This window comes from Rhagoletis zephyria, unplaced genomic scaffold (assembly GCF_001687245.7).
Source record: "Rhagoletis zephyria isolate East Lansing unplaced genomic scaffold, Rhagoletis_zephyria_1.1 Rzeph_scaffold_00971, whole genome shotgun sequence".
Lineage (NCBI taxonomy): Eukaryota > Metazoa > Arthropoda > Insecta > Diptera > Tephritidae > Rhagoletis > Rhagoletis zephyria.
In genome coordinates, this window is record NW_016158055.1 from 1 (window position 1) to 62,140 (window position 62,140).

At 35.4% G+C, this 62,140-nt stretch overlaps 1 protein-coding gene across 1 annotated transcript; it reads right to left on the reverse strand.

Annotated features, from left to right (window-relative positions):
- Nucleotides 1-11,649: 11,649 nt before the first annotated feature.
- Nucleotides 11,650-47,924, reverse strand: Lsd-2 (Lipid storage droplet-2). The gene is made up of 3 exons (XM_017615150.1): nucleotides 47,318-47,924; nucleotides 22,742-23,179; nucleotides 11,650-12,196 (listed from the first exon to the last, which is right to left on the reverse strand). Exons 1-3 carry the CDS (start codon nucleotides 47,499-47,501, stop codon nucleotides 11,730-11,732), a joined length of 1,089 nt encoding a protein of 362 aa, XP_017470639.1. The 5' UTR covers nucleotides 47,502-47,924; the 3' UTR covers nucleotides 11,650-11,729.
- Between the last annotated feature and the right edge of the window lie 14,216 nt (nucleotides 47,925-62,140).

Genomic DNA, 62,140 nt, shown 5'->3' on the forward strand with positions numbered 1-62,140 from the left:
TATTAAAATCGATGTGTCCATTGAACCATATACTTTTTCGAATACGGAATAAAGCGAAAAAGAATGATCATATCTTTGTGTTCGGAAAAATAAAAAATAAAGATAAGAAATGATAAAAACTTATCAACTTGGTACCAACTTTGGATACAATAAACAACTGTATTCGTCTGATTGTCTCGTAGTTTATTTTTGTTCAGATTTTTACCGTGTGTGGGGCCCACACATGTGCCGTTTTAAGAAGTTTTACTTCTATCACGTGTACGATGTTGCACTCGTGCTATTAAACTAATGTTTTTTTCTCAAGTAGTTTTGCTCAGTGGCAATTTATACATATGTATGTATGTAAGTAGTAACGGTTATGTACAACTGTAGGTAATATTGTATGCGTCTTCCCAGGTAGGTTAAGTGCGGGTGATAAACCCATGTAGCATGGTTAAATACTGTGTACATGACTGTACACACTTTAAACTTTAAAATACACACAATTTGTGGTTTTCAAGACAGGTACTAAGTGATTAGCACAGCATCCTTCAACTTGTCAACTCGTGGGAAATTCCCCGATTTGCAGGGAATTCCGGTTTGAGNACAACTGTAGGTAATATTGTATGCGTCTTCCCAGGTAGGTTAAGTGCGGGTGATAAACCCATGTAGCATAGTTAAATACTGTGTACATGACTGTACACACTTTAAACTTTAAAATACACACAATTTGTGGTTTCCAAGACAGGTACTAAGTGATTAGCACAGCATCCTTCAACTTGTCAACTCGTGGGAAATTCCCCGATTTGCAGGGAATTCCGGTTTGAGGGGCAATCGGGGAATGGGCATTTTTTTCGGGAAACTGGGTATGTTATTTTTATATCTTAAAGTAACCTAAATAGACGGATATGTTAATTTTTAACCATTTGACCCTTTTTGGAGCGACATTTTTTAGTTAGAATAGCAATATCTCCATAACAAGAGTTTTCCCAGATATAGGCTATATGTCAGATGAAAGCTAAGGTTTTGGGCTAAATTTGTGTAAACATAGAATAAAATCGACTGACCAGTTTTTTAGAAAATGCCCGAAATGTATATTTTCAGCAACCCGATTTTTAGTTTTCAGGCGATAACGTTATGACATATTTATAGTTTATAAACACAAAAGATGGCGTTAGATAGCTTGTTTGAATACCCTTCTACTGATATCCACACCAATCACATAGTAGGGCGGCCTCAGTGGTAGTTTAAAAAATTGCCTTTTTTTTTAATTTCAGGCAGCAGCCACGCTCACAAAGGCGTACGAATCAAAACATCCTGGAACAAAATCTTCTCAGTTGTTTTCGTACTTTAATTCCTAAAAGTTTGAAAAATATTAAATGAAGGTACGTACAGACGCCACATACATACCACAGCATCTCGTAGTGGAGACACGAACCAAAACACATTTATATCTATATCTTTCCAACTAGTAGCCGGAACTTAATATATAAGGTATCATTTGAAAGGTATTGGCCTATAGAATAACACTAAATATGTTGGTTGTACCCACATGCCCCCTTAAACCGGCAAAAGCAAAAAAACGTATTTTGTTTCGCAACACTTTAGCCCAATTTTTAAGAATCCGGTTAATCGTTTATGAAGCTTGAAATCTCGTGTATATATAAGCGAGTCATTTCAGCATGCTACTGTGGCTGCTTTCGTCACTCACGCGCACTGCCGTGCACTGTGATACATACACAAATATTTTCTAAAACTCATTAAACTATGTAATCACTTGCTTAATGCTAGACTATGTGTGTTTGCATAGAGAGCATCAGATTGGCAACCCTTGCGTCGACGGACCCAACGAACGTTGGCCCAGCTCTCAACCTTTGACGCAATCAAGTCCGGTACTGCTGACAATTGTATAGCTTTGCGTTTATACAAGACAAGACAATTGAGAACGTGTACATCAGGGCCGTAGCCAGGATTTTTTTTTGGGGGGGGTTCTGGTTAAATTTTTTTTTAAGTTTCACTTTTATTTCAACAAAATTTTGATACAAAATTGTCATAAAAACAGGGTTGAAATCTTGAAATTCCTGCTCGTATTGTGTGAAATACGAGTGGCATTGTGCTACTATGATAGCAAGGCCGAGTATTCATAGCCAACTTATATACAGTAGTCGAAAAAATTATAGCCGCACCAAATTTTGACAAGTTTTAAAATATTATTTTTGTTGTTATTTAATTTCGGTTAGTTTTTTATAGTTCGTTCTTTACCAACAGCCGTATAAATAAAAGTTTAAAGGCAGTGTCACACGATTGGGTATTTGCCAAAATTTGGTGTAATTGTTTGAACACCCAAAATATTTTTTACTATCCCAATCACGAAAATTAATTTATTGAAATTTTTCAATAGAACATCGCTGTATTGTACCAATCTTTTGACTACAAAAAAAATTTCCTTTTTTTTACCAATAGCCCAATATAAAAATTTGCAAATCTGTAAAAATGTACCAAACTAGTGACACTGCTTTAAAAATTTATGCAATTTAAAAAAAAAATCTACAAATTTTCGTGAAATTTCGAGTTTTTTAATTAAGTTCTGAGTATGCAGTTTTGTAGCCCATTGAATTCTAGTGGAATAAAGTACACATTTCAAATGGCTAAAAATGTCGATTGATTTTTTAGAATTTTTAAAAGTTCGAAATTTGTACGAAAGTTTGTTGAATTTTTTTTAATATTGCACAAAGGAGTAGTCCACTTGCAAACATCGTTATGTGATTTTATAATAGTGAGCCATAAATTAAAAAAACGTCAAAAACAACAAGTAACATCCAAATTGTATATTTCTCTTTATTATCTGAAAATTTGGATAAACAAGAGCCTAATAACATTAAAAAACAATATCGCAGTGAATTGAATATAGCGAGTTTTGAAACAGGAACTTTTACATAGCTATCTTTTTTTAGCTTTTCGCCTTCGCTCTTCCATGAAGATTGGTCTGCTTCTTTTTTACGACGCCTTCCACTGGGCACCGAAACTACCAAGTTTTTTTTTGCAGTTTTCTAAGTTCATCAGAAGATGGAGACGTTTGAAAGTGTATAAATACATACATAAGTATTATAGCGATTTTTGCAATAGTAGTTAACATTTGATGCTATTTTTTCAGAAAATAGAAAGATTTTGCACTGTATTGTTAGTGGACATGAAACTACTTTAAATACTGGTACGTTACTCACCAAAAGCTAAAAATCTAAAAAAATTTACATAGTGCCTTTGCAAGTGGACTCCTCAAATTTGGAACCATGGATTTCCACGGGTTTTGTTAAAGAATGAACTATATTTTTATTTAAAAAAATAACAAAAGTTCAATAACAACAAATATAATACGTTAAAACTTGGCAAAAAGTGGTTCGGTTATAATTTTTTGACCACTGTAGAACACCTGGTAGTGCTGAAATGCGTTTTTTGTATAAAAATTGAATTAAAAATATAAAGAATTTTCCACTGATCTACACAATAGGCAATGAATTATCTTTTTTATGGTATATTAAACATGCTATATAGATATTAAAAATGAAATAAATGAAGAATGAGAGAATTTTATTCACTAAAATACTGACCAAAGAAAAATCTTATCGACAAATATTCGCAAATATTCAAAATAAACCATGGTTTCATTAAAAGTCCAGTATATTTTAAACAAAATTAGTGGAATTCAAGTAATCCTTTATTCAAAGGAACTACATCGCACATCGTCTTCAGAAGAGTCACAACTCAAAATTTGTGCATTTTTTAGATTATATGCTAAAAATGTTCACAGAGCAAAAGCTGGAGAAACTTTTTGTTATAATTTGTTTAAAAAAAAATAATAAATCGCCCTAGCCCATATGATTATCATGTGCTAAGAAATAGTTTTTCGCATTTTCTGACAAACTTATTATTTTGAGTTGTGACTCTTTTGAAGACGGTGTGCGATATGAAGAAATATACTAGATATATGTAAAGATGCAATTGATGTAATGTATATACATAAATTAATTTTTTTTAATTATTATATTTGTTGCATTTAAAAATTACGTGCTCAATATCTTAAATTGAATCACATTTGGTGGGCGGACACACAAATGATCCTGACCTGTACAAGAAAAAATCTTTATTAATATTTGCACTTTCACTTTTATGGGGTGGTATACTAACTTGTATAGAATGCAAATTCTCCACCTGACCAAACCAAAGGCTGCAGTGGGGAAAATACCCTCACCAGCGAACGTGGACGGACACACAAATGATCCTGACCAGCACAAGAAGAGATCTTTATTAATATTTGCACTTTCACTTTTATGGGGTGGTATACTTACTTGTAAGTAAGCAACGGCTGCACTTCACCTAGCACGCAAAACTTACCTGCTACAGCTGCTGTAAAACGCAGGTTATTGAATAAAATTTTTGAATAACTCCGATACTCTGCAAAAAATATGTAAATTATTGTTTTAATTCAAAATAGTTTTATTATTTTTGATTTTTTTGCCATTCCTACTTGAATTTACGCAATAAGAAATCAATTTTCACGAAACAATCGATGAAAATATCGGCAGTGTTACCTGTTGAACTTTTTATACGAAGACAATATTTCCCCTTGTATTTTAGTAGTAGATTCTATAAATCAAAAAAGAAAGCTAAACAGGCTAAGGCAGAATGCGGGAGCGAGACAACTGCCAGGTTATCCAACCTTATATTATTGAATCATGAATGTGTATTAGTTTTCTCATTGTAAAGACAGTGACGAAAGCATTGAGAGAAGTTTCAATGTATTAGGCCCAATTTCACAGTGCGTAGTTAACTGCCGATTTTGAGTTAACTACGCACTGTGAAATTGGCCTTTAGTAAAAAAAGTGAATGTATTGCTAATGTATCTGCAAAATTGACTTGTGTAAACCCCCAGTGCGCGGAAGACAAGAAGATATTTATCTAACCTTAACCAACGAAGTTATAGCAACGAGTAATTTGATTGGTTGTTTTGGCGAAGGAAAGTCACTCCCGTGGTAGAACGCTGAACTTACCAAAAGGTCCAAGAGACTTCTGAACAGGGCTTTTAAAATGCAGAATGAACGCAAGAGGCAAATTCGCACGTCCAAATTAAGCTCTTACTTCTGCAGTGATATCAACATGATTAAAGGGTCTGCTGGACTTTGCAAGGTACTTCAACAGGACCTGACGGTTACTCCCGTGAAAATAATAAATCTAGGGGTAACTCTAGAGACCAAGCTGATATGGAAAACTCTCGTCGAGCTGAAGGTATATCGAGCGATGAGATTTATCGGACAGTGTCGGAGAACCTTTAAACCTGGGCTCCGAAACCGGCTGTGGTATCCTGGGTATACATCAGAGAACAGCTTTGAGTATGATCGAGCCTTTTTGATCACACTCACTAAAAATCAAGCACAAGCGAACGCCACACTCGGCTACTATGTGTTCGATCGAGATGCATACCCGACAGCTGCTTTGGTTACGAACGAGTCTGTTCGATCACCCTCGCTATAAATTGAGCACAAGCGAACACCACACTCGGACACCCGCAGCTAACCCGAAAATTTGTGTAACAATGAAACGGACACCCGAACATTGCGATAAAATGCAGGACAACAAAGAAATTTACGCTGAAGGTAACTGGCCCCAATATGTTCCCACAAAGCATACGAAAATGTTGTTGCTTTGTGCTTGTGCATACGCAATGAAAAAATTAGAAGCGAAGTAGACAAAAATGTTTTTGCATCTATTTCGTATAGTTTCGCGTGGAAAGCTGTGTGTGTATATATTAGAACACAGCCTAAAACTATGTAGGTACATAAGTACTTTTACAAAAAATAAATGTGCACCGAGTGTATAGAGCTTGGGCATTGCCGATCTACACACATTTATACCTAAATGGATGTAGGCGTCGTGATGTCGCATTTTGTATGAGCAAAAATATAAGAAATGGTTAAATGTACACTTAAACAAACTACCGAAAAATTCAACCTTCTCTTTGCCCTCTACGCACAAAAACTAAGAACACCGCGATGAGAAGGCAACATTTTTTGTAGAAACAAAAACGTCATAAGCCAATCAAGAAAATTTTGTGCACACTCGGGTTGAAACTCGAACACCCGGGTATATTGAGCTGCAAAGCACCCGAACCCAATCAAGTATGTATGAAAAGCAATCGGGTGTTGTGGCCAACATGTTCGTCTTGAGCTCAGTCGATAACGAACAATACTTCTGCTCGTATACAGAGAACGATGCCAAACGGGTTTTGTTAGATGATCGAGTATACACGAAAATCATGCACCCGCTGCAGATGTCTGGTATACATACATAGATCGGATCAATCGTCACGTACTCCGCTGTAGTATGGTGGCGTAAAACCATGGTCAAATCCACGGTTTCTATGTTAAACAGCCTGCAAAGAGTATGTGTATATGCATTTCTGGCGCCATGAGTATAATTTCAAAACCGGTTCTTAATACTTTATTGGATTTGCCACCTCTGGATTTAGCGATCCAAGAGGAGGCAATAAAAACAATGTGTCACTACAGTGTTGCCGCGCCCGAAAAATAAAATTTATCAAAATCGTTCAAAAAAATTAACAAACCTCGTTTAAATAAAGCAACTTATTTAACGGGTCTTCATAAAATAAAAAACGCTTGGAGTTAGTGTTTGTTTCTTCTCAAGCTGGGTAAATTGGTTGTAGAAATAAAAATTAAGCAAATAAGTAAGTAAAGGGCATCTAAGGCTCAGTTTTGTCGTCAAATGTAAGGATTTTATCTTCAAACAGTTGCTTAATTTGAAAACTATTACACATTCTTTCATACCTTTTGTTTTTGCCACCTAGTGACAAACTGATTCCTGGAGTCTCCTTGGGAAGAAAGTACATCGTTAGCTTCAAATACTGAAAATGATACTAAAGCTAGATGGCATCTGGACGGTAACTTCAGGTCCTTTACTGCTTTTTTTGCAAAGGTCTTCCTATCGGAAATTGGCAAAAGCTGTCATGGACATAAAATCAGGGTCTGCAGTAACCACCAAGCTGCTCCAAATGCTGCGGAAACAGTTCGAACCTATTCAAAAACAGACCAGGAATGTATTTTCAGGCCGAACTCCGTTGCAAGGTGCAACTGATGAATTGTTGAACTGCCGTTATCTGAGTTTCCAATTCGACCGCAGTCAGTTTTAGGGCCAGGTATAGCCAGAACAATCAGGTACATCAGGGACAGCGTTGCCAGGTTGACGTTTTTAACGTAATTTGGACGTTTTTTTGTATGTTGTTGACGTTCGGACGTTTTTTGTGCAAAAAATGACGTTTTTTAACTTCCCAGTAATTTTTCTCTGTTACTAAATCTTGTAAGTAGAACTGATTTTGAATTATTTTCTTAATAAATCTTTACAAGCTTTGTTTTTTTTGCAGCAGCTCCTTCAAAAGGTATTTATCCTTTGGACGCAAATGACTTAAATACGATGCAAACCAAGCATGCGCGCATATTTTTTTTGGATTCTTGGACTAAGGATCCCGCGTTCAAAGGCTGGTTTTGTAAACACTAGAGGTTACGAGGCTTATTGCAATGTTTGCAATTGCACATTAAAAGCCAAATCAGGAAGAGCTCATCTATTGCAAAACGCACGTTCGCAAAAGCACAAAAAAAGCTGTAGCAGCATAAAAAGTTAGAAAAAAGTAGGCGACTTTTTTAAGACTTCATTGAAAATGCAATGAACGCAAAAAAGGCTGAAATATTGCTATGTTCCTTCTTATCAGAACGTAGTTTAGCATTTTCAACAACCGACCACCTAACCAAATGTCTACAAGAGAAAAAAAAATATTAAAAATCAACGCGATTCTTTAGCAATTTAAAACTTGGACATTATTACCCTGGAAAATAATAGGCTATCAAACTGCATACTCAAAAAAATTCTTAAAAATCTGAATAAAAAGTTGAAAATCTAGCTGAAACTTTGCAGATTTTTTTATAATTTTTGCACAAAGTTTGAAATGTGGATTTATATCTTGTTTGTTATATAATGAGCTAGGCTTTTATGGAAAAATAATAAACATTAAATAAACAAAAGAAAAACAGCCACAATCGATGAAAATATTGATGACTTAATCTGGTGATCACAAGTGTATATATGTATACAATTTTTTTTATATTAACGATCTCAAACCAGTTTACAATGAATTTTAAATGCGCTCTGTCGAAATGACATTTTAGTATACCTTACATATATACTTGTGTACCTTTGTATACAATAAAAGTTTAATAAAAACAATTCTGTGTGCATACATTTGAAAAAGACGTTTTTGGGTAGGAAATGACGTTTTTTCAGACCAAGAGGGACGTTTTCTCATGCCGAAGACCTGGCAACACTGATCAGGGATTTCATTAATAAAACTCATGAGAGCCGTTAGTGTTAAACTGACGTTTGCAAAATAACCAAGTGCTTCCTAAAAAGCCTTCTCATTACAGAGAATGGGCAATCTACGAGCCCTGATAGGACTGATTACGGCTGGCAATCCATGGGGATGACATATGGTCACCATAGGCATCACTGCGCACATCTTCTTAGGAAGATAAGGTAGTAGGGAAACATGGCATATTTTAGAATCGGATGTATTGAGAATGGACGAGCTAGATTTTCTTTCCCTCGAAAACTGCCAAGATTCGTTAAGAAGTCTGGTAAGTTGGCAGAGGGGCAATGAACTCCCGCACAACCTATATATTTTTACGAGAAGCAGTAGATCTTCAATCGTTACTAACACCCTTTACCGTCTAAGTAGCGATCTCGCTCGCTGCCGCCAGATACTCGTATTTCGATGAAAAACCGATTACAGTAGTAGGCTCTGTCGTCAGTTCTGCTTTGGTAACGGAACTTGCCAAAGGAGCGAAACGTGAGAGAGGTGCTAGCTGCGTTGGCTTAAGGTAGTAAGTGAAGAGGCGATTGGTATCGTGTAAGTTACCTTCACAAGCCCGGCGTGTAAGTACGTTTATTGGTTTGTGCCCCAAATGCGGCTGACGAGTGATTTGAGGACCTTGTTGTGGTTTTGTTCTTTATTGGCATTTGTGGGTGTGTGCGCAGAGAAGAGGACATGCTGTTAAAGACAACCCAAAAATGTTCGTCCACCTGATGAAAATCGTCGCCGTCGTTTTTGTTGGGGAGAGGTCCGTGCAGTGAAGAAGCGAAAAAGATCGGAGAGATAGTCGTTCCTTTTCAAACATTGATCGTCGATGCCATTACGGTCCGATGGTCATAAAATCAAATGCACAAAGTCATTGAAGTTATGTCACCCCACCGCCAAAATCGAATAACAGCAACTCTCTCTGGTTGCCGACGATGCTTCGAGATGTAGAAGTTAAATCGTAAAATGGAAGGGGTCCCACCATTTGTTTAGTTCTTTTAGGATTCGAGGTTTGATATCGAAAAAGTACTGACTTTATAATTCGCCGTCCACTGCTTTGATCTATGTGGGTGGAGTAAGGCGAGTTAACGGCAAGCACAGGGAGAAAGTGACCACCTTGCGGAACTGGCGTACCCCAACATGAACGTCTGTTGGAATGGGGATAGCGGCAAAGGTATTATCGGTGACTTCCCTAACCTGATTATTTAGTTAATACGTCGCCACGTTATAATACTATTTATTCGATCTGGGCTAGTTTTTGTTAGGTCAGCCAAGCTGCTGCAACGGCTTCAATATGCAGTTTCCCATGGATAGATCTAGAAAGTTTCTGGAGTTGGTTCAGGGAGTTGGGTCAGGGAAATCCAATGTGATGTCGGTTGATTATTTCACGAGAAGCGGGTGGAGGCGGCGAATGTAACACTGGGGCATGTCTCCCCGCATTAGGTTTTGCTCCTTCACCAGGAAAGGGGACTGTCGATGCCCGGTTCTATTGTTCGATACTAGATCGACTCGAGGACCACGTAAAGCTCTAGAATCAAATTTGTTGATCGGTGGCATGAATGAAGATGCCATTTTCAGCCCAAGGCACGCAAATTCCTATATAACATATTGGTATATATACAATTTTTGGACTTACGATCAAATTAGAACAACAAATTTTTATTTATTTATTTATTTTTTGCTTTCTTCACTTCTTTATTATTTCAGCACAATGTTAATAATGCATATTTCTATTATAAATTTGTTTGTATATGAAATTATAGTTAAAATACCATAATGAATATTCTCTCGGAAAACATGTGAAACATTTCTTCCAAAATGCCGTATGTACGAGTATGTATTTATGTATGTACTTAGGCAATGTAATTGTATTTTAATGTATGTATATTTAGCGCAGCTAAATGACTAATGTTTTTGTTTTAATTATCATATACAATAACTAATTGTTAAACTTACAGCTTAACTCCTAAAAGTAGGTAGAAAGATATATGTATGTATGTATGTATTTATGTAGATGAAAAGACAGTGGTGCAAGTGATTAAAACATGTTTGTTTCTTTTGGTTGTAAGAGAATCATTGACAACTTGATTCTGAAGGATAGTATGTCCAGCTTTGAGCTTCTTGCAGATACACACATACATATCCATGCTCTAGAATCAGGGATGTGAACTGGTTTTGAACCGGAAAACCGATTTTTTCTATTAATTAGCTAAACTATTAACCGAACCGAAATTTTCCACAAATGTTTGATCCGAACCGAAAACCGAACCACTTCACATAAAAGTTTAAAGGTTCGTTTCAACCAATTTTCAATAGATACATTTACCCACCTTTTTCGTTTTGGAGATATCAAATCTAAAGGCAATCCATCTGATTTAACGGACACTTGACACCCAACGCTTGCGCGTTGTTGCACTGGACACTTAAACTTGCCTGTTACTTTTTTTTTTTTTTGATTTCCGAACCGAAACCCCGGTTCAAATACCAAAAAAACGCTTTGACGAACCAGTCCAAAAGTGCAAAAACGGTTCGAACCGCTGAACCGAACCGACCAAATTTTTTATCCGGTTCACGTCCCTGTATAGAATAGCAGATATATATGTATGTAATGTGACTCACATTTTCATGACAACGACAATGTCTCGGAAGCCATTTTGTTTGAATGTGTGGCTATGACATTATTTATAACTATCCAATAATTTTGCAATTTTGTTTACGCATACATATGAAGGCGTAATTAAATTTAATGTAAACTGTCAATTTATCTTTTTTCTTTTTCAGAAATCCAGTTAACTGCTATGTATAGTATTTCATATAAGGGCGCATTCAATTTCTGGAAAAACAATGTGTAAATGTTTATACGCTTGTTTCTCAAATTTCAGTAGCTTACTCGCTTCACACTGCTGGCGCCTACTAATACGCGCCAACAAAATATTCAAGCATAGCTTAAAGGAAAATTTAAAGTATGTATTCACTTTTTTATGAATGTACTTATTTATTCAGCCCTATCATGAGTTTCATTTTCCCCGAACCGGTTCACTTTTCACGTCAAAAAACTTCAATCCATTTGGCTCCTGCACAAAATTAATTAAAAACCTTTTATGTAAACAAAATATTAAGCGAATACACTTTGGAAAAATTTCTACTCAATTCAAGTAATATTCAGCCTTATCATGAGTTTCATTTTCCCCGACCCGGTTCACTTTTCACTTTTGGCTTCCATGGTTTTACTATGGGCGGATGAAAAATTTTCGGGTGAATTTTTTTTCAGGCGAAACTCAGGATAAGACAGAATATTTTTAAATTTATATTTAGAATTTTTATCTTTTATGGCTTAGTTTCCCTTTGGCGGTGTTGCAGTGTGCGATTTTGTTTGGCTGGATCGCCTTGCTGCCGATGTGGAGTTTGGCGTTGAAGTTGACTGTGACGCAGACTTTGGCGCTGCCCCTGACGCCGTTGATGATGTTGCTGATGGGGATGCTACCGATTTGTTAGCGTTGGCTGACGCAACTGAGTTGATGTTGTTCGCTGCGGCAGCTGTTGTGTTATTGGTGTTGGGGCTAACGTCGGCAATGGAGGATTGCTCGACATTTGAGCCCATCGATGCGTTGATGAAATTGATGTACTGGTGCAATTTTAATGCGGCAATCAGCGAGCTGAGATAGTCGTTTATGTTTCCTTTTTGCATTCGTTTGATCTGTCTGGATACGTTCTGATAGACACGACGCGAGATCTTGTGCGAGAGTCGGCCAACGGTCTGAACTGTGTGTAGGACGGGGTCCTCGGTGGCGGAAACTGGTACTGCAAAGGCAAAAGAAATATAAGATTCAAGATTAGTACTCGTATGGGAATTTTTAAGCTCCAAAGCTAAGCAATGGGAATTATAAAACCTTCTATATAGGGATGTATGTTCTAGGTACGATAAATAGTTTATGTGAGTTATAAAATACGATGCATGGGCATTTCCTTAAATGAAATTAAAATTTACTCGCTTAACTAATTTTTGTTATCTCTGCGATGCACTCTTACCATGAACTTGTTAATTTCCCTATCGATTAAGTCTACTATTTCGGGATTTCGGCTAACATAGTCTAGAAGCTCACTAATAATGCGGAACGACATTGATAGGAATACAGTGGAGGCAGCCACTAAGAATCTTAGATCGAGTTCAACATCTTGTTGATCGACTATAAGTAAAAGAGCAGACAGAAACATTTAAGAAGATATAGTATTCAAGAGCTATTGGTAGGCTAGAAAAAAGATAAATGCAAAAAGGTGTGAGAGAGAGAAATACATGAAATGAGTTAAAATACCTTATTAAAGGTTTCAAGACTTACTTTGAAATAAACAGGTGCCTATAAGAATTTTTGGTTAAACAAGAAACTAACTGCAGGTTGGGAAAAATGTATAATTATAAACCTACATACATATGCACAAACCAGGCCTGGCCGCAAGATGGAGTTTCCCTTTTGGAGTGAAATATAAAATAAAAAATAAAAATTGTCCATCAATTCGTTTAAGATAATAATGGTAAAAATATTTTAAGATCTCAAATATTTAAGATCTCTTTTCAGAGATAGTAGTCGAGAGTTCTAGGTTTAATTTAAGCCAGGAAGATTCTATCTCCTTTTTTTCTTTGCCAGAGCTTCTAAAATATTGCAAAAAACGCGATTTTTTGACACTTTGACCTCGTTTTTTTCAAAATCTGGAGCTTATGCAAACTTTATGCTTACGGATTCATAATCAGCACAAAAAAAATCTATTAAAATAACACAAACGGCAATAACACAAAATTTGCTTTATTTCACTTTTAAATGGGAAATAATACTAAAATCTGAGGTTTGCTTTATTTCCAACAAAGGACAAGGACGAACGAACGTCGACTTACAAATCCGTTCATTTAACTTGTTCATGTACTACTTTTTGTCAAATGTAACTGGGTGACTACCTACATATTTATGTGCACTATTTTGCTTTATTACTCAAATTGTTAAGTTTAAAAGTTGGTCTTATTGCTCAACGAGAAATGAAATAAGCAAATTTGTGTTTTTTCGAAGACCCGACTCTTGCCTCCTTATTACACCTGTAATATAAGTTTGCAAAAAAAGTTGTAAACCATTTAAATAAGAGCGAAAGGCGGTCTACGTCTGTATCTTTAGTTTTTTAGTTATTTACATATAATAATAAAAAAAAAATTTTACCAAAGATCCTATTTCGAACTTCGAAGGCCCATATCTTGGTTTCGGAGGCTAACTTCGAAAAACGGAGAAATAACTTTTTCAACTATGACCTCTTAAAAAAAATGGTTTGGTCCAATACCCAGCGGAGTGCTGTACAGTGTAATGATTCTAGCTTCTTCATTTATGTATATTGTAACTATCAATATCTTATAAAGAGCGCGCGAGCAACTGATCCAGCAGTGCCAACAAAACTGGAACGCGAGCAAAAAAGGTCGATGGACGCACTCCCTGATAGCCGACCTTCAAACATGGTTGAACAGACCGCATGGGGAAGTCGATTTCTACCTGACGCAATTCCTCACCGGTCATGGTTACTTCCGAGAATATCTTCATAGAATGGGAAGGGTGGACTCACCGTTCTGTCACTACTGTGGAAACGTCGAAGATAACGTGTACCACACATTCTTCACCTTTAACACTTCTTGAATTCGCGCAGAATGTTGGCAGAAAGATGCGGATACATAACTCCGAACAACATAATTGGGGTAATGATCTCCAGTGCAGAAAAGTGGGAAGCAGTTGCGAGATACGTGAAATTCGTACTCCGCTGCAAACGAGAGGACGGTTGTCTACTGAGGACACCCGAATGAAACACCCCTACAAAAGAGCAGCCCCAAGGCTCTAGCAGCGCGCTCCTGCATCTGAAGACATGCAGAATTGCGGTGCCAGATACGGGATTTTTGCGCGGGCGGTGGGAGTTTGAGTTTTAGTGGGTAGCCCAACACGCTTCGGTGGGAGTCCCACACTCGGGGAAGGTAGTATAGAGACTAGCGTCCCCGGCCAGTGCATAAAGCATTTCCCTCTCCTACGAACAAAAAAAAAAAAACAAACAAACTATCAATATCTTATAAAGAGAAGTGTAAAATCTTTTTATCTAAAACTAATAAAGTTAGAAGGACGAAATTCGAGGGTGTCGTAGTTTACATATTAGTCCTTGACATATATTTTTTCCAAAAATAAATATTGGAAATTTCCAAGGATATTCAAAGAGAAAGTTTTAAAAGGACATTTTCAATATTTATGTATTCGCCCTGGTGCAACAAAAAGTTAAATTATTTTTTATTTCTACAGAATTTTTCCTTTTAACTGATACCCATATTGTTACTCTATAATGCATTAAATCTTTTAAATAATTTTTTTATTCATTCCTATCCTGGAAATTTCAAAGTCCTTTAAAAAAATCCTGACGTCAGAGAAAAAAATTAAAAACGCAGTTATACTATATTTGGTTCCTAGTTTTGTGAACATATTGATGTTTTCGTGTGTTTTAAAAATCTTTGGTTTTTGTCGCACGGGGTTATGGTGTATGCAATTCCATTTTTGTATGTATTACAACAGAGCAACAACTAAGTTTTCCTTTGCAATTGAACGAGATTATAAGTGTAAAGATGATTTGAAAAAAACAAGAGTTTGACTAAACCTTTGGAAAGAATGAAGATTTTTTTTTGCTAAGGGTCCCGTTTGAGGCCCAGCAATTATGGCAGCCCTACCTTAGTACAACATACCAAATGCCTGAAAATTTTTAAAATCAGACAATAACCACGCCCACATCGCATATAACGGTAATTTAGAGAAATAGAATAGAGAAATCTTCGTTAAATACCTAAGCTAATTTATTCACAATTGACGTTTGCAATAATTCTTCAGCAAAAAATACGATCATGTTAAAATTTTGGAAAAAAGGGGGTGACCACATATTATCATTACGATTATTGTGCTTGCCACATAAAAGCAAAACGTTGAATATCAAATTAAAATTATGACCACTTTTCATATCACGATAACTTTCAGAAATGCTTGAAACTTCTATATTTCGCAATTAAGCGACGCTAATTTACTCAAAATTGATACTAACATAGGGCTGCTATAATTGCTGGGCCTCAAACGGGGACACTTAGCAAAAAACAACTTAATTATTTCCAAAGGGATACTGACACTCTCCCTTTTTAACCGTCTTCACAAAAAGGAAAGGTTATAAATTCAACGGAATATTTTTTTTTATGTATATTACCACGTAACTTTGGACCACGTTAACCGATTTCTATAATTATTTTTTTAAAGGTGTTACCTCACTGGTGGTCCCATTCTAATTTGGTTTAAACCGAACATTGGATCATGAAGGAATTAACGATAATCTTAAATTTTTATATCAGAATTGAAATCGGTTTTGTTTTTTGGTTAAAAATTACTTGTTTTAAATCATATTTATATTTATAGTCTCATTCAATTACAGAGGAAAATTTGGTTGATGCGCTGTTATAATACATACAACAACGGAATTGCATAAACCATAATAAATAGAGATCAAGGAAACATTTATACACATAACGTATTATATTATATATGTTATAAGAACACTTCTGCGTTNGTTTATTCACAATTGACGTTTGCAATAATTCTTCAGCAAAAAATACGATCATGTTAAAATTTTGGAAAAAAGGGGGTGACCACATATGTGTATCTCGGTAACCGTTCCATTAATTTGTACCAAACTCATTATTATCATTACGATTATTGTGCTTGCCACATAAAAGCAAAACGTTGAATATCAAATTAAAATTATGACCACTTTTCATATCACGATAACTTTCAGAAATGCTTGAAACTTCTATATTTCGCAATTAAGCGACGCTAATTTACTCAAAATTGATACTAACATAGGGCTGCTATAATTGCTGGGCCTCAAACGGGGACACTTAGCAAAAAACAACTTAATTATTTCCAAAGGGATACTGACACTCTCCCTTTTTAACCGTCTTCACAAAAAGGAAAGGTTATAAATTCAACGGAATATTTTTTTTTATGTATATTACCACGTAACTTTGGACCACGTTAACCGATTTCTATAATTATTTTTTTAAAGGTGTTACCTCACTGGTGGTCCCATTCTAATTTGGTTTAAACCGAACATTGGATCATGAAGGAATTAACGATAATCTTAAATTTTTATATCAGAATTGAAATCGGTTTTGTTTTTTGGTTAAAAATTACTTGTTTTAAATCATATTTATATTTATAGTCTCATTCAATTACAGAGGAAAATTTGGTTGATGCGCTGTTATAATACATACAACAACGGAATTGCATAAACCATAATAAATAGAGATCAAGGAAACATTTATACACATAACGTATTATATTATATATGTTATAAGAACACTTCTGCGTTTTAACGTATGTATATGCAATAGGGTGGTCCAAAAATGCATGAGAAAAATGAAGTCGGAATTTTTATGCTCTCACCCCTTAGGATTTTTTTATACCGAAAAAAGATACCCTTATATTTTTTATTTTGAAATCAAAAAATGTTTAGAGGTCGCTCAAAGCGCTTAAAGTTTTCCATGTATTTTATATGGGAAAAACCACTTTTCGTAGAAACGGTATAGAACTCTTAACAATCAACATTTTTCGATCGAAAAACTCTGTTTCTCTGCAGGAGATGCCCTACAATAATACCCGATTGTTTATTTAACCATTTTTTGATAGTAAGCATAATTTATAGGTCCGCCAATAACCCGAATATTGCAATGGGGCACCAATGAAAAATCGTTAGTTTTAAAATATGGTTAAATAAACAACTGGGTATTATTATTGGAAGCCTCTTGAAGAGAACCAGAGTTTTCCGATCGAAAAATATTGATTTTCAAGAATTCCATACCATTTCTACGAAAAGTTATTTTTTCCCCATATAAAATACATGGAAAACTTTAAGCGCTTTGAGCGACCGCTAAATATTTTTTGATTTCAAAATAAAAAATTGGGGTATATTTTTTTCGGTATAAAAAAATCCTAAGGGGTGAGAGCATACAAATTCCGACTTCACTTTTCTCATGCATTTTTCGGCGTAGACCAATCCTAGGCCTCCCTAATATACAAACAAACAAAACAATACCTGTTTCAAAATATTAAAATATGATTGACTTACAATAAAAATAACATAACCGTTAGAGATCAAAGAAAAAGTGCAATTCAATTCAGGAACGTATTTGTACTTCATAACGTAAACGGAAGCAAACAAAACATGAACTATTTTAACACATTTTTACGTAACTAACTCATATTACATGTTNATTTTTTGATTTCAAAATAAAAAATTGGGGTATATTTTTTTCGGTATAAAAAAATCCTAAGGGGTGAGAGCATACAAATTCCGACTTCACTTTTCTCATGCATTTTTCGGCGTAGACCAATCCTAGGCCTCCCTAATATACAAACAAACAAAACAATACCTGTTTCAAAATATTAAAATATGATTGACTTACAATAAAAATAACATAACCGTTAGAGATCAAAGAAAAAGTGCAATTCAATTCAGGAACGTATTTGTACTTCATAACGTAAACGGAAGCAAACAAAACATGAACTATTTTAACACATTTTTACGTAACTAACTCATATTACATGTTATAGGGTCTCTTTTCGCGTATGCCATTCGTATTTTTCACTAGTTTTAACTTTGCTTAAAAGTTCGTATTCATTTTTTAAATAATGGTAAAATTTCATTGCACGTCATTTTAAAGTTGAACTTGCACTGAACAACACTTTCCACAGTGCCAATGTTAAGCGAGTTTCTCTCTTTAGACCATTGTGATAAAATAAGAGAAACAACTAGCTCAACATTCACATTGTGGGAAGGGATTCCACATACATATGTATTGCAAAAATTTTAGCAAGTTTGCTTTCCGTTCGCGTTCAATAGTATCTTTAAAATCCATTTTTCTAAGGGCGGCATTTCTTTCCACTTTAATGTACATTTTTCAATAAACGATTTTAAATAAGCTACTTCCTCTTAGCATTCATCGGATGTCATTATAATTTTTCCTCTTAAATAATTGATGGATTCTTTTTTTTACCTACTTCGATTATCGATTTTTCTGTCCCTAAATCGCCAAAATTGCGCACTGCGCGGCGGTTGCTGCAAAGTGTATTGTCTTTTTAATGATCTGGACGCCTACTTTTCAGAAGAATTTGAGAATGAAATTAAATCAAATGGTCTTATGTAAACGCAGCGTTATCATGAGTTTTATTTTCGCCCAAAATTGTTCACTTTTCACTTTCGAATCCGATAGGCTAAAAAATTTTCCGCTAACCATTTTAAACTTAAACAAGCAAATTATATACTGTTCCCCCAAGCATTAAACGGGGACATTTTGGTTGTAAACGGGGACACGGGGACAAAGGGTCCGAAACAGAGACATATCCCTGGAAACGGGGACCTAAGGCAGCCCTATACTAACAACAATCCCTTGAAAAGGAGTAACATTATTATGGAATTTCGGAAAATGGGCGTGAGACGGCATATAACTATATAAGTTTATCTCATTATGCCTAACAGAGCATTCTATAGAAGATGTTTGAAATAGGTGTAAACCCACCCCTTCTTACCACGTAGCGGTAGTTTTCGGAAAGGTGGGAAAACTATATTGAATACTTGTCGGGTATTTAATGGTCGGATCCGCACGAACTTAGTTTACAAATGATAATCAAAATATAGTGGTATTAAACTGCATTTACACGATTTAAGATCGCTCCACGAAAATCGCCTGTGTAAAGATGTTTAAATTTTCTAAGCAACAAAGAAATCGCTGATTGCAGTAGGTCAACTTTTGAATGAATATGAATAAATCACCTGGTTTATCGCACTCGTCCAACTTTTATTGCCTGTGGAAATTCTGTTGGTAAGCAACTTCCCAGGCGATGTTTAATCGCTAAGAAAATCGCCTCAAGTAAATGCAGCTTTATCGTTCATGTACACAATAGAAAATTTAAAATGCTTGGCTGCACCTTCAGCTCATCAACTAACACAATATTCACAATCAATTTTCAAGACTTTTAAATTGATATTAAGGAGAAAATCAGCTCTTCCACTTTATGAAAGCAATATTTTGGCAATTTAGGTGAAAAATTTTATTTCAGTAAAATGTAGGTAGTTTTTTTTTAAATATATCGTAGTAGTGGCAGATGTAAAAAATTACCCACAATTGTGATAAAGTGGCAACACTGCTCAGGAAATATAAGATAAATCGAAAAAAATATACTTATGCATTATACCTAATAATAGGATTATCTTTTTTCTACCATAGATTGAGAAATGAAAGAGAGAAATAAGTATTTGAAAGTAAAAGTTATGAATAGAGAAGATATAATACTGCTAATTTGAAACTCTCCGCTTTTCGAATAGCCCTTGTCTTAGATGGAAGTGAGTTCCACAAACAAATCGTGCTGACAAAGAACATTCTGGATGATGCCGTGTACTTGAAATATATGTAGGTGTATCGGTTCCGAGAATTTGCGTAGCGTATAAAGCTACATATGTATATGATCAAATTTCCTTTAAGGGCAGCATTGTTCAAGGCCAGTTGCAATTTGTTGAGCGAAATGTATATTTGCGTAGCGTCTGCGTGAATACGCATCGAGGCATTGGGCTACATGTAACTAAGTATGTCATTGATAAAGAAGGTAAATAATATTGGAGGTAAGATAGATCCTTGAGGTACACCAGATGTTATAGATTTTAAATTCGAGAGTTTTTTTGGCACATTGAGCCTGTTGAAATCGCTCAGCGAGGTAGCTTAGCATTATCCACTCTAAAAAAAAATTGTGTAGATTTCCTAGCTAAAAGGTAGGTTACTGATTTCCTACCTTATTATTTGCAAAATTACATGCTCGATTATTCAACGAATAGTTTGTTTAAATTTCGGACTTTTTAGAGCATAATATAGCTGCTGTGGTGTGCGTAAATTTACTACAAAAGTGTGCACAAGCTACAAAATACACACCTGCCGTTTGATTTCACCCGTAGAATGGTGTAAAGCCGCTAACAAAAAGGATTTTTACACACGAAAATGTGTAAACGAGAAAAATACATATTCATCGTGTAAATTTACCAAAAAATTTTAAAAATAAACAAAAATATATTCGATTTAAAGTCGCATTTTTAAACAGATTTTTTAGAGTGTGTAGTATTTACGTTTCTGTAATCTTTTGTAACAGAATAGTATTGATATCATTGACATTAGTATTGTATGCATTAGTAAGAAACATGTGATTATGGCATGCGATGTGAACTTGCTAAAGAGTCATAAATAGTATCTATTAGTACAAGTGCTATAAGTGCATGTAAGTATATATGTATGTATATGTTAGTAGGTACGAGTGGCTAAGCTGTTATTAATTTATACTTCTTTTTTCGCTTTTAATAAAAAATGTGCATGCCATGTAAGGTAAATAGATGAAGGGTTTTCAACTTACAGTCACTTTCAACGTGTTTGCCATTTTTCACGACAGCAATTTATTATCTGGGAAAAGAAATTAATTTCTGTATTTTACAAAAAAGTCAGAGTATCCGAATTAATCACAAACATTTCTATTTATGCATTTATTTACATTGATTTACGATTTTATGTAGCGAGGCGATGATGAAACTCAAGTTTTGAAATTTTTATTTTGAAACTTAACGGCTTTTAACATTTACTAGATTTTTATGAACTAAAAAGGAAAAAAGACAAAGCAATATACATATTAGGTGCGTTAAAAGTGCAAGCCAAAGGGAATGAAGTAATCTGTGCTTGAAATGTAGCTGTTAGTTATCAGTATGGGTTTTTAGAAATATTAACAAAAGCTATTCAATGATATGATAATCTTATGTATTAGTTATAAGCAAAATATTCAAGCGTTTTTCATTGTGGGTAGCTATGGTTCTTGCAACCTCACTGTATACATAAACTGGACTTTTCACCTTTAGCGTACCACGATTGTGTAAAAGAACTCCATAAACGAATGGCCTTATACATAAAAAATAAAATATATTTAAAGAGCTCTATAAAGTTAGACTTTCGATTTATATATGTATAAAGCACGTAGTCTTCTTTATTTTTATTGAATTTGGGTGTAACATTTTATATAGAATTAGGTTTCTGGCGAATAGTTTGTATAGGGTTTATCAATTGAGATGAGACGATGCTGGTAGAGTTTGTCGCGGCCATGTTTCGGTGGAGGCAAAATTTTAGACGAATGTTTCGGTACTGCAGTACGAAGATTCAAAGATTTTATGCCAATGTCCGACTTTAAGCAGAATAAGTTTACGCACACTTAGCAAACCTATCTCTTCTATATTGATTCATGTTTCTTCCAACCTAGCCTAACCTAATCCAACCTTACCTAATAAATAGGGTAAAATTATTTACAGTTAAACTATTTCTGCTTTAAAAGAGTAAACGCGCAGTTAGACGTGGCACAGTGCAGGTAATTTAAAAAGTCGGTAAAACTCAAAGCGTTTGTAAAGTAATTGCAGCAGCAGTTACACCTAGCATGTAAAGTAACTTACAAAAGTAGTTTTTGTTTTTTTACTTTAAATTAATTTCGGTTATTTCGCACAAATTCGCCAACAACAAACACACAGCAACCTGAGCATAAATTAAAATCGTTGGTGCATTACGAGCAAGTATAGATTAACTTTCGAAAGCGATTTGAGTTCGTTCTCTCCTTGCTAAGAGGAAATTCGTTTTCTCAACTCGACAGTAAAACCGTCTTGAAAAAGTNCCCTTGCTAATTGCATTTCCGAAACAAAAATAAATTTTTACGTAAAAGAGGAAATTCGTTTTCTCAACTCGACAGTAAAACCGTCTTGAAAAAGTACTTGCATAGCCACACCTGACTGTTTAAATGCGTTCATATGTATTATTTGTGTCAAAATGAAAAATACAATATTCTAAACTTTCTTTTTGTACTTAAAGAATATCACACAAATACTATATTTTGCCTTACTAGTACATATGNAAGAAACTAAACTTAAAGAATATCACACAAATACTATATTTTGCCTTACTAGTACATATGCACACTCAGAAAAAAGTCAGCTAAATATATTTGTCTCAACACATGATCTGGTGGTAACTATAGCCAAATAATGTATCTATAACCAAATCATGTGTTGAGGGAGACATATTTAGCTGACGTAACTAAACTCTTTTCTCAGTTATGTATCATGTTAGCAAGAATGAATAATGTAATTTTTAATTATGTACATATGTATGTATTTTATTAGCCACAATTATATGTCTACAAGTATTTCAGCACAAACTTTTTAATTTCTCTAAACACTCACTATTATCCTCCTCTACGTCATCCTGGCCCTTTGGGAAATAGTATTCCAGGAGACGTTCTGCCAAAGCTGTTGTTGTATCAACGCCAGACACTGCGAGGCTGCCATATTGTGTTGCCAACACTTCATTCGCCTTGGCCCACGCCAAATCCTTCAATGAGGCAGCTTTCTGTTGACCGGCTGTTTTGAATTTGGACACACGTTCAATATGTGGTTGTACTACTTCGACCACTTTGCTCTTGGCCTGATTATAGATTTCCTGTGGAGTGTCCTTGATAATAGGTGCCTTTACTTCCAACTTGTCAATACCCTTGACCAGTGTCTGGTCCACATACTGTATGGGGCGATCGAGCTTCGAGACGATTGGAGCGGCAGTGACAACAGCGCGTGAGACGCAATCCTCGGCGGCATTGAGTGCCCAGTTGAAGACACGGTTACGACCTAGAAAAAAAAATAGGTGTATTTTTATTATGATTTAAGCTAAATGTTAATTTCGTAGATGAGTAACTGTTTAAAATTGCATATCGTTGGGATCATATTTATTAAAAAGTGTGAGCAATTAAGTAACATTTTTTCTATCTGAAAATATGTGTTATGTATAAAACCCTCTCCTTTCCGGACTAAAAGTACTAATCTCCTGACTGCTTCATGGTGCAAAATTTATAGTTATTTGCACAACTGGTTTTCTCCACTGATAATTGAGAGTTACATACATATATATATATATAAGTTATGGCTGCTGAAATTGAAGTTCAAGTGATAAGACTGATATAATTTGTAGAAAAAGGCTACGTGCAGGCAAGGCACACGATTTATACTCATAAACAAAAGTCCAGTTCTACTCGATAAAAAGCCGCTGGAAACTGGAGCACCGCGCGGATGGAAGCAGTGATCGGACTTAATAAAAATTCTCTGTGGTAGATTCTGGAAAAAAATGTGGTAGATTTAGAAAAAATGTGGTAGATCTCCAGTTTTGAATTAAACTTTTTACAAAAATTAAAGAAAAGTTTCGCCTAAACTGCAAAATTTTTAATTAGAATCTCTAGGAAAAACTTTTAACTTGGGTTTTGCTATTTTGACAATTCTCAAGTAAAAGTAAACAACGCCTTAAAAACTTTAGATGCACTGTAATGTGCTAATACTTTCACAAAAATCGCCGATCTTTTACAATTTCTTTATTAGTTCTTTTTATAAATCATATATTTTGTATTTTAACACAATAAAACCACGTTTCCCGACGAAAATTTGATATTGAAAAATTGAGAAAATTCATTGTTTGAAAGTTTCTTTTCTCCTCCCATTCAGCTTTGTTTACTTTTACTTGAGAAATCTCATCTCCGCGGGGAATGCGAAATCTTGAATACTATCATTCTTGTTATTAGGGACACGAATTTCTATACGATACGATACGCATCGACATTTTTGCCATTCGATACCGATAATTTTTACTCGATAGTTTTCAAACGATATATTTTGGAATCGGGTACCAGAACTCTTGTATCGTATCGAATCGTAAATGTAGATTACAAAGTTAATGTGAATAATGGTATATTGTATTGGGCATTTCCAATCTGGCGTGGCATGACATTTCTATGACAAAATGTTTGAAAATAAAATGAAAACGTCAAAACTTAAAAACTCTGGGAATTGGGCAAAACTATTTGTATAAAACTTTTTTTAGTAATAATAATAATAATAGATTGGCGCTTACACATATATTAGTGTTTGGCCGAGCTTCTCCTCCGATTTCTGGCATGCGCCTTGATGTTTTCACACAAAATGGAGGGACCTACAGTTTTACGCCGACTCTGAACGGCGATTGTATTTTTATGGGAAGCTGTTTTTCATGGCAGAAATACACTCTGAGGTTTGACATTGCCTGCCGAGGGACGACCGCTGTTAAGAAAAAACCTTTTTTTCTAAAATTTTTTGCGATGTTGCTTTGACCAGGGCTTGAACCCAGGCGCTGCGAAGTGGAAACGCGCACTGCTAACCACTACACCACAGCGGCCGCCTGTAGTAATATTTGAAATATTAAAGGTTAATTTTCCAAATTCCAAGATGTAAAAATCTGTCCTGCTTTTTTTATCAGCCGAAGTATCTGATGCGACGTTACATTACTTAAATTTCTATTGAAAGTTTTCTTGTTAATATTGTTTTTAAACAAATTTTTAACGCAAATAAGACCTTCAGCTGAGAGTCTTAGCCTTAGCTAGGGTTCCATTTCTTGCAAATCTCTGTCGTACTATAACCTTCTTACTTACTTTGGAATTTATTTGTAAAGCAATATGGATATATTTTGCGCTTTAAAGCCCAGAAATGTGTACTATCTTAGGTTGCAATGTGGCGTGCCGTCAGTGATGTACTTATTAAAGTGCAAAGTGTTAATTCTTTATTAAAAAATAAGAACAATATTCAGATTTAATTTTTTGAATTTTTTATCGATATTTGGAATATCGAGTCTTTTTATTACTATATTGATTGGTACCCGATATTTTTACAGCGATACTTTAAATGAGTATTATATCGGTTCGATATCGCGTCCCTACTTGTTATCTCATAGCGTTTAATGTTGGACAATTTTTCCTCTTAAAATTAAAAAAAATAGGGAAAATCATGTGAGCTAAATTATTACTACTCAAAAATGCGAATATGTGGTAGATTTCATACCTTGTGTGGTAGATGTGGTGGATGCTTAAAAAAGTGGAAGATCTACCACAATGTGGTAAAAGTCCGATCACTGGATGGAAGATTTCATAGTTGCATAAGTACATATGTATGCACATTAGGGTGGTCCAAAACAGTAAAGTCGGAATTGTAATGCTCTCACCCCCTAGGATTTTTCTATATCGAAAAAAGTATACGCCTATTTTTTTATTTTGAAATTAAAAAATATTTCGAGGTCCCTCAAAGCGCTCAAAGTTTTCCATGTATTTTTATATGGGAAAAAACAACTTTTCGTCGAAATGGTATAGAATTCTTGAAAATCAATATTTTTCGATCGGAAAGCTCGGGTTCTCTTCAGGACGATTTTTTATTGGCCTACCCATTGCATTTTTCAGGGTTTTTGTGGGTATTTGGCGGACCTATAAATTATAGTTGTGATGAAAAAATGGTTAAATAAACAATACGAAAAGTGGCTTTTCCCCATATAAAATACATGGAAAACTTTGGGCGCTTTGAGCGATCTCTAAATATTTTTTGATTTCAAAATAAAAAAATTGGGGTATATTTTTTCGGTATAGAACAATCCTAGGGGGTGAGAGCATAAAAATTTCGACTTTACTTTTTCACATGCATTTTTGGACCACCCTAATGTGCATACTACATTGAGGGCTGTGAAGGCGTTTGCAATTAAGAGCAGTATAAAAGCAACAATAGCACCTTCACATATGTGCATACATACATATGTACATATCTACGTATGTACAAAAGTGCATGTGTATGTGAAAAGTTTGAAAATACTCTATACCCGGTAGGGAAGCTTTCAAGTTACATACATATGTTTTAGCGCAACTGACTATTACGCGCACTTCGGTTGTTTAACTATCCAAAAAAAATCTTGCCAAGCTTGCACAATACTCCGCTCTAACGGTGAGCTTCCGCCCAGATAGACTGAAGCTGAAACAAAAGTCTGCCTGCTTATAGCGCTCTTACACGATATGAATTTGCATATGTAAATGCTACTTTTCTGATACGTTCTAATATACATACATATATTACATACGAGTAGATACAAAAAAGTAACATTTACAAATGCAAATGCATATCGTGTAAGAGCGCTGTTAGCCACTTTTGAGCAGACACTAATTTAATAAACCACGCACCGCTTCTTTTATCTGAAACCTAAATTTCATACTAGTCTTCGTGGAACCCAGTTTGAGTTCATTTAATTTTGGTAGAATTTGTATTACAGCATCGTTTCATACCCGTGTTAATTGCACTGTTTCGAGGCTAAGGAGTTAGTTTTTATGTGGCTTAAAAGAAATAAATATATATATAGATATATATCTTTTACTTTTTATGTATTTCAAACTTCCAACACACTTGTCTGCTTTCCAGAGCTGTCATTTCATTAAAACTTAGGTTAGAGTTTCTAGACTTTCGAGTTTTTTTCGCTCTTCACTGCTAGAAAGGTTATATTTTACTTCTTCAAATGCCCTTCATGTCTTATCCTTTAAGGTTTAACTTCAAATTATAGACGGCATTACTCTTGTATTGATGTTTTCAGAATTTCATAGTTCTCCTTTGTAAAGTCAAAACTTAACGTTTTTCGACATCGCTTGGGTTTAAAACTATTCTAATTCTACGTCTTCTAACTTCAATTTGCTCATTCTTATCCAAAACTTTAGTTACAGTATAGAAAGCGGGATAGTTTTCCCTTAAAACTCCTTCATCCTATAGCTATACCTATAACGAAAATCACTGAACCAGAATTGAGTACACCTGTAATATTTAATAACGGAATCGGTTTGAATAAAGAAGAGTATAAGTGAAATAAGGTGTTCGATATATAAGGGTTTTATGTCGATTCAAGGACTGATCATTCACTGTGCCATTACTTTATATTGTTTATTTTATATTTATTTTTGCTTTTTTCATTAATTTTGTAAGATTAATTGTTCATGTGTGAAGAACAATTATTACACATAATCACCATACATTGAAAACAAGGGTTGCAAACCGCTTCAAAATCGATGCGGTTCAGTTCAGTGGTTCGAACCACTTAGAAAAAACTTGTACCGGTACTAGAACCGGGTCATGAATATCTCCTTTCCACTGTTCGGTTTGGTTCGGTCCGAATGGTTCAATTTTTTAAATACTAGCATCCAAATTCATAAAAAAAGAAAGAAAATTTGTATGAAAATATGATTTAAATTCACAAAAAAAAAACAACAACAATTCAAATTCAAAATGAGGGACCTAATATTGTAGTTTAAATTGCGTTGCTTAAACTTTTATATCTCAGCGAGGAATAACCGTAATTAAAAATATTTAAAAGATTTTTAAAGGTGAAACAGTGCACTTTAAGGTAGAATTTGTGCCAGTATTAAAAAAAAGTGTATTATTGATTATATAAGTTTTTGAAATTTAAAAAAAAGCCCATTTTAACGCCTTTAGGCTAGAATCTCTATATATAAATGTGAAAGTCTGTACGGGGTCGGAGCATCACGCCTAAACCACACCACCGAATAACGCGAAAATGTACACAGTTCTATATTTTGCCCTCAGAATGGTAATAGGCATGGTTTTCTCACAACAAATGTCGATTTTGCAATACCTGTTTTACAACAAAGTAATAAAATAATAGCCGTTTTCGTTGTTCGGACTTAATTCAAAAACTACTAAATAGATTTCAGTCAAATTTTCAGTGATTATACCTTGCATATATAGTCCTATTATAGGGGACTAGAAAACTCGCTAGACGGCGCTGGGGATGAGTTATTTATAAAAATCGTATTTATGAACCGATTTTATTCAAACTAAAACCGTGTACTACCCCCATGATGAGAAATACGTATGCCCGCTAGGTGGCGCTGGAGTCGAGTTATTTGTATTTGATTTCTTTCAAATTCACAAGGTATACTGGATCCGCTAGGTGGCGCGGGAGTCGAGTTATCTATAAAAGTTAGAAAAGTTAGTTTTCGTGATTGGGATAAAGAAAAATACTTTGGGTGTTCACACAATTGGGATACGATTTGCACCAAATTTTGGCAAATACCCATTTGTGTGACACTGCCTTTAAACTTGTATTTATACGGGTGTTTTTAAAGAATGAAATATAAAAAAACTAACCAAAATTAAATAACAGCAAAATAATATTTTAAAACTTGTGAAAATTTGGAGCGGCTATAATTTGTTCGACTAATAAACTAAAAAAAAATTACTGTACATAAGTTTACTATGATTACTCGGCCGTGCTATTATAGTAGCACAACGCCACTAAGCGCATTTTAAAATTTTCAGGCAATAGCCCCATGCGATTATCGATTATATTTTTTGTTGTTTGTGTGAAATATTTTATTTTCATCAGTATTTTTCTTTTAATCAAAATATGTTGAACTAAAAGTGAAACTAAAAAAAAAATCGCCAGAAGAGGGGCTGAACACCTTTTGCATAGATATTTCGTGGATATTTTTTTTTCGACAGCTCAACTCGGAAACTTGCAAAAAATACCATATTTCCAACCGTCATTATTAATAAAATAGTGCACAGATGTAGTACATTTTATTTTTGTAATAAAGCGTGAACTGTTGTCTACAAGTGTGTGTAAAAGGTTTTTGATTCGATTCACGCGTTTGGGCACACAACCCGAAATCGTTGTACAAATTCATAAAGAGTACCCAAAATTTGTATTGAAATGGTTGAGCCTTACACTGAGATTAAAATACTAAATTAAATAATCCTTAACATTAAAATTTCAAAATACTGATAATGAATTACCAAATTTTTTTCTATTATGAATGTTAAATAGCGAGATGAGAGATACAAAGCGATTACCTCACTAATAAAAAATTTAATTTTGATTTATATTACTACTTCTTCATAGTTAACAGTGATTTGTTAAAAACTGCAAGTGCAAAGAAATATATCGTCGTTTAAAGTGCAAAACCGCGAATCAGCAAAATGCAAAACCGCGTATGTGAAGTTGTAGAAATTATTTTCTAGAGCGTTAAAACACTCATATTTCAAAATGGTTCTCTTTTTTATAAAGCAATCCCATTTCTGGCTAGTATATTTCAGAACGAATGGATAAGGATTGAGCCAAGAGCTTGTGTGAGCAAATCCAATTTTTGGCAGCCAATGTCAGTTACGCGGTTTTGCAGAATGACGATACGCGGTTTTGTACTTTAAACGACAATATTCTTGGTAGAAGAAATGCATAAGAAAGAAAAAAGATGTATACTTAAAAGGCGTTTTTACTTTTTTTGTAATAAAATACTGTATTTATATGAAGTGTACTATATTTTTACAGATTTTTTGCAGAAAGTATTATTTGTATCTTAGAAAATGTTGGCAACCCTAGCTGTAGCTGAGTGGTGAGAGTTGCATGCTACAAGCCTGTAGCTGCCAGGTTTTATCCTCGGTTGGTGCGTTTGCGAAAAATTTTTTGTTTTTATTATTTATTTTATTTTTTTATTTTATTTGATTTATATATTTAATCCTACTTTATCTTATTTTCATTTGCTTTATTTTATATCACATTTTTTATTTTACTATTAGTTAGTTTACATTTTTAGAGCTGAATTTTATTAAAAAGTCAACAACAACTAACTGAAAGCAACGTTTCAAAAAATATAGAGCTTATAAAAAATTAATAAAAACGAAATAAATGAAAACTCTACTGGCTGTGGGACTCGAACCCACGACCTTGCGGCTCGTTAATCCGCAATACTGCCGTCTGTCAGGGCAAAATTATTATGCGCATTTGTGTGCTAGTTTATCTGCATAAGCATGACCGTCTGTCTCGCGTTTTAGATTGTCTGAATCTTTATTCAACAAGTGTAACCAGGAAGTAGAAGCAGAAACAAGCTACTAATTTCTTTTGAATAGGTATATAAAGCGTCTCATTCTTGTGAGAAGCACTTTTGTTGAATGATTTGTGGTTTGAAATGAGCACTTAAAATTTTTTAATACGTAAGTGTATTCTGTTTATTTTTTGAATAAATTCATACATTTTTGATTCATATATGTAAATATCCATAACAAAATGGGGATATTTTTTGCCTTGAAATTCGCAAAAAGGAATATATGCGAAAATGTGAGCCCTCCTGGTATTAATTAGTTCACTTTATTGAGCGGGCACTGTATGAATTTACGTGTATATGTGCATACTCCCACACTAACATGCTCCTCGTTTATCTGGCCCCACCCAATAATACGCTACGCAAAGCTGCTAGCGCTCATGTTATTGTTGATTTCAAGAGTCTCTTGTGCATTTTTTTCGCAATTTGTTTATCATTGGCGCTCTGTCAAATCAACTGTTACCGGTGAAATAAGCGATAACTCTTCACCACTACAAAGAGAACTTTCCAGATGTATTTCATAACGTGTTGAGTACTTATTATAGAATATTGTTTACGATAGCAAAAGGCCACAATTTATACGAGTAGGTATGAGCTGTAAATCTATAAATTGCTATTTTTTATGTAATAGGATCATGCTTTAAAGGGCAAATTCCCAGTAGGAATATTCATAAGCTCGTGTCACTGTTATTCTAGAGATTTCGTAAGCAAACTTTTAGGCCTCAAGAAAGCTTAGCAGGTTTACACTGCTATATCTGTACATATTTATACATAACATATACATACATATATGGGCATATGTAGTATATAGATATCGGAGATGAGGGTTCCTTGGATTCATAAACGCATTTAAGTGCATATGTAAGTATGCACATACATACATGCATACATATGTACATATGCGTTAGACACCTGCAACAAGAAAATTTATTCCATCGTTAAATTTTCTGCTCGGTTTTAATATCACACTTTTACGAGCAAAATATTTTAATAAATCATTTGATGAAAACTGGTTGGACGCTTTAAGTTTATTTTCCAATTAAGCTGACTAATTGACGTCAAAAATATTTCAACGAATGTTAGAAAAAGATATAAAAACTCCAAAAATCTACATAAAAAATAAAATTTAATGCTTTAGCAAAAAACTAATTCAAATTAAAAAAATTATAAGAAAACGGAAAAAGTAACTTTTTATCTGCGTAGTCAGCCGAAATAAATAACATTATTTTTGTATGTCACTTACACGAAAGCCAATGCAAACATGTATTGTGACTAATAATAATAATAATAATAATAGATTGGCGCTTACACATATGTTAGTGTTTGGCCGAGCTTCTCCTCCAACTTGTGGCGTGCGCCTTGATATTGTCACACAAAGCGGAGGGACCTACAGTTTTACGCCGACTCCGAACGACGATTGTATTTTTATGAGAAGCTGTTTTTCATGGCAGAAATACACTCGGAGGTTTGCCATTGCCTGCCGAGGGACGACCGCTGTTAAGAAAAACCTTTTTCTAAATTTTTTGCGATGCTGCTTTGACCAGGGCTTGAACCCAGTTGCTGGTGAGTGAAAGCGCGCACTGCTTACCACTACACCACAGCGGCCGACGTATTGTGACTATGTATTATCAATATTGTATTAAGTTAGGTTGATTTATATGGCATAAAAATTTCAAAAAATAATGTAGCAAAAAATTACATTTACATTATGATATTCCACAAAGAAACTAATTTCCAAGCATGAAATCTTTATTTTTTTGACCAAAGATATGAATGAATAAATAAACAGCAATGTTCATACTTCCCCGGAAGTTTTTTTTAGCGGACTTCTGTATAAATTGATCTTCGTAAATCGCTTCAGCTATACTCTTCGAATTTATTCTGAAATTTTTTTGGGGGGCATCTTTTTATGTAGGATAAACCCTTATAAGCTACTTACATAATAGCTTTGTCGAAGATGTTGCGGTTTTCTTCCATATAAAAATAAATTGTGTGTTTTCGTTATATGGAGCAAATGGAATCAAAAAATTCTAAAAAGTCAACCGTAATTTTTAGCTATTTGAAGCTTGTACTTTATTCTACTAGAATTCAATGCGCTACAAAACTGTATACTCAGAATCTTTCTAGGAAATCTAATTAAAAAATCTCAAAGTTTGAAATTTGGTTTTGTTAAAGAATTAACTAAATTTTTATAACAAAATAACCAAAACTAGATGCAAAAAAATAATATGTTAAAACTCGACGACTGTATGTTAGTATTAATTTCTTTCAGTATAAAACGCATGGTGGCATTATTTGTACCAGGTGAAGTAATTAGAGCGAGAAGAAAGATTTTGACACTGCCTTATTTGAAAATTTTCCTATAAAATTTGACTATAAACCAGCCGAATGTCTGAAAATAAAGAGAGAAAGCTGTTCTATTACTTCACCTGTTTATTGCGCTTGTATAAAACGTTTGTTTTCAGAATTTCCTGTTTTACCAATCAATTACAATTTTTCGACAATCCTCATCCTCTCACAGGTATATTTAATTTTAGAAAAACGCACATGTCTACTTATGTATTTTAAAAACTGGCATTGCTTGAATTTTATTTTTAACTCATGGCTCCTGTGGAAATGACCCATCCTAATAGAGGTATGTATGTATTTGTATACGAGTTTTCATATGTATGCATGTTTTTGTGGTGAATATTAATCGCAAGCGAATCGTGGCAAAAAACAGTCCAAAGTTCATTTTGTATGTGGCAAAATTAGCATAATGAATAATGTGCATATGTACATATGTACGAGTATATAAATATAAATGTATAAAATCGAAATGAAAAACCATCATTTTCAGACATACGAGTATATACAGTAATGGAAAAATAAATAGGGAAGCGACATTTTAACATATTTTGCTTATTTCCCTTTTTTATTCAATACTTTTATTTTTTATAAAAGTATAGCTCATTATTTAACAAAAACCGTATATATTCATATTTCACACTTTGTGCAAAGACTATAAAAATTCTGCAAAATTGTATCTAAATTTTCAACTCAGATTTTGCAGGATTTTGAGTATGCAGTTTTATAGCCCATTAAATTCTGATATAATAAAGTTCAAGTTTTAAGTTATTGAAAAATCGCGTTGATTTTTTATATTTTTTTCTGAATGTACATAGGTATTACGCATTTTTTGCATACAAAAAAATAGTCGAACTTACTTTGTATGGAAGAAAATGCGTGAAAAAATTACCAAAAATCAACGCGATGCTTTAGCAATTTAAGGCCTATTCTTTATTATACTAGAACTTAATGGGCTATAAAACTACACACTCAAAAAAATTCTACATCTGATTAAAAAGTTGAAAATTTAGATAGTTTAGAATTTATATAGCTTTTGTTAGATAATTAGATATACTTTAAGAAAAAAATAATGAATATTAAAAAACAAAAGAAAAATAGGCAAAATTTGTTAAAAAGGACAGTCCTACTTATTTTTCCACCGCGGTATGTACATTAAGGCGTATCACGAAAATAGTTTAGCGTGTGTCAGTTTTATTTAAATACTTATGTCAAGAAAAAATTTTGGGTGTAAAAAATTGTTTTTGCTATAACTTTCTTAGTAGCCATCCGATTTTGTTAATTTTTATGTCACCGATAAGGCCTCGCTCAGGACTATAATTGAATAATTATAAATTTTTAGCAAGGTTGTCATTGTTTTTTGAGAGCTTTAGATTTATAATATAAAAATAAAAATCAAGGGATAGTAATTAAAAAATTAGTGAAGGTATGAATTAAAACGGTTTTGAAGGCCATAACTAGTTAATGGCCAATTATAGTCTTGAGCGAGACCTTTTCAGCGACATAACAATTTTAAAAATCGGATATAAAATAAGAAAGTTATGGGAAAAACGCCATTTAGCGGTTTTTAGCGGGTGCCTAAAAACATTTTTTTACACCCAAAATTTTGGCTGGACATAAGGGTTTAAATAAAACTGACACACGGTAAACTTTTTTTCTTTCATGTGTCATCCATACATAGTATGTTCGTTCTGTACGTGATTGTAAGTATTTGGGAACACGCATTTATTAGCACATGCTGATTTGTAAATATGTGTCTGTACAAAGCACGCAAAAGGCTATTCGAATGTTTTTATAAAGGCCAAACAAGAAGGTAAAATTAAATAAACACAAAACTGCACACATACATAGTAAGGTCGTTCCAACCGCCAAGTCAGTGCGTGCGGCCTGGAAACTTCAGACCGCCTCTTAAACATAATAATCACGAAGTAAAGCGAAGGCACGGACTGGAACCCAGGCCGTTCCAGCCGTCCAGGCAGTGCGGCCTCGAAATCCGTGCACAAGAAGCGTAGGCGCGGATTGGTACCTAGGCCGTTCGAACCTCAAAGGCGCTCTGCTCAATTGCAAGACCAGCTACAAAATGCAGCTAGAAGGCATGCCAAATTTCTCAGTTATTTTGATTCATGAGTGCTAAATTGTAAGTCGTTTCTGTATCTAAGATATAAATAAATAGTGTCAAAAAAGGACATTCATTTTAAACAAGACGTGGCAAACCCTAGCATGCGTAGCAGGACTGAGCACATCCGACTGGAACGAACATGCGAGCCTAGTGCCCTTCCTTGCGTCCTTTGTCAACAATTTGGCAGCCACTTTGTATGAAATACAACAAAATGTGATCAAAATTTCTACCAAATTAACGACACTTTTTACTCAATATCTCGGAAACTAAAGGAGATATCCTAAAATGGAGAACGCCATTTTTAAGATATTGATTAGTTTAATATGACTGCATCACTAACTAAATTTTTACTAAATTATCGAAACAATTTTAGTCATGATCTCGGAAACTAAAGGAGATATCTAAAAACACCAATCGAAAGACCTTATTTCAAAGTATATAACTGCACCTTGGTACAAAATGATATGTCCAACTTTGACTTTTTAAACAATTTAATTCTTGTAAAAATGACATACCATTGAAATAAATATTTTTTTAATAAAGTTTTTCTTTACTTGTTTATGTGTTTAAATAATGCTACGATTTTGATTTTAAACTATGTATAATTCATTAAATGTTCTTATTCAAGTATTTATGTACCTAAGTTAACAAGAAGATGTAACTACATCAGTAATTATGTTCGCTTAAGTACCTGCATCGAGGTACTTAAGCGGGTTCTTTTAAGTACCCAACCCGCCTAAGTACAGTAAAACCCGCTTAAGTAAGAAAAGTGTCAGCTTTTTGAGGTACTTAGGCGGGTTGGGTACTTAAAAGAACCCGCTTAAGTACCTCGATGCGGGTACTTAAGCGAACATAATTATTGATGTAGTTACATCTTTTTGTTAACTTACATAAATATGTAAATCCTTGAATAAAACATCAACATTTAATGAAGTAAATATACGTATTTATTTAAGATCTTACAATTAAAATACAGTTCCTTCCCTAACAACAACAAATACCATGTAAACCTAAGCTTAAGATTTTAAAATTTGTTTTCTCAGATGTGTTTTTTGAGTATACAGTTTTATAGCCAATTAAATTTTAGTCTAATAATGTGCAAGTTTCAAGTGGCTAAAAATTAGCGTTGATTTTTTATAATTTTTTTGCTGAAGGTGTGTAACGCTGCCACTGAGATTCAAAATATGTAAATATTTTAAGGAATTTTAAGAGAGCACTTAAAAGGTGAAAATTATAAGTAAAATGGTAAATGGGGTACGAAAAATTTAGGTACTTAGGCGGGTTGGGTAAATGAGCGGGGAGGTACTTTGTTCCAATTACATTCGAAAATTCACATTTCCCAAAGATGTTGGTTACTTAAGCGGGTTAGGTACTTAAGCGGGTTTCACTGTACCTCAAAAAGCTGACATTTTTCGTGAGGTACTTAAGCGGGTTTTACTGTAGTACGGTCGATTGTGTGTACATTTGTACATACGTGCGTACGTAGATTTTAACTTTCGGACTTTGCACGGACCAGCTTTATTCTCATTAGACATGGGAAAAAATATAAAAATATTGTTAAACAAATTATAAACACAACTGGGTACTGATTTGGTGTATAAACAGTATATTTGTACCTATACAATATGTATACTTATGTACACATTTTATTATAGTGTATAATTTTGTGTTTACTAAAAATCGTATGATCAAACATTAATCACTCGTTAGAAACGACTGGTTGGTTGACTTATTTAATACCGTAGCGACGTGACTATAATTGCACGGATTACATGTGCGTTATACACACATGCATATGTACATATGTATACAAACATGTTTCTGCACTGGTTTTTATAAACTTGGGCATTGAAACTATTGAATTGCTTTCAGTTTTGTTTGTCACAAGAATTTCAAGTCTCTGCAAATATCGAGCCCTAACGTAAGCGAAATTTTTTCCAAAATTTTCGTTTTGGTTGACAAAATAGTAAAACAGCGGTTCAAAGCAATGCTTTCACCATCTTTTCAATTGAAGTTTTTCACCTCACTTTGGAAACCACCTTCTTTTTATGAAATCACCTTACTTTCTAAGTATAAATTAGGTTTATCTCTAAAGTAATAAATTTTCTTTACAATAGGTAAATGTTTTGTTTTTTTAACAAAAAAAAGTATTACGTTTTTTCATTATCACACATACTCGTAATGGTAGGAAAGCACTCAGAAATGAATGAAAGTAAAGTTTCATTATTACTTATTAAAGATTTTACGAAAATAACAATTATTTTTGAATTCCCATACATCTTTAATTTCAAAATACATCGAGGCAGAGGAATATTTCAATCGATTAATTACATTTTAGTGTTTAGAGGAGGTACAGTTTTTCAGCTACTAACAGCTATTCATGAATTATAATATAAATTTTGTATAATGGTTGAATTACAGGCTAACCTAATATTCACCCACGCCGGCCATTTGCTGTCAAAAATTTCTCATGCACATACAACCGTAAAAAAAAAACGAATCGATATTGTGGGACGTGTGTAAAAAGTTAACGATACATATAAGACCATATTTTCGAAATAAATATTAACTTATTACTACTTATCAATTGCTTCGGCATTTTAGGCAAACGTGCGCTATTTATCCATAGCTGTATACCCTTGTGGTCAGCTGATTAAGTCAAGTGACATTTTAACTAGTTTTGGCTATTTTTTTTCTTTTGTTTATTTAATGTTTAGATTTTTTTAGAAAAGTCTAGCACTTTACCTAACCAGCGCCACATAAATCCACATTTCAAACTTCGTACAAAATTATGAAAACTCAACAAACTTTAACATTTGCACCCAAAAACTTTAAACTTCCTATATAGAATTTTTAGAAAAATTTCGGGTATGCAGCGATATTACTACATATGAATTATTTGACCAGTTTGTAGTCAGAAGCGCTTAAGCCAAGATTAGTAAATGGCGAGTAGATACGAAGAGCAGAAATAAAATTGTATTCAGATTTTGCCGGTTTCGAACTAAATTACTTGAACAATATTTTCATTTGCTATTCATAAATATGTATCTATGCATACATTTATGTACATATGGCTATACAAACTCGTACACTCTTATCTACATACATACATACGAATGTATGTACCCAATAAACACTGTGGCAAACGTTCAAAAATTACCTTCGATATCCAATATGCATATCGAACTGAGAACGAACTCATAACCAACATTAGTTTTACAACGTTGTTCCTATATTGGAAATATCCTCGAGATGGGTTCAAAAAAAAAATGAAAACTGTAGGAACAAGAGAGAAAGTGAAATCCAGCTCATTCTCGAAGGGAAATACACTTAGGTGTTTTTTTATGCAGTACATGCGTTCCTCAGGGAGCCACATAAAAAAAATCCGCATAAAAAAGTTCTTTACTTACATACAAAAACAGGGGATGCGTTCCAGCATTTTCAAAAACCGCACAAATTCAGATACTCCATGTAAAAAATTCCAAAAGACCGCATAAAAAAATCCAGTGAGGCAATATTAAGCAAAAGAAAAAAACAATTTATTTCTTCATTTCAACACTTATTATTCCATGTAAAACTGAACATAAATGAAATAAATAAAATTGTATCTGTGCTTCAAAAACAAAAAAATATCACAATACAAAGAATACAATGACAATGACAAAGAATACAAAGACAAATTATTTATCAGAAGTATTGTCTCTTACACGCTGAAAAAAGTAATAACAACTCTCAAAAAACAAAATCGCTGCAGCGAAAAAAAGGTTTGAAAAACCGCATAAATTGAAATCCGCATAAAAAGAGACCTAAAGGCCGCACACAAAAAGATGGGCATCTCTCATCTTTTTACGCGCGTTGTCAATCAGCTGTTGCAAATAAATAAAATTATGTGAAATATTTTTAATTCTTAATCAAATGTAGGTAAGAAATATCATTTTTCATGAAATTATTGATATTAAATATTAATTTATCTGTCGTTAGTATGTAAATCTAGTGCTCAAAGCATTCGCTGCCAAGCGTTCATTGTAGCAAGCATACTTTTAACGTGCGTTCTGTCAAACTAACGCCAACGCCAAAGCCAACGCGAAAGTTCTATGGGGATCGGCCTTAAGTGTATAAGACAATCACTCTCTCTCATATAAATTTCAAACCGATAATGGGCTGGATTTCGAATTCATAACGAAGAGAAAATACATTGCATAACGAAGGTTCCGCTTTGCTGGATAACGGCCTAGTTCTCGAATATACTAACCTATTCACAATTGTTATCGAAGGTGGGACTCGAAAAAAAGATTCGTTTTCCAATCGTTTTCAAATTGTTAACCAAGCCCAATCTTTATTGGGTAGGTACATATATATTTATATGCATATGTATGTACAGCGTCCAGGCAACAAAATATGCAAAATCAACAATTAATATTGGCAATTCAATTCGAAATAAACGTGGCAAAATTAAAGACACTTCCTCCAATATGAAAAATTAAACCTAAAGTACAAACGTGCGTTTGCGTATATTTTACGCTGCTTTGAATTAAATTTCAATTCCCTCAAATTATTCATATTTACTTATACATATATGTATATACTTTTGTACATCTGATCGAATGAAAGATAGGCATGTAGTTGTTTTTGCATTTTGCCCGCCTGTAATTGACTTCAATTGGGTTCAATTTAGCAGCGTTTACTGATTACTGTTGTTTTGCTAGTAGCTTTTATAAAGCATTAAGGCGGTCAAGAAGTGTTGAGGACTACCTCAGAAGAGTAAGTAAGCAGGAGATTGTAAGCTTACAAAATAAAAAACATTGCAAACGGCAATGAGCCTAGGGACACGATATCGAACCGAAAGTATCGATATGGTACTCATTTAAAGTATCGCTTTAAAAATATCGGGTACCCATTAATATCGGAATAAAAAGACTCGATATTCCAAATATCGATACCAAAATCCAAAAAATTTATCTGAATATAGGTTTCGCATATAGGCCGCTACACCCCAGGTTAGAAGTGCGCAACCCTTGAAAATGAAAAACAGCTTCCCATAAAATACAATCGCCGTTCAGAGTCGACATAAAACTGTAGGCACCACCTTTGTGTTGACTTAAACATTAATTACCGTTTAAAAATGTTCGTATTTAAATCAAGTGAAAAGTCTTAACCAAATCGATTTTTCCATTATACATACAATACGTACATATAATGGAAATGTTCAATTCAAATACTCCCGTACTAAAATGAAGCATTTTTCACTACACGGATGGCGTTTTGCACGTCTCGGATGCTTTTTAATATGTAATTAAGAAGGTATACAGTGACGAGCAAAACTGTAACATGGCGTAACACTTTTTATTTCAGCCACCGCTATCTTTCCAACTTCTAACGACTTTCACACTTTTGTTGTATATTCTTACTGGTACACCCCTACCCCTCTCTCATAAAGATTTGAAGTCAATCCAACAACAATAATTAAACCAGCAGGCAAAAATGTAAATTAAAGCCAATGTTACAGTTTTGTACTCACTCTCAGTTTTGCATTTTACAGTTATNCTGGTACACCCCTACCCCTCTCTCATAAAGATTTGAAGTCAATCCAACAACAATAATTAAACCAGCAGGCAAAAATGTAAATTAAAGCCAATGTTACAGTTTTGTACTCACTCTCAGTTTTGCATTTTACAGTTATCTTTTACTTAGTTGAAAGTCAGATGGCTTTTTTCTGTATTGTAATTTATTCATGAAGTGATTACCAGTAAATAATATGGTTAATCAGGAAACATAAATGTAAATAATAGATTTACTGCGGAACACGGGACCGTAGGAAAAGTGGCAAAAAATTATGGAGCTCGCCACGTGAAAATGTTAAGACTGAGAAAAAATATAGCCTAAAATGTTGTTAAGGACAAAGGAAGTCTGCCAAAAAATATTACGGTCCGATATCTTCTGAACTTAGCAGCAAGTAGCGCTGCAGCCTCTATTACAGAAGAGCTTAAGGTATTAAAATTGAATGCAAATCAGTAGACAGCGAGGCGAAGAATTGTCAAATTGAACGCAAAGGCATAATAAAAGAAGAAAAAACCATTTTGATCAAAATACATGTGCGAGAGTGGTAGCCTTTTGCCGGATCGCACGAAAACCGGACCGTTGCCTATTGGGATATGTTAGCCCTTACAGAATGCAATAAAGAAACACATTTATAAGATTTAATTGAAGGTTAGTTGGTCTGACAAGACTAAATTAATCGCTTTAAATCAGATGGCCGGGCATGGTATTGGATCAAATACCCAAATTAAGCCTAAGCGCATCATGTAAGGCAAACTGTGAATCACAGTGGTCGGTCAATAATAGTTTGGGGTTGTATTTCAAAAATATTGTTGGTCCGTTAGTACGCATTATGCGTAAAGAACAGTATCTGTTCATATTTCAACAAAATNCAAACTGTGAATCACAGTGGTCGGTCAATAATAGTTTGGGGTTGTATTTCAAAAATATTGTTGGTCCGTTAGTACGCATTATTCGTAAAGAACAGTAATGCACTAATCTCGCGCTGTGATGTTGATTCAAACTCAACATTTGAAAACACCTTTACATGTATGGCTGTAGCTGAGTGTGCAAAGACGCTTGATACAATTAGTTGCGGCCAAGAGGGTCCGGGTTCAATTCCCATCAGACGGAACATAAAATTAATTTTTTCTCTTCTTAATTACGAAAAAGTATCTGTGCACTTCACAACCACATATTTTATAACGTATATACTCAAATTTAAAACGAGTTGGGTTGGTGCTCTTTCATATGCGTATTTTTTTCAATTTAGCACGTTTTTTTTTAATTCTAAATTTTTTTTCCCTCAGTGTTGTAATGTGAGTTTATGACATTCGATACGATACTAGGGTTCTGGTGCTCGATTCCAAAAAATATCGTTTTAAAACTATCGAGTAGAAAAAATCGGTATCGAATGCCAAAAGTATCGATATGGTATCGTATCGTATCTAAATTCGTGTCCCTAAATGAGCCATAGTTTTAAAATTTTTCAAGAGAAGCGAGAAATGCTTTCAAACTGTTCTCAATGTATTAACAAATACTGTTCTTTTGAGATATGACTAAAAATTTTCGTACACTGAGAAAAAAATTAACCAAAAATTGATTAACATTACCAAATTCAAACTTGAAAAGGAATCAACGTGATTTTTGGTTAATATCAACAATGCATTGGTTTTCAAATGTTCAACCTGAATTAAATTTTTTACAATCGGTATACTTACCACGAAAAAACCAAACAATAACTTGGTAGAAAAAGCTATTGTACTTTCGCTCAGTGTATAAGAGGTCAATTTGAAATCAAACGACGGTACTAAAAACACGATAAAAAAGTTTCACTTAGGGCCTCTTAAAATAATAAGGTCATTGTATGTGTATGCCATTTATATATATATGTATTTAGACTTCCCTAACTAAAAACCTAATTACTCCCAAAATGCAGAAAAAAGAAATGCATATTATATTCTAACCCGGAAACTACTCAAGAAATTTTCACAAAATATGATGCATGGTGTACGAGTAATTGTACATCACTTGTGTCTTTTTTGAATAATCGAAATAGCCTTAGCTTTAAAAATGAAGGTAAGAGCTCTAAAATGTTGAGTTCTTTTAAAATTTATTTCGCGGATGCCTTTATATGGTTATTTATGTTTACATATGGTTTATATGGTACAAACCAAACTTCTTATGATTGCTGAAATACATACCTATGTGCTTAGTGAGGAGTAGGGCATTCAATCCCGAAGCATTTTAACAATCCCGGGATTTCGGGATGTAAAAATTCTTATCTCGGGATCCCGAGATTTTTCGGGATTTTGACTTCAACTTTTTTGCATTTTACAGTAGGTTCGCCTTTTTCAAACATCACAGATTCATTGTCACCACATTCGGTCTTAGGGGAGCATAATGCCACTTAGTAAAAGAGAATAAAATATCTATATTACTTGTCGAAAATATTTACTCAAAGTAAAATGAAGAACAACTCTGCCACACTGTAAAAGCTTGTTGTGTTTTCAATTGCTACCAGATTTTTCGTTATTACACAGTTCTTGCACAAAATACTTGAACAAGTACAGTTATTCAGGCAAGTCCTGAAATTCACTTCCAAGTGAAAATGGCTCAAGTTCACTTTGAATCCAAATTTTTGTGTTCTGTATTTCTCGTGTTTCACGTCAAATGAATTCTGTTTTTCGTTTTCAATATCTCTTTCATTCTGTAAATGAATCAGTAAAAATCTCGGGATCCCGGAGCTGTAATCCCGGGATTTCGGGACATGGAAAAGTGTTTTTATTTTCGTGTTCGTGCGTGACTGAAATTTTTGCTGACGTGAGCATGCGTGAATTAGATTTCCTATCAGTCTCGTAATTTTCACATACCTATACGTATTTTCAACCAAAAATTAAGACATTAATGCGGAAATACAGATTTATTTAATAAATATCTACAGGAAACCAAAATTGTGAGGATGTTTTAAAATATTGAGAGAAAGCTTAAGATTTGCCACTTCTTAGAAGCCTTTCAAGGCAAATTTTAAACATACCAGCTGCGTCAGGCAGAATTCTAGAAGAAAGAGGTACACGACTGCTTGGTGAAAACCTCGACTATAAATATTTCCAGCTTTTTAATTATATTTTTAAGAAATATTTTGAGTATGCAGGTTTGTAGCCCATTCAATTTTAGTATTATAATAAAGTGCAAGTTTAAAGTTTTTTTTGTTGACGATGTCAGTAATTTTCTTCCATACAAAATATCGCACGTTTAATAATATAGGGATGTAATTCAAGACTTACGTTTTTGAAAATTTCATCATACAATTAAAAAGCTTGAAAAGGAGAATATGTTCAGCCTAACCGATGACTAAACTTCCCAGAAATGGCGAAGATATATGTATTTCCATCTGTATTTTTTGGTATACCAACTGTATGAATTGATGAAACTTTCTTTGCGTTTTCCCACAAAATTGAAATTTTGAAATAATTCTGTATTATTAAACGTGCGATATGTTCGACGATTTTTTTTTATATGGAGAAAATGAACAACGCCTTAAAAAAAAATCCCAAACATCAATGGTAAGTCTTTGCTAGTTTCAACTTGCAATTGAATGGGCTTAAAATCTGCATACTCAAAATATTTCTAATTAAAAAGCTCGAAATTTTTACGAAAGTTGAGTGATTTTTTTTTTAATGTTGTACAAAATCTGAAACTTGGATTTATGTATATGGTGTAGTAAAGAATTTACTATATTTTTATAAAGAAACAATTAAAACTTAAAAACATTAAGAAAATATAGTGCGTTCATCCCTTGCTAGGCGTTCGGCCAAGCTTTTGTAACAATGCCCGTGAGTAAGCATGCGTGAGCGTGCGTGAACGTGATAGAAAAAAATATAACAGATCGTGAGTGTGCGTGATTTACAAAGCTATCAACATGAGCGTGCGTGAACGTGAGCCAAAATCACTAGCACGCCCATGTCTAGTATATATGTACATATATTTGTACTGGGAATAACACGTATACATGCATACATATGTATAGTATATAAAAATTCCATGGCAATCGAATTATATACATATGACTGCAATCAAAATTCTAAAATATGTATTATTTTTAATTTTTTTTATTCAAGTGACTTGGAATTTTTCATATATGTATGTAAGTACATATCGTTACCTTAATTCACAAACCCCAAACCAATATTTTTTCTTAACTGCGGTTTTCTCAGACTTTGGTAGAATATATTAAAATACACTTTCAATAAAAATTTTCAAGTCTTACATGCCCCTTTTTAAAAAGCCCTATCTGCCTTTAATATTCTCCTTACGAGTCTAATGTTTTTTACTTCTGTAAAATTACAAATTTGTTGTTAGGGCATTTGTGAATTTAATTAACGATATGTATGTATGTATATGTTTTTCTATGGAATTTTCATATGGATATTTAATTTAAAAAAGTCATATGCCTAATGTACATACATACATATATATGTATGCCCATGTGTTTGTTTTACTTCAGCGAGTGTGTATTAAGCATATTCACCATATATGTATTATTTGAATAAATTTTCAAGTAGATGACGCTAGCGTACTGCTCTGGGGCTTTCAGGCTATTTGCAGTTCTCATCGTAGCGAAAGCCAATGACGATCTGACCATAAAAGCCATGCGAAAGAGAGTGCCGGCTGACGTTAAGATTCGCATTTGGATGAGAAATGTACGAAATGTGCAAAAAACTCAGCAAAATGTGATGGAATCAGAAGGTTGGAAAGTCGCACTTGCAAACAGACATACACATGTAGGTATATCTATGCATACGAATTGTACATTAGACTGCGTCAAATAAAACGTCTAATTTTTTTCTTTCGGCCCCATATGTATGAAAATTTCGTAGTCGGTCGCAAAAAAAATTTGCCAAAATTTCAGCCCTCTATCTTAATTTTTCAGTTGGCACTCACAAAAATAAGGATTTTCAATGAAAATAATCCTTTTCCACTCCTTTTTTATAAATAATTAAATATAACACATAAAAACAACAAAAACTTTGTAGTCCTTTAAATTTTAGTAACAAAGGCTTGAAATTGCTAGGACTTATGGTCTGATTATGCATACTTCGCACAACTTCGCATAAACTTCAAACTGTAATTTCGTATGTACTTTGTATGTATTTTGTATGTATTCCATTACCTAGAAATTAGCAGAACTTTTAAAAACTTAGAGAACTGTTGAGTTTAGATTTTGCTTCACATTTTCTTAAGTAACATTTTTATTGCATTGGTACAAATGGTTGTGCGAAGTTATGCGAAGTATGCATAATCAGACCTTTAGACGTTGGCCTTTATTTTGTTTGATGCCCCGCAAAAACTTTGATTCTTTGGTAAGCGCTTACTTTTTGTATCGATGGAGTAACACATTACAATACACCGCAAAACAAAATTTTTCAATTTCTCAATTTCTCGTCCAATGACATGCCCAGATTAAAGTAATGTGTACTGTAATGTTTGAAACACAATACCCGGCGAACGGCGAAGTTCGCCGAATTGGGCGATGCCGTCGTTCACCGTTCGCCCTGCTATTTCGCCTACTTTAACAGAATTAGAGCGGTAGCGAAAACAGCTGATACCGTTTCGTCGCACTTATAAGTTAGGTGACCATATTTTGAAAAACGAAACCATATTTAGAAATGATGAAATGATAACAAATATACATATAAGGCAAGGGGGAATTATTTACGAAACGCCGCCGAGCGAACTTCGCATTTCGCTTTGGCTGTGTTCAATTTCATATGCCGACGGGCGTTCTAATTTTGAAAGCGGAAATTTCGCTGTGGTGAGTTCGCCGTTCGCCGGAATTGTGTAGCACTGTTCGAAATTCACCACATACCTTCTAGTTTAAAGAACACATTACTTTAACCTTGGTATGTCATTGGAGGTAAGCGAGAAATTGTAAAAACGCTTTCCCACTGTATTACCTGTAATGCAGGGGATAACTAGAAAGTGAAAAATTGTGTATTGAGGCGTATTGTAATACGTTACTCCATCGATACAAAAAGTAACTGCCATACCTAAACAAAAGCGTCAGCGTTGTTTGGCTGTCAAAAAATTCTCATGCCCATACAATTTGTATGAAGCATACCGAAACAACGCGGCGTCAACGCTGAGCGGTTGGAAATTCCGATTTTGACAGGGCGTTAGGTATTAAAGTTGGCTGCAGAAAACGGCGAAACTGTCATTTTTGTGTTACACACAAACAAATCTATGCTTATTGTTGGTGTTATTTCTGCATTTGACGTAGCGTTGACGCTTTTGTTTAGGTATGGCACTTCGGCGCTAACGCTAGACGTCAGAAACCGTTCCGCCCAACGCTTTTGTTTGGGTATGGCAGTAGTAAGTTTTTGCTGTGTGGTATTTTTTTTCTTATTTTTTTCCATATAAAAAAATCGTCGAAATACATTTTTGTATGGAAAAAAAAATACTGTAGGGGCAACAATGGATTTTTGTAATATTTAATTTTTTGTAAAAAGGCAGCGGGAACAATTTTTTTCATTGAAAATTCTTTTTTTTTCAAGCGTTAACCGAAAAATTAAGATAGAGAACTAAAATTTTACCATTTTTTTTTTGTGATCGTCAGAAAAACATTATTTTTATTTGACACAGTCTAATGTTCATGCATATGCTAACAATGAGCCTCCACTAATAAATTACCTCTTATACAAAAAAAAATATTACTGAAGTCATCAAGTAGTAGAGAAGAATATTTGTGTTGCGATTAAATATAATATGTACTCGTACATACATACATATATGTATATATTCAGGTTGGACATATATACATACATACACATGTACATCAGTACATGATTGGACAGAATTATATAAAAAAAAAACACTAGCGGATACCGCAAATCCTAACAGGAATTACTTCTAGCGGTATCATTTTTTGCTACTCTAAAATTCCAAAATGCATAACTGATCTCACTTCCAGTCAATACAATGCACAGACAAAATATGTATACATAAATATGTACATACATGTAACTACACTTCTCCACCGGCTCGCATACATACCTTTGACGTTTTGGTAGACATCCTGACTTTTGTCCCAGGCCGCACCTACAACCGGCAATTTAATAATACGCTCTAGCGATTCCAGATGTGGCAGCAGGTTCTGTACATCTTTGCCTTGTTCGATGGCAACGGTGCCATTTGCGGGAGCCACGAGAGTTTTGCTCTGGTCTGCACTTGTAGCCATTTTCGGTTTTATTTAGATTTTTTCTCAAAGTTTTTATTATTACTTGCACTTGCGTTTAATATTTATTCGGCACAATTTACGAAAGAAAATATTCTAGTTCTATTTCACTTGTTTAAAAATTGCACAAATTCACAGTCTTTTGTGGAATTAAAATATGGAAAATTTTAAAAATTCTTTTTTTCCGCTATATACTCTTACGTACGAATGTGACACGCTTCTGACTAGCCCCCAGCTCTGTACTCGAGTATTATATGAAAAGCACAGTCCGAATATTTGCTTCCAGCGCAATCGCTCGTCGCTTGTCCCAACTTTTTACTCAGAGTTATACTCATTTGCTCGCTGTTGCTAACACGATCGGCACACACGCATAGCGATGTAATTTTTCTGCTGGTTTATCGCTTATCTAAGCTGGCTCTCTTTACGATAGCTCCCCAATCGCCTGTTGGCATCCATATGTACCCACATATTTTCTCTTTATTGTCCACTTGAACAACCAGACAAGTCAGTTGACTCAGCCGCTAACAGAGTTGCCACGGACAAATTTTTTTTCCTACTAAAACTTCTTACTAAAATCAACCACAACCTACCAAAATTTTATTGAAGTTTTTAATATCTTCTTTATGTCAAGATTATTAAAAATGTAACTAACACAACATTTAGGAAAACTAAAACCTGCTAGTACAACACAAAAACAAATTAGCCACGTATAATAATTCATATAACTGTACAAACTTACACACATGTTTGTCTCTTTACACATATATACATATTATTACATATAATCAGGGAACGGATTTTTAGGACCTAAAACCTATAAAAACAGCAAAATAAAATAGCGAAATTGGCAGGAAAGGGCACTAAAATTTGCAAAAAAGCCAAAAGACCACACTAATTATAGTAGCATTGAATCGCAGTTTGAAGTTTTCTGGTAGCATTCTCATTCGACTTTCGCGAAGAAAAGCCTTGAATGTACTAAACGTGCGCCCGACATGAGTTGATACATGTGGCGCCCAATTTAAATATGGCACGGTAAAACTTTCATATTATCAGAAATAAGGGCTTTTTCCTTGCCCTTTACAATTAAAGGTAGAAAAGGCAAATCGAATATACTCTACCTCTTTAGTAGAAAAAAAGGCAATTTCCAGAAAATCCGTTCCCTGATTATTCTTATTATTATTACGTCGGGGATACACGCGCTGCGACCTAGGAAGATCTATTGTGCTTAACCCTATTTGTAATCACTCCAACTCTCTTTAAGAAGTTAGGCACTTTGGAGGGCGACATGTTTAAAATTTTGGATGAAGAAGACAATCGTTCCCCAAAGTGTATCAGTCTGCTATTTATGAAACGTGGGCAGTCACATAGAATACGCTCTGTGGTTTCCTCCATCAGGTCACAAAAGGCTAGGGACCATGCAAGTGCATTTGGGCTCCACACTTTGCGAGACAGTCAGCTTTTGTTGCCTTTAAGCCCTTCACGTCCCGGAACCCATCACAGCGTTACGTTATTGTGAGCTTCCAAGTGGTTCAAAAAGTATTTTAACCTTCCTGACTATCCGACATAATATTTAATTTGGCCCCATTTGTCCTTCTACACAGACTTCGATTGCGAAGACTTTCGCCTGGAATATAGTTGGGTATGTGTAAATTGGCAGACTTTCTGGAGTTTTGATCCAAATACGCCTGCCCAGTAATATCACTTCACAGCAGTCCCTTTCAGGAATTCTGATCATGTAGGATTTGTAAAAGGATAACTAGGGGATTATGCAGGAATGGCTTTAGAACCTCCAAAAGACCCCGAAGATCGCAAATTTTCTTGTTGATTGTTGTAGGGCGCTGAAGCAGGCCTCTTCTTCAAACAGAATAGACAAAGGAGGAATGCCTGTAATGACACCAAGGGCATCCGTTGGACAGGTGCCTATAGCTCCTGTAATGGCCACGCGGACCAGTCGGTGCAACTTGCTAAAGGTGGAAAGCGCCTTTATTTGCGTAGCTTTTGGTCACCAGGCCAGTGGCGCATATGTGACAACGGGTCTTACTACCATATTGAAAGACCAATAGGTTAGTTTTGGTGATATTCCTTAAGTCTTGCAATGAAGTCTCTGTCAGGTGGACAATGGTGGACTACACCGGTGAAATATTCGTGTAAACAAGGTTGCTAAAATGTCTGGAGATACATATTTTATAATTTTCGCAAATAACTATTATTGTCGCGGAACCTACCAAAATCCAATCTAGCCTACCAACCTATCAAATGGAAGAAAAACCTACCAGTTTTGGTGGAAAGGCCCATGGTTGGCAACACTGGCCGCTACTCCCTCACTCAGTTGCCGTTGCGTGGAGCGCTAGCATTCGCTGGCATCATAGGGGAACTTCGTTTTTTTGTCACCTCATATGACAAATTTGGAGTTTTGGACTCTGAGTTCGTAGATCACTAATGGGTTTTACGAGTATTTAACTAATATTCTCTTAAGCACATGGCTTGAGGTTACTTATATTCGAAGGCATTTATATATATGTACTTATTTATATACATACATAAATAACGCTACCTTAACGTAGAAAGTCCCTTACTAATATTTGTGTTTCATTACGGAGTGATGAAATAACTCCATAGAAAACCAAGTCCCTTTGCTGCGAATTTCTTTTAAAGGCAGTTTTTATTGAAAAATGTAACTAACTGTATGCCGTAGTCGTTCTTTTTAAAATCCAATAGGTGTTAATCAAATGCTGAATTTGAAAAGAAATTGAGTTAAGGCTTTTCTATATTAAATTAACGATATGTATGTACATTAGACTGCATCACTCCCCATACAAAAAAAAAATCGGTACTATTTTTCCATTGGAAATATAAAATCTTTTATATTTTAAGACGTCCACCAAAATATTTCGGAAAAATATTAAGATTTACGTGAGCGGGACCGATTTGAAAATTCCTCCAAAAATCGGGTTTTTATGAATAAAAATAGTTTCTTAAAGATTTTTTTTTTTAAATCCGCTCAAATAACAAAACGGTTTAAGCGTAAAAAATTTGCATAAACATATTTAAAACAAATTAAAAAAAAAAATTAACGGAATCGTAATGATTCGATTTTTGAGGCTGTTTTTTAACTTTTTCAAAGATTGGTATAAGAAAAACTTGAATAACTGAACCTAAACTCTTCCGATTTAGACTTAAGGGGTGTCATTGGAAAGGTATTGTCTCACCCCTTTCATTTCTTTGCTAATAAACTCATTCAAAGGATGAAAGAGAAAGGTAGGATGAACGAACGTCATTCAAAGTTGAATTAAGATGTGTTGGTAACATTAAAAAAATAAATAAATTGGGACACGAATGACTTTTTTTTGACAGAAAAAAACAGGGGGAAAATATCTTTCCACTGAGATCACATAAGTCTAAATCAGAATAGTTTTGGCCCAGTTATTTAAGTTTTTCGTAAATCAATCTTTGAAAAAGGTAAAAAAAAAAAACAGTATCAAAAACCTCGTTCTTACAATTCAAAAGATTTTTAAAACTTTTGATGCAGATTTTTTAAGTTTAATCTGTTTTATCATCTGAGGGGACTTTTTTTAATTTTTTTTCCGAAACTATTTTTATTCATAAAAACCCCATTTTATGAGGTATTTTCAAATCGGTCGAGCTCACTTAAATCTTAATATTTTTCCGAAATATTTTGGTAGACGTCTTAAAATATAATAGATTTTGTAGTCCCGGCGGAAAAACCACTTCTTTTTTGTGATGCAGTCTAATGTACATACATATATCTGAAGTATATGAATTCCAAACTCTTTAAATAGAAGTTCAGCTTTTAAAAAGTTGTATGTATTTTCTGTTGAAGGCGAAAAATTCCCACATATAACGCAACATGGAAGTGGTACTAAATAAAAGCATGAAGCTTCTTATTCGAAATAAAGAAAAGTTTAATAAACTTGCATTGGCTATTGAAAATTCGTATGTGGGTATATCTCTAGAACATTTGAGTTTGGTGATTATGCATAGTTTCGTAGGTATATGGTCAAAATCGCTATATACATATGTTGTGTATTTCTCAAAAGAAAATTTCGCTACCTAAAGGTGAAAAAGGTGTCAAGTCCGTTTTTTTTTTTAAATTTAGTTTTTGGTGCAGAATGGCAGGTAATATGAAATCGATTTTTCGTCTCTCCTGGACAATTTCAAAAAATGGGCTTGGCAACTTTTCACCCTTAGGTGACGATATATTATAATAAGAGCCGTTTTTACAAAGATGAGTTAACTCTCGTTCGGTAGCTAACTACAGGTTTTCTATACAAAACTTTTAAGTTAACTGCCGAATTTCAGTTAACCCCCCACTGTGAAAACGGCTCTAAGAGTTACTAAAGTGTTTTATCCAATGTGAAACAATACCCGAGCGTTGTAATCCCAAAACTAGCTGAAACACCAATGAGTCAAAATGATGATTTTTCTTTTGCACGCTGCAATTGCTTAACGAATGGATTTGGGCATTGATAATTATCAATTATTTATAATTTTTAATTTAGTCTTTAAGTATTATAAACATATGGTACACGCAGGTGTGCCATTCATAGATTAGATACAAAAAAAAATTATAAAGTAGTAATTCCGTATTATTAAAATTTAACTAATGGTGTTTTCGTTTCTACCAAAAAATGTTGCCCTCGCACGGTGCAAAATGTGTTTGATGTTACACTCAACCCTTTAAAAGGGCAAGTTTTTGCCTTCTTGTCCTTGTCCGGCTTACGCATTTCATAATATTGTCGTTTTAAGCAACCATCTGATTTTCAGGGCAACCAACTCCCCTGACAAAGCTTCAAAGGGCAGAAAATGTGCCTTTTTTGCCTTACAAGAGTGTGACATTTTAAGAAATGATCACAAAGTTTTCTCACCCTTTGCCCTTATTTTGGACTCGAATACGAAAAGAGAAAGGGGCAGTCAAAATGCGACAGTTTTTGGTAGAAACGAAATCACCATAAGTTTTTCTGTTTTTCCACGTAACTTTTTTTTTGAATTGAATTTTTGAAAATGGCATTGAAACACTTTATTCAACTCGGAAATTAACTGCAGTTGATCTGGATTAAGTCCGAGTTTAAGCTTTTAGATACTCTTGGACATGACACCAATGGTGAATGTGTGCCTCTAGTAGTTAGAACCAGAGTTGGGAGTATTCGAAATTTAGTATCTGAAAGGAAACTCAAGAATAAAAATCAATTTTTCCGCTGGCACACTTATAGGTGGATGGTGTTTTATGCTAGAAATCGATTGTTTTACACTTGTATTTGTAATTTGTTCATAAATCGATAAGAGTGTAAATAAAGTTTAATCTAGTTATTAAGCCGAAAGCTTTCAAAGGTCAACATTTTAAGCAAGTTTCGGTTTTTGAAGTCCGTTTTGCTCCATCTTATCAGGATTTTTTCTAACCACAAAACACATGGCGGACTTTATGCGGCTGACAAAATTTTTCAAATTTTGATGGATTTACTTTATTCCTGGTATCCGGAAGTTTTTGGGCCCGCTGATTACAAATATGAAGTCACATTTTCAAAATTCAAAATAGAGAATCCAATATGGCGGTCAAATTTTGAAAACAAATTTAATTCTTATAAGATTTGGTACCTTTGGCCGTCATATTAGATCCGCCATTTTGAAATTTTAAAATCTGAATTCATATTCGTAACCACCCAGTGGGAAAATGTAATGTATAGTAATCGAAAAAATAATCAGTAATAATCAGGGCGAAGAAAAGTGGGGCATTCAATTTTGCATTACCTAGTATCGAGAAATGAATGTGTTTTATAATGAAATTTTTGGAACTTTTTGAATACATTAGCATGCTGATTACATAGTTAGCAGTAATATTATCGAGGACGCATAAGTAATACATTATATAATTTATCACGCATGTCATGCATTACTACTTTTCCAACTGGGCAGCGATCTTAAGATCCCCTTTACCTTTATACCAAGATATATGTAGTAAATCCGTGAATATTATTGAAAAAAAATGTTGTCACATAAAGTTCGTCGTGTTTTTGAGGTTAGAAAAAAAATTTTGACTTGATAAATCAAAACGGACTCCAGGGTCATATTGAAGGAACCTAAAAACATATATAACACCATCTGGCCAAAGAAGCTTTCCTAAATTTTTTTTTTGTTATCCTATGTTTTTTCAAACTTCGAAAATCAAAAGGTCCTGAGATATGCCCATGTAAAATATTCCGTACCACCTTACTAGTAAACAAAGAAAATTCGCCGTACACCCCTGAGCCTAAAGTATTTTTGCAAGGCCATTTCGAAAAAAAAAATTCGGTCGAACTTAGGATTTGCCTGTTTACATTATTCGGTCACACCTTCATACGTTCGGCGGCAATACAATTTTTTTATACCTCTACTGGAATAATCGAAATACTTCCTTAGCGAAAGTTTAAAAATTTTAGGCGAGCTCTAATTTACCTTGGTATAAAGGACTGAGATCTGGTCGGTAAGTACTTGAGGTCAATGGACTTTCGTCAATAACATCGATATATTATAGGTTAGGTTATTAAGGCGCGTACGAATGCCTCGTACTTCCACTCGGAGGCAGATTTGCCCATTGTGAATGCCCTCTGTGAGTGTCAGGAGGAGGCACTTCCTTCCAACCGAGGTTAATCCATAATGTCAGTATAAAGTCTGTCAAACCATTTAATATCCCGGATGAAGCCGGATGTTCGATATTTTCACCTCCGCTATCTCTCCCAAGCTATTAAAAAAGCGTGACCCCAAATGCTTGAGACGCTTTGTCTGGAGCATTGACATAAGAAGTGGTGAATCGATTCCTCTTCATCCTCTTCCCGACAACTTCTGCAGGGAGAGCTTGTTGGTATACGCCATCGATGGAGCATTGGTGCTATAGCACAGTGCCCTGTGATGACACCGGTAAGAGTCCTAACTGCAAATTTGTTTAGTGTTTTCTCAGTACGACTCTTATTGAGTCTCGGCCACAAGAATCTTGAGACCTCACAGTCCTCCCGATCGATCCAAAGGTCATTGGTTACTGATGTGGTGTATTCTTCAATCCCCCTTAGCAGAAAAGTAATAGGTGGCAGTAGGGAGTTGTCCGCTTCGCTAATTTGCATTTCCGAGCCGGGTCTAGCCATCTCATCAGCTATTTCGTTCCCTTCTATATTGCTTTGTCCAGGAACCCAGCAGAGAGAGATTTTGACGTGACTCAGTGAGGCCAGCGTTGCACGACATTTCCGAACTGCCGCCTGGCTGTCAACTAACATAGTGACGTTTCCTGACAGGTACTTACTATCCCGCATGAGACAGGCCGCCTTCTCTATGGCAGTTATCAGGCAGCGGTATGATTGCCTTATTTGAAGGTCGTTGGAGTACAGACCCAAGCCGACTCCTTTTTCCATCTTTGAGCCATCGGTTTAGATGGAAATACCATCATTTACCGACAGGAGACCACCTTCCCAATCTTCCCGGGTTGGAAATTGTATGGGAGTGCACGTTGTTGGTCTGATTCCACAATTTTGATTCCCTCAGTCTAAGGGCCGCTTTTGCGGATGCACCTGTTAAAAATACTTATGCCGGCTTCAGGTAAAAGATCATGTTCAGCCCTTCTTGTAGCGCGCTTCTTACGGCGCCTGATAAACCGAGGCTTGCGACAAAATATTTTTTTATTTTCACTTTTATTTCAACATAGATTTATTAAAAGAAAAATACTGATAAAAATAAAATATTTCACCCAAACAGGGTTGAAATTTTAAAATTCCTACCCGTATTTTGTTTGTAAGTATACTAGTGGCATTGTGCTACTATGATAGCACGGCCGTGTAACCAATGTACAGTAGTCGAAAAAATTATAGCCCACCAAATTTTGACAAGCTTTAAAATATTTATTTGGCTGAGCTCAGGCGACCTAGGCCCACAGCTTGGCGGGCTGTGGACGGCCTAAATATAGGCTAGCTGGGAATAACCAATAAGCAGCCCCTGACCAAGAGCGGTAAGAGTGGAGGGCGTGGCATAAAAGGCCACAACAGCCCTGCGAAACTTAAGCGTCAAGGCGAGTCTATGCCGCCTTTAAGTAAGCGTCCCCAGCCCCACCGGGGTTGCACCGGGGGAACACCTACCCATGAGAGGGAGGCAACACGCGACGAGGGATTTCCCAACAGCAGATAAATACTGGGGGGGCCACTCTGGTGTATTCGGTTTAAGGGCCCGCCAGTACATGCGGCGTCTGTGCACCAGTAGGTGCAGCTGCAAATGTTACGCTTTATTTTTCATAAAGCAGAAAAAAGGAGAGAAATCCAGTGCATGTCTGGCCGGTATCTGGCGGTGCACTAGTCAGCGTCTGACACCATGTTAGGTGCGGCTGTATGATATCTATACACCANAGCTGCAAATGTTACGCTTTATTTTTCATAAAGCAGAAAAAAGGAGAGAAATCCAGTGCATGTCTGGCCGGTATCTGGCGGTGCACTGGTCAGCGTCTGACACCATGTTAGGTGCGGCTGTATGATATCTATACACCAGTACACGTCGAAGCACACTGGGAGTGCCTTAGATTGTAGTCGATCTATTTGACTGCAAAGATGGGGTGATGTGAGCATAGCTCTGCCGAGGTGGTAGCTCGCCGTGTGCCAGGAACCAGCTACTTCGGGCCTTGGTCAATAAGTGTACATTGGATGCAGAATAGTAGTCTGCATTGCCCCGGGCGACCGTGATCCGTCCTGCGTCCCGGGATCAGCAAAACGTAGATCGTGCCTCAAGGAACTGGGGTAGGAGCAGCGACTCCGAGGGTACACCCGCTGTCGATTTTTACGGCCCGCCCCCTGCACACGATGCGCTGGAACCTAATTTATGGAAAACAATGCAAACCAAAATATAAAAAATTTAAAAGATTTTGAGTCGGGGCCAACAAAAAATGGCACCACCTTTCAGGAGATCAGCGAGACTTCAAAGGTCACCTCCTCTGGCAGTTAAACTAACACCGAGAGCTGAAAAGGAGCAGGTTGGGACTAGCGTCTCAAAAATTATAGATTCAGGACCTACTGTTAACTCGACTCCAATAACGACACCAACGCGGACCGAAACACCCACCACGAGCGCAAATGTAAACTGTGATACAATACAGAAGTCTACCACGAAGAAATCAGGTTGACCGCGCCAAGATTTTATCGTGAAAATGCGTTTGGAAGAAGAAGCTTTGGACAAATGTCGTAAGTGCCTTCAAACAATGAAGACGGCTTTGGCTAGACAGAGAAATCTTACCATGGGCATCAAAAATGGGATCTCCGAAATGGACGAACTCTTCGACATAGTAGCTGCAAGCTGAAGGAACTGGCAAAGAGCAGAGAAGGAAACACGGCAAACTGCGTCTACGAAGATTGTCGACACACCAACCAGACCGGCCCACAAAAGGGCAGCCTCAAGTCCAGCCGACGCAGAAAATGTCAAACGAGCTAAGGAAGGCGACCAAGAGAAATTCCAAATGGTCCCCAATAGGAAGGAGGTTAAGGAGGTTAAAAATAAACGACCAGATAACCAGTCGGTTAAAAATCGCGGACCAACAAGTTATACAGCAAAAGTAAGAAGAAGCTCAGAGTCCGACCTCCCAAACAAGACGCGATAATGATTCTACCAGCAGAACCCGGACGATGAAGTAGGCGTGCGGAAAATCCGGAAAACAAAGACGGGCGCTATCCTACTTGAGCTAGAAAAGGGTGCCAAAGTCGGTGACCAGTTTTGCAAGAAACTGAAAACTGCCGTCAACGAGACTCAGCAGAGGTGGAAGGACTCAAAGAGAAGTCAACGATAGAAGAAGTCGAAGTAGCACTAAAGAAAATTGCTCCAGATGCCGGAACTATGAGCGTTACCCTCACGGAGCCAAATAGCCGAGAACAAATGCGCGCATTCGTCAAACTACCAGCAGAGGACGATGCGACCCTCCTAAAAGCAGGATTAGTTAAGGTAGGGTGTAATAAAATTCGCATTCGCGAGGCCAAGGGCATAAAACGATGCTTCAGATGCTTCGGATTCGGCCACATGCAGTACAACTGTAACGGCGAAGATAGAAGAGCTAAGGGCTTATGTATTCGCTGCGGTGAAGCAAATTATAGGATGAAAGAATGCCGAAATAAACCGAGGTGCTGCCTTTGTCCAGAAGCCGGAGAAAACGCAGTTGACCATATACCTGGTACAAACAAGTGCATGATATACAGAAAAACCTATGACAAATGACACGAATTTTGCAAGCCAACATGCACCGAAGTAAAAATGCAGATGAAATATTGAGTCAGATCGCGGTGGAAAAAGTATAGATGTGGTACTTATAAGTGAACAATACAAACAGCGTAACGATGGAACTTAGCTCGAGGTAACGAAACACAAGCAACTACACTGTTTTAAGAAAGGGATCGGGAGAATGCTTTGTGTGGATAAAAAATAACCAATACAAACTCATGAGTTGCTATCTAACACCAAGCGACCCGGTTGAAATGTTCCAAAGAAAATTAGACCTCACAGAAGATTAAGCCCTAGAGATCGGCGGAAACATTGTAATGACAGCCGACTTTAACTCGAAACTTGTAGACAAAACTATGACAGAGATTGTCAAAGCCTGCAACGCATCCATGCCAAAAGCCAAACCATTCAAGAAAAAAACGGCATACTGGTGGACAAAGGAAATAGCTGCTCTTCGACGACTCTGTCTCCAGAAAAGAAGGAAGCTTACTAGGGAAAGAATCAGAGGTGTTACAACAGTCACAATGGAAGAGTACAAGACAGCTAAAACAGACTTGAAAAGGGCATTTCGGCAAAGCAAAGCGAAAAAATTGGAGCAACTGCGAAATTACATAAATACCAACCCCTGGGGTCTAGGGTACAAAATAGTCATGCACAATCTTGGGACCTTTTAAAAGAAACCAACTCTCAACAGCGAAAAAATGCATTTTATTGTAGATTCATTATTCCTCAATCACCCAGCAAGAGCAGTCGACCCGGAAGTTACACACCCCGAAGCACTCCCAGGAGGAGGAACTCAAAACAGCCCTTAAAACTCTGAAAAACATCAAGGCTCCTGGCCCGGATGGTATCCCTGTGGAGGTTCTAAATGAAATCGGAAATTCACGCCTGAATATGTTGCTACAGATGTATAACGCCTGCCTGAGAGAAAGAAAATTTCCGGAAAGATGGAAAAAGCAGCAACTAACGCTTATTGGCAAAGGAAAAGGGGACCCTGAGTCCCCGGGGCATACGGGCCATTGTGCATGCTCGATAACGTGGGAAAGCTCTACGAACGACTTTTAAAACCACTACTACAGCGGCAATACAGGAGGCAGGAGGGCTGTCACCAAGACAACATGGTTTCAGACCAGTGGGGCTTTTCTCAAACGAGTTAGCGACAAATATCGTATCGCTATCTCAACCTTGCGGCATTCATAACATACATCGGCAACTTGCGATAGCGATCCAAAAATTTTGGCTAACTCGGTTGAGAATAGCCCCACAGGAAGATCCACATTCAGACGTCCTTGAGAGTTTCCAGAGCGCGCAGAAAGGAAACCACGACTCTCGAAAAATAGTTCTCCTGGCAACACTAGACGTGAGAAACGCCTATAACAGCGTTAGATGGATTGACATAATCGAGACCTTAGAGTCTATCACGTACACAGCCAGTTGATGAAGGTAGTACGCAGTTACTTGAGTGGCCGTATGCTCCTCTATGAAACAAGCGATGGAGTCATGACAAAGCCGATAGCTTCGGGAGCAGCCCAAGGCTCTATATTGGGCCCCGACATTAGGAACATAAATTACGACGGAATCTTAGAAATAGACATGCCAGACGACACTCATCTAGTCGCCTTCGCAGATGATGTCGCAGCGGTAATCAAGGACACTGCAGAAGCACAAAGAAAACTCAACCAACTCATGCTACGCAACAAAGAGTGGCTAGATAACCACGGTCTAACGCTTGCCACGGAAAAGACAGAAATACTCCTGCTAACACGGAGACACATCCTGATGAAGTCGAAATGAGGGTCTGTGACACAGTAACTCTCTCCAAGAAATCTGTGAGGTACCTAGGACTAATATTGGGCCCCAAGCTGACATACTGGGCGCAAATACAGCACGCGGCTAAGAAAGCACAACTAGTGGCAGCATCGCTCAGCAAGCTGATGGCAAATATTGGAGGACCAAAACAGAGCAAGATAAAACTCCTAATGGACATAACCACGTCAATCCTTCTCTATGGCAGCGCAATTTGGACAGACGCACTGGCAGCAGAAAAATGAAAGGAGGATACTATCTTCAGTACAGCGCACAGCTGCTCTTAGAGTGGCATCAGCTTACCGTAATGTAGCTGAGCCAGAGATTCTAGTAATAAGCGGAATCCTACCCATAGATCTAGCGGCCAAAAAACGCAAAATGAAGTGGGGATTTAAACAAGCTAAGGCCTCGCTGACGACTGTGCAAGAAATAGAAGAGCAAATATGGGCCCTGTGGCAAGAACGTTGGCATGCAGAAAAAAGACGAAGGTGGACAGCAAAACTAATACCTAAAATTCAGGAATCGACAGTTAGAAAATTCGGCAATGTAAATTATTACATAACCCAACTACGGCCATGGATACTTCCTGAAATACCTCCACCAGATGGGCAAGGCAGAGAGCCCGAGCCGAGCTAGACGACGCAGATGCGCTTGAGCGACAAATAGGCAAAATCACCGCAGAGAACATAGTCAAAAAAATGACGAATTGCGAGGAAAACTGGAATGACATCGCAACGTACACAGAAAATATCTTGAGAGTCAAAAACCGAGAGCTAGACACCATAGTGAACTACAAGTGGCCCACCTGGACGCAGGAGAGTAGAAGAGTCTGAAAAGACCTTTGGATCTCTACCCCCAAGTAATGACAGAGCGGTTCCAGGGTAAGGGTAGCGAAGAGTCCAGTGAGAGGGGATTTTTTAGTGGCCACACGTAACAGCGACGGCTGTTATAGATCCGAAGGAATTTTTCGCCCACTTCTCCCGCCAAAAAAAAGAAAAAAATTAGTTTTGGTTAGTTTTTATAGTTCATTCTTAAACAACATCCATATAAATACAAGTTTAAAGGCAGTGTCACACGATTGGTGCAAATCGTATCCCAATTATGGGAATACAGAAATATTTTTCTTTATCCCAATCCCGAAAAATAATTTGTTGAAATATTAAAAATGCACAAATCTGTACAAATATACCAATCGAGTGACACTGCCTTTAAAATTTATGCATTTAAAAAAATTCAAATCTCGAGTTTTTAATTCGATTCTGAGTATGCAGTTTTGTAGTCCATTGAATTCTAGTAGAATAAAGTGCAAGTTTCAAGTCGCTAAAAACTACGGTTGTTTTCTTAGAATTTTTAAAAAAGCTTGAAATTCGTACGAAAGTTTGTTGAATTTTTTTAAAATTGCACAAAGTCTGAATCTTGGATTTACACGGATTTTTTTGAAGAATGAACCATATTTTTATAAAAAAAATAACCAAAATTAAATAACAACAAAAATAATACGTTAGAACTTGGCAAAAAGTGGTTCGGCTATAATTTTTTGACCACAGTACGTATTTTTTTATATATTTAATTGGACATGCACATTTTACATTATAAATAATGCTGTTTTTTTTGCCTTTTTTCAATTTTAAAATTCTAACCCTGGTTATTAACATCTTTTTAGCGGAAACGCTACATTTCGAGAGGGGTCAGCACACCTACAACCCCAAAACTCCCCGAAACCCGGCACCCCCGAATTTTACCAAATTTTGGACATGTGCACGGCTGCATTGAAATTCGCCGCCAACGCAGCGCCAAAGTTGTAAGTATGTGGACCGGCCTCTATTCTTTGTACGTACATATATAAATATACATGTTATGTATGTACATATTTATGTATACAACTTTAAAAAAGATTGTACCAAATAATCTATGCTTATGTTTATAAATAAATTTTATTTTTTTTTGCGTTCTCTGGTTGCACCCCGCTCGTCCGCGCGGCACGCGGCATGAAGGCAAAAGCACCCGTGGCAGGAGCGAAAAAAATTAATAACTAGCGACTCCGTGCAAGTTTCCGTGTTTTTTTTTTTTGCTTTTAAATAATGTATTATAGAATAAGGATTGACATTCACTGTACGAGTATTAAAAAATCTGATCGAGAAGTAATAAATATTTCCATTTAATATAAAAATTAANTTTCATCCTGATCATTTATGTATACATTTGTCTATATCTATCTCGATTCGTTTTGGCTGTTACAAACAACCGTTATGTGAACAAAATTAATATACCCTTGTGCACAAGTGCGCTCGGGTATAAAAAAAACTTAAAAATTGTATACGAAATAATGATTATTTGAAAAATTGAAACAATCAGGCTAAAGCGTGTCTAATTAACTATTATCGTGTAAAAAATAACTGAATTCATCAAAAATAAAGTTAATAACAATTACTCTTGTAAAACTTCGAATTTTGCAAAATTGCTCAAATGATATTTTTTATTTTTAATATTTTTATTGAGCTTTGTACCACGATTGTTTATTAGGAAAAATTGAAAAAGCAACAAAGTCTAAGCGGTAGAAGTTATAGCACTATTTCGGAGATCACCACATCTCCTCATCAGACTTCTTT

Excerpts from the sequence above, each read along its gene's own strand:
- Lsd-2 (XM_017615150.1), bottom strand. The coding sequence starts at position 47,501 with ATGGCTACAAGTGCAGACCAGAGCAAAACTCTCGTGGCTCCCGCAAAT. Across the intron at positions 23,180-47,317 it reads TGTCTACCAAAACGTCAAAG|GTCGTAACCGTGTCTTCAAC; the intron begins GTATGTATGCGA and ends TTTTTTTTCTAG. Across the intron at positions 12,197-22,741 it reads TGACGTAGAGGAGGATAATA|TACCAGTTTCCGCCACCGAG; the intron begins GTGAGTGTTTAG and ends TTGCCTTTGCAG.